Source organism: Cryptomeria japonica, chromosome 6, assembly GCF_030272615.1.
Source record: "Cryptomeria japonica chromosome 6, Sugi_1.0, whole genome shotgun sequence".
Lineage (NCBI taxonomy): Eukaryota > Viridiplantae > Streptophyta > Pinopsida > Cupressales > Cupressaceae > Cryptomeria > Cryptomeria japonica.
The window spans coordinates 426,675,677-426,747,765 of NC_081410.1; positions in this window are offsets into that span (position 1 = coordinate 426,675,677).

Below are 72,089 nucleotides of genomic sequence, written 5' to 3' on the forward strand. Positions count from 1 at the left end.
GTTTTCAAGGCTGGGAGACCTCTTAATTGAGTTTATACCCCGACACGCCGAACGGATCCCTTACTAGTTCCAAGTAAATTAGAAGCTACCTGGTTTACCTCCGAACATTATTAAATTCTTAGTGCATGGAGGGGGAAGAATCTCTCCTTAAGATACTCACCATATGTCTCTATTGAGCATATGTGCGAACTCCCCTTTTGAGACCTTATTGCTAGGCTCATAACGGGACTCCAATAGCTTTCTCAAAGGCAAAAACACGAGTGCCCTTTAGGAGGTGACAAGGTTGTGTGAGCTGACAGGGTACCAAGTTGTGGGCTAAGAACTAATAATGAAGCCAATCTCCTTAGGATAGACTGATTGATGTGTTTTCAAATTGTTCAAAACCCATGAAAACTTGGGATTTCTTTAAAGCTTCTTGAACATACACTTTATGTGTCCTTTGGGACAAAAATACAATTTGAATTCTGTGTTTGTAAGTCAAGTCAAGATATCATCCATTGAAATACAACATACATTGAAAACTCAAACTTCAAACTGTTAAATTCACAAGTTTCATAGCAGGTTAGCTCTTTCAGTCAAAACAGTCGCACCTATAGTTCAAACAGTCACATCTACAGTCCAACAGTCGCATTTCCAATCCAAACGTCAGCTCTCTTGGTGTGAATGTCAAATTTCTCATAGTTTAACATTAACTCTCCAATGTTGAACACATTAGAGTTTCTGGTCTGAACATCAAAGTTTCTGGTCTAAACATTTGAGTTTCTGGTCAGTTTAGCAGCGTTTCTGGTAATTTTTCCAGTGTTTCTAGTAAGTTTGTCAGCATTTCTAGTAATTTTGTCAGTGTTTCTAGTAAGTTTGCCAACGTTTCTGGTATTTTTGCTAGCACTTCAAGTTCGTTTAGTAGCATTTCTGCTTAATATAGCAGAGTTCTTGGTCTAAACAGTAACTCTCTTGGTCTAAAGGTCAGATCCCTTGGTCTAATCAACAACTCTTGTGAGTTGCATATCAAATTGCTCATGTTGCAGCATCAAATATCCTAGTTTATGCTTGCTAGGTCTACATATCCATTTTCTGAGTCTGAAAATCACAAATTTGGGTCAAAATTGAAACTTCCCAAGTTCAAAAACTTAATTTACTAAGTCTACACATTATCATTTGAACTTTAGAGTCACTATATTGCAGAACAATGTTCTTGGTTTGTCTATCAACATTCCTGGTCTGTCTGTTAGCATTTCTGGTCTGTTTGTCAGCGTTCCTGGTCTGTCTGTCAACGTTCCTAGTCTATCTGTCAGTGTTTATGGTGTACAGAATAGCATTCCTGATCTAAACATCAAAGTTCCTAGTCATTTTAGCAGCATTTCTGGTAAACTGCATCAAAATCAGAAAACAAAAACAACCCATTTCTCAAACAGTCAAACATACAGAGTAGGTCATCTTGTTGGGTCATTCAATTAGGTTATCTTCTGTCAAAACAGACTCAACAGCAAGACACATAAAGGTCTCAAGTTTTCACCCCAAACAAGTTAAAGATCAAACACCTTAAAGTGCAACATCAAATTATCTTTGATAAACTGATCATTCAAACATAGTTTCTCATCAAGATATATCATCCTTTAATACGAAACTACAATGCTTGATCAAAATAACCTCGTTCTCTATGTTCTCCATGGGCTTGATTTGTGTGTGCCTTGCTCATGTTGTTGGGATCTAGTACAGGTTAGCTCTTTCAGTCCAAACAGTCGCACATACGATCCAAATAGTCACACATACGGTTCAAACAGTCGCACATACGGTCCAAATGGTTGCACATACGGTTCAAACAATCGCACCTATAGTCCAAATAGTCACACCTATAGATTAGCTCTTTCGGTCCAAACAGTTGCACATATGGTTCAAACAGTCGCACATACAGTCCAAACGGTTGCACATACAGTTGAAACAGTCACACCTATGGTCCAAATAGTCGCACCTACAAATTAGCTCTTTTGGTCCAAACAGTCACACATACGGTCCAAACGGTCACACATACGATTCAAACAGATGCATATACGGTCCAAACGGTTGCACCTGTGGTTCAAACAGTTGCACCTACGGTCCAAACAGTCGCTCTTCTAGTTTAAATGTCATCTCTCTTGGTATGAATGTTATATTTTTCATATTTCAACATTAACTCTCCAAGGTTGAGCTTGCTAGGTATAAACATCAAATTTTTCATTCTACACATTAACTCTTGGGGTCAAAATAATCATTATATAAGTTCTAACATCACTAGTTTAAGCTTCAGAGTTCTTGGTCTAAACATCGGCACTCTTGGTCTAAATGTCAGCTCTCTTGGTCTAAACCTCAGCTCTTATGGTCTCAATGCCATCTCTCTTGGTCTAAATGTCAGCTCTTTTGGGTTGAATGTCAAATTACTCATGTTTCAACACTAAATCTCCTAGTATGCACTTTCTAGGCCTAAATTTTAGTTATTTGAGTCTGAAAATAAAAAAGATAGGTCAAAACAACAATCTCCTAAGTTCAAACACCTAATTTGCTGAGTCTAAACATCATTGTTTTGAACTTTAGAGTCATTGCACTACATAATAGCATTTTTGGTATGTTCCTCAGTGTTCTTGGTTGGTTTGTCAGTGTTTTTGGTTAGTTTGTCAGCATTTTTGGTCAGTTTGTCAGCATTTATGGTCCATATAACAGCGTTTTTGGTTAGTATAGCAGCGTTTCTGGTCTGGCTGTTAGCATTTCTGGTCTATCTGTCAGCGTTTCTGGTTAGTTTGTCAGTGCTTCTGGTCCATATAGTAGTGTTTCTAGTCAATTTAGCAGCGTTTCTGATTTGTATAGCAGTGTTTCTGGTTATTTTGTCAGCGTTTCTGGTAATCTGCATCAAAATCAAAAAACAAAAATAACCCATTTCTCAAAGAGTCAAACATAGAGACTAGGTCATCTTCTTGGGTCATTCAATCACGTTATCTTCTGTCAAAACATATTCAAGAGCTAGACACGCTAAAGGTCTCAAGTATTCATTTCCAACAAGTTTAAAGATCTAACACCTTAAAGTGCAACATCACATTTTCTTAGATAAACTCATCACTCAAACATAGTTTCTCATCAGGATCTATCATCCTTTAATCATGAAACTACAATGATTGATCAAAATAACCTCATTCTCTATCATAGGATATATCATTCCTATTGGACTTGGTTCTTATCAAATCATCACCATTGCACTTGAAAACTAAAGATCGAAAAACTTGCAAACTATTAAAACACTTAAAGCATCTTGTCATGTCATATCGCACTGTCACATTTACATTGACAGTTGATCCCTTATCAAAAACAACTTTTAGAAAATCAAACCTTTGAAACAAAAACAAAAACATTTGCAATAGCTGAAAATCATATCAACATGACATACCAAAGCAAACCACAAGAAGAAAACATAACAAACCAACATTTCAGAACAATCAAACAAGTCCAAAATCAAAATCCAACCATGTTAAAACCTCAAAAGGATTCAAATACATCTCAAAAGAAAGGTGGTTCTTTTATGCAACTCTTAAAGATGTCCCTAAAGGATTTGGCTGAGAAAATAAAAATCGTGCACCTATGTCTAGCAATGGCTCATCCCTCCATAAGCAAATTAACTCTCCAAAGGCATCTATTCCTACACCTCCTGGAAGCTTGCAAGAACCTTCCATAACATCCTTACCAAACAATACACCCATCAAGCCTATTTCAGAGGATCCTATTCAAATCTCATCTCCTTCACATCCAAGCATTGATTCCTTGCAAATTGAAGTCCTCATTCATATAACACTTGTTAAACGTGTCTGGATAGATGGAGGAGTTGGCTTAAACATTTACTCTTTGAGTCTTGTCTGTGCTTTGGGTAATTCAGAAGATGCAGTTGATCCCCTGAAAAAGATAAAAATTGAAGCATATGGTAAAGAAGAACATTACTCTAAAGGAATTTTGATGTTACCCATCAGCATGGGACCTTTGCAAAAAGAGACAACATGCCAAGTTCTAGACTTGGACATGCCATACAACATACTCTTGGGGAGACCATGGATACAAAACATGCAAGATATTCCATCAACATGCCATCAGTGCTTAAAATTTCCCTACAATGGGCAGGAAATCACAATATCAGCAGACTCAAATCCATTGAAGTGTTGTAATAATCTGAAATCAGCTCAAGAGGTCATGGTTTCACATAACAAAGAGGCAACATATTCTAGCACACAATACAAAGAACAATCATTTGCATCAATTTTGTCAAACATGGAAAAACAAATACAACTAAGAGATCGAGGAAACAGAGAATATTCATTATCATGGAACAACAAACAAGAGCAACTTGAAGTTGAAAGGGAAGAAGAAGATGTAGAAGTTGATATAGTTCACAGGTATGCAGAACAAACGTTAGGAACTAGCCTATTTGAATCAGAATCACATGTGGCTAGCATGGACTTAACCAAGGACAATCAAGAGCTACTTGTGCAAGGTCATTCTGACGAGAGTATTGTTCTAGACATGGAAATACATACTGAAATCCTTCACATCTCTATCATGACCCCTAATATCTTTGACATAATCCAACAAGAGGATCCTTTATCCTTAATTCATCCTGAACCTATGGACTAGGAAAATGAAGGACATACCACCATGGATACCTTTCCTAATGACTATGCCATATCTTTTTATCTTAATGAAATCGAACCTACAACAACTCTCATCAGAAATTTCAGAAACGTATCTTCAAGTCAAATGGGTGACAAATCTCCTAGTCGCAAAAGTGAAAATAAAGAAAACAATATCAAGTCTAATGTTGAAAACCATTTCTTGGCAACATTAGACCGAAAAAGAGTAAAAATAAAGGACGCATCTAATGGTGAAAACCTCCTCGAGGCACCGGAAGATGGGAGATTTGACACCTTACCTAAATGTTATCAAGAGAAGTTATCTATCCTAATAGAACCAGCAAAGGCAGTTATCATTGGCACAAATGATCTACATCCAACAACTTCTCTATCAGAACTAGAAAGGCAAAAATACTTGGAACTCTTCAAAAGGAGGCAAATCAAAAGATGGTCATATGCAAACATTCCAGGGTTGGATCCAAATCTTATAATACATCACCCGAATATCAGTCCAAGAGCAAGCATAAATAATGAAACACATCATGGATCAAGAGAAAGCATACTATTCATCACACCACAAGGTCATACAATTCTGAAAGCATACAAATTAAGCTTCCCATGCTCCAACAATATAGCAAAATATGAAGCTTTGGTTACAAGTATCAAAAATGGCTGTGGAATGGAACATTTCACAACTTCAGATCTTTGGAGACTCTCAGCTTCTCATCAATCAAATCAATGATGACTATCAAACAAAAGATGACAAACTCATGCCTTACAAAAAGATGGTGGATGACTTCAAGAAATATTTTGTCGAAATCACTTATGAACAAATTCCAAGAAATGATAACAAAGCAGCAGATGTCATGGCAACACTTGCTTCTCTATTACAAACACAAGAAAATCAAGAGCTTTATGAATTCCCGATTGACGAGTTGTTTCATCTTGCCTTTAATTGTCCTGATTCTCAAACCATCTGTCAAATTATTGGACATGATTCCTCCCGCTATGGCCAAACTTACACATACCTGAAAGATGACATCTTACCTCCTGAGTTATCAAAAAATCAAAAGAGAAACTTTATTCGCTAATCCTCCCATTATACTCTTGTCGCGGATACCCTATTTAAACGAGGTCTAGACGGTACTCTTTTAAGATGTCTCAAACAAGAAGAATCTGAGAAGGCCTTAAAGGAAGTCCATAATGGAATTTGTGGCACTCATTCAAGTGGTCTTACCCTTTCAAAAAAATTCATACGCTTGGGCTATTATTGGCCGACTATGGAACGAGATTCTTTTCAGATAGCTAGAATGTGCAAACAACGTTAGATCCATGGAAACTTGATCCATGCACCAGCACAAGAACTTCATGCTTTGGCAACATCTTGGCCTTTCTACCAATGGGGTCTTGATCTAGTAGGAAAGATAAATCCTTCTTCATCTAATGGCCACAAATTCATCCTTGTAGCTACAGAATATTTTACAAAATGGATTGAGGCAGTACCTCTCACAAATATCACAAGAAAACAAATTGCTACTTTCATCTTGAATTACATCATCTGTCGTTATGGAATACCAATGACCATTATCACTAATAATGGGTGACCATTCAAGAATCAAGATGTACAAGAGCTATGTGAGAAGTTCAAAATCCAATACAGATTCTCTACACCATATTATCCACGGGGAAATGGGCAGGCAGAAGCATCTAACAAAACTATTCTAAAAATCCTCAAAAAGGCAGTGAACGATGTTGGGAAAGATTGGCATATTCAACTAAACCCTGCTCTCTGGGCCTACCACACCAATATTCGTACACCAATAGGTGCCACACCTTTCTCTCTTTTATATGGATCAGAAGCCATATTGCCAATCGAAGTAGAGATACCCTCTCTACGTGTATCACTAAAAGGACTTATCCCAGATGAAGAACAATGAGTATCTAGATTGCAAGAGTTAGAACTGATCCATGAAAGAAGACAGAATGCCTTTGATCATCTAAAGGTATATCAACAAAGAATGTGCCAAAGTTATAATCACAAGGTCAAACTACGAATCTTTCAAGTGGGAGAAAGGAAAATCCACGAAATCAGTCAAATCGAGAAAAGAAGGGAAAATTTGAACCAAACTGGTTAGGTCCATTTGTGGTCACAACAGTATTTGGGTCAGGGGTATATCAGTTGTCAACACAAGATGGAGATCAGCTTGAGGAACCCATCAATAGCATGCATCTGAAGAAGTTTTATGTCCAAAAAATCCAAAAACAGTGAAAAAGAAAAAAAATCCAAAAACAGCGGAAAAAGCAAAAAATCCAAAAATAGTAAAAAAGCAGAAAATAAAAAAAAATCAAATATGAGAAAAATTGCAATAAAAACAGATGGTGAAAACCTTGCAAACAGGCATTATCTGTCGGCTAGCTCTGCCATCTATTGGTTCGTGCATTCTTCCACTTGCATTCTTTTCCATCAGCGTTGTTCATATTCATCATAAAGCCTCTGTACATGCACAGGCATCCCAAGTGATTTCTCGTCATGGTTTGGGTCATTGACTATATCATAATAAGGCTTGTTTCTAGGCTGGGGGCAAAATCCTAAACCTAGTTGGGAGCAAAAAGTTGCAATCATTTTGAGCTTAATCAAAACAGGTAGAACAACAGTCAGACAACGCTTGTCAAGCAAAAAACTGAGATACATCCAACATTGAACATAAGATCACATTGTCAACCATTAACTATCACATATCAATCTAAACATGAGAAAACACATATCAATGGATGATATATCGTAACTCGTGATTTTAACACTTTGGCAATAATGGTTCAACTATTTTATTTTGATTTTCGCTATCATGATTTCTGAGTAACTCCAGGATGTCTTTGACTAGAGGAATGAGGAAGGAACATGATATTTTTCTTGTCTACTATCTATAAATTAATCATTAATATGTGCAAAGTTGTCTAAGGAAATGATCATCACAGTATCATCGAAGACATTTCGGACTTGCATATAGAAATGGTTAATACTGCCTGTTTTACACAAGCAACACTCTGGTCATCTTGGTTCAATTATACCTCTATGCTTGTGCTAACTTGCAATATCAAAACCCAAGAAAGTAGTGCTCAGGTCATCATGGTTCAATTATACCATTGATTTTTGCACCCACTTCCCACATTTTAAAGGCTCAATGATGAAACAAAGCAATGACTTCATGACTGGTCCAATCACTGCATTGCATTTCATTTTTGCATTTGCATTTAGCTTGCATTTCATTCTTGCATGGGATCATAAAATATCATCTTATCCAAGGCCAAATCTATTGCAGAAATCATCAATGTATCATCATAGGTGGATACACAATCAAAACGATGACTCATCTCTCCAAATATTGTCGACCCAATGCAAATCTTACGCTACCCCCCCCCCCCAAATATGAACCCACATCAACATCTAAATCTTCCTACAATGGGATATCAACAAAATGTCAGTTCTTTATCTCATCAGATCCATTCTATCATGTCTTATATAGGATGAATCCTTCCTGGAACCAGACGTTTTGATCAAGTCTTATACAGGATATATCATTCCTGAAACCAGACGCTTTGATCATCTTTGTCTTATACAAGAGGTGTCATTCCTGAAACCAGACTAAATCTTGATCTTATCAATCTTATCAATTCAATCAAGCTTTATCAATCATCACATCCAGAATCACAACATAGTGATCAAAGAACTCACACTTTCATCAATCAATGTTCCAGAAGTCAAATCATTTCTAATCGGGAAATCAATTTCGCAAAGATCCGAAAAATCCAAAGGTCAATTATCTCAATTGATCTCCCGAGGGGGCATCATTGTATCACAATTTAGCAATCAATGGTTGGGGCATCCCATAAAACCAATATCACATCAACATCATCACATTGAGATTATTCTTTGAATCAACACGTCGTCACACATCGCTTCAAAGAGGGGCAAAACGTATACACCTAAAAATGGTCTGAAGATAGTTAATTAAATACGCAGTTATTTGATTAATCCCCCTTCCCAATTAATTGAATTCACAAGCAATTTGATTAATTTCTCTATTCATCTACTAATAAATAAATCTACATGATTTATTTATATAGTTCATTTCATATCCCCTTTTGATTAATTAATTTCCCCCCATATAAATCAATTCTTCTAATCCCTAATTAAGATTAACAAACTCAAGTTTGTTGAGATTAATTATCATTTTCCAATTATTTTAATTTCTAAATTCAAATGAGCACATGGCTCCTAACTTTAACCACCTAACCTAACCATCCCCTAACTTAACCCATTCAATCTAATCTTGGGTCTAACTAATCCTATCCTATCTTGCACATTCTAACCTCCTTATCCTAACCTCCCATGGTGTGGATATTCTCTCCTTGAGACACATGGCACTTTTGCCACATGTCTCCTCCCTTGGACACTTGCCCTCTCATGAGAAAGGCTCCTTGACACTTGTCACCATAGAGATGACAAGTGTCCCTTCCAACAACCTCTTCTCCAACTTCCTCAATCTTGGCCATTGATATCTTCAGATCAGATCTAGACCGTTGATTCCTGCCACCTCAGCTTTGGCCTTGGAAATCCTATAAATATCCCCCATTTTGGAGAAATATGGATCCCATCTCATATCAATTTAGGCATCATTACTATAGGCAATTTGCATTTCAATTATCTAGTAATTAGCTTTTGGATTTATCATAGCATGTTAATTTAGTTTCTTAAATCATGCATTTCATATCATCTCCATAGTCAATCATGATCAAATAGCTACTCAACTCTGGAGTTGCCACTTTGGAGGTCATTGCTCCACTGAGAGCCCATCAATTCAACACCTTCAAGGTCCTCAAGAATAGAGGAAAATGAGACATTTCAAGGAAGGCTTATGGTTTGCATCTTTGATTTAGTTTTGAAATTAAGCTTTTCAATTATACTTTATATTGTCTCATTATATGTGTATGTCTCTTATACTAACAACAATTTTAGCATCACATTCTCAATAATTTCATCATGTTCCAAAATAAACTTGCCTTCTTCATCTAACTCTTGCAATTCTAACTATATTGAAATAGTATTACCTATTACTTTCTTTAAACAAGAGACATGGAAAATAGAATGAAATTTACAAGAAGGTAAAAGTTATAACTTAAGTTACACTAATGTTTGATAGAGAATCTTATAAGCACCATAAAATATGGGTATTAGCTTGATGTTCCTAGGTTGCTTAACAAAATTTTATTTAGAAGGTGGTAATAGAAGAAACACTTAATATCCCTCTTCAAAATTTCTCTCATTATGATATTGATTTTCTTTTTGTTTCTATTAATGAGTGGAAAATGAAGGTTCATTAGTCTAATATGAACTAGGAACAAGACCCACTTTCCACCATATAACATTAAGGTGAAATAAGAGTTAATATGTTTAGCCTCAAATCTATTGAAAAGGGCCAACCACATATTGGACTTATTTATCCTCCTTGTTTGAGTTGAAATTGATTGATAATGTAAATTAGGGCTAATGAAGTAAAACTAGAAGTATTCAACATGCACAGATAGTTTTAGAATATACATGCAAACATGAAGCACGAATCTACAAATGAGAAGTAGAGAGAAACATGTGGCTAAAATTTTGGCTTTCAAATCTACGATAGAAATTTTAGGTGTACTTGTCCCAAAATTGTTGGATGTATAGAAAAAAATAGTTTCATAATCAAGATGTCACTTTGAGTACCTCCCTAAAATTTGGTAAAAAAAGTGTTGGACACTAATGCTATGTAGCATTGTCCCAGTATTTTTGTCTCTTCAGAATCTAGTCCTGTGTGTCTTAGTTTGCTCTTTTCAGATTTATGTGTGGTGTCTCAATAACTTGTCACATGCACAAACAATAGGTAAAAGGTGTTGGGTTGATAGGGGTTTGCCTAGGTCAAACCCCAAGTTTGGAATTAACCCTTAATGAAATAATTGAAAGGAAAGCTCTAAAAGAAAATGTTAAATTTGCAATATTATACACTAAGCTTGCTAGTGTTGATAATGATGATTATACAAAGATGTTTGAATATGAGCACAAGTGTTGATGCAATAACATGACATGACAAGACATAAAACTGATCAATTATGAAAACATACTTTCCTGAAGGTTGCTACAACTTGTTGCTTCATAATACTCGGATCTAAACTATATGGTGAGATGAAATGATGTCTCCTTGATATGCTATAATATTCTTGTTAATTGATGTGTGTGATATGAAAATGAAGTAGAAATATGCTCTTATATAGGGTTCCCAATGTATTTTATAAATTAGGTCAACCTCCAATGATCATATTGAAATATCAAGATTGGGGATCAACTAGCAAGAACCAAGGTATCAATATATTTAAAGATGGGTCCAATGTGGGGGGACAACAGCACCTAGTGCCTTGTCCACCCAAAAATGGGTGAAATAACGGTGTCTCAAGTGCACTCAATCTCAAGATAGATACCCAGATTGATCATGTGAAAACAATTTTATAATGCAAAGGCCATAAATAAGCTTGGAAAAGAGCCAAGATAAAACACACTAAGGCGAGGGCACAAAAAGGAGTGTAAAATTGTAAGGGATTAAAATTTATGACACTAAATTTAGCCCCCACTTTAATGGGAGTATGAACTTACACTCATACCTGCAGTAAAGGAGAAGAAAGAGGGATACATGAGAAACTAAGAGAAAGATCACAAAGAAATAATACATCATCAAATTCAAGGGAACAGGCCCCCAAGCTTAGGATCTTAACTCACACAATCACATACAAGGACACAGAAAACCAAGCAAAAGTCAAATAAAAGTGTAAAAGGTAAAACAATGACAAATTAATAGATACATTAAAGGGGTTAATATTAAAAAATAAAAGGTCCAAGTTTAACTAGTTGAACAGATAGATTTGGTAATCAAAATGTCTCAACCGCTAATATCATTCTCTGAATTCTATTGAAAGTGAAAAAGTGGTCATATGGAAAGAGAAAAACCATACATTAATTAATGAGACAAGAAATTGTGATCCAACAATTAGCAAGGTGTGTTATGATATGTATTCACGGGGGAAGGAGAAAGGAAACATGAATTCCACAAGGTAGCAAATGATATTTTTTATTAAGTTAGCAGGGAGAAGGCCCTGAATCCTACAAAACAAAAAAATCAGAGAGAAATGTCACAAAATGGAAACACACAACCATCACAAGAATAACATCCAGCCACTCTCAAAGCTAGAAAATTATGTTATGCTAGGTGATCCATGGAAAAGAGAGAGGTAAGGAACATGGATTCCATGGCCTGGAAACTTGTGTTTTGCTAGGTAATCCATGAAAGCACAAATTCTACTGGACAAAATTTTTTGTTATATTGTGTGATCCATGTGGAAAGGAAAGGAGAGTCAAAATGTCTAGCAAGGTGTGTTATGCTAGTAGACTCGTACTAAAAAATATATATTACCCAACAAAATATGTTGTTTGCAAGGCAATCTACTATAAAATGGGTGTTTCGGTGACATCAAGATAAGAGTCCAGCAAATTGAACAAGGTTAACTAAACAAAACTAATTGTTTTTAAGGAAATCCCAATACAAAATGGGTGTTGCAATGATACTAGGGCAATGGTCCGCAAAAATTAAAGAATGATAACCAAACAAAACTTTTTCTTTGTAACAAAATCCTACTGCTAAATAAGCAACAAGGAGGCCACATATACACACCCCCTTAAGATGTCAACATAGCCCTATGTTGATGTCTTAAGGTAGAAAAGAACAAGGATAAACACCTTTGGTACCAAGGAGGTATCCTTTAAATAGCTATGTGCATACACTCCAAGCTAAAGAAGCCTAAAACTTTTTTAAGCCAGGAAGAGATAGTTGTAAAAGAGATACCTTGCAACAAGTGTAAAGGGATCCTTTTGATTAATGCATGGAAAAAAAAGGAGGAAGAGATCTTTGCTCAAATAAATCTACCTCAAAGAGGAGATATTTAACAAAAATAACATCTTTAACCAAAGGGGAGGGAAGGAGATGGAGAATGCACAACTTGCCTATTTCTAGGAAAGAGGATTCTTCATGAAGGATTACTTTCAGTACCAAGGAGTAAATATTTGTAAAAACAAACACTTTCAAGAAATGAAGAGAACCTAACAAGGAAACACACCTCCAAGAAAGGCTAAAATCGAATGAAGGATGAACAATTATATGCAAGAAAGGATATCTTTATAAAAGATGCAACTCAAAAAAGGAAAAGTAAATCCTTAGAAAGGAGAAGATAGAGATTTAAATCTATTCATGCCCCCCTACCATGGAGACAAGAATAAGAAGGCTATTATGTTTCTATTCAAGTATTATTGCATATGAAATTGTACCACCATGAATGACAAAGATCCCCCAAAAGGTAAGCCACTAATGTCACATGTAGTGAGGAGCAACATAATAGGTGAAGGGAGTGCTAATAATTTTTTTTTTTGAATGGTACCATCAACAATAAGTTGTTGAGTTTTATAGTATAAATTATGACATTTGTTGGTGGAGTGGTCATGGATTTGATGATATGTAAAAAAATAAGCATTATTTTAATTTTATTTACAATTATTTCTTCCTAAAGATGGGGAGATTAATTAAAGTTAAAGAAGGTCAAAGTCAATGTCCTCTTGTTGCAATGCAAAGTTGTCAGAAGGACAAATAAATGCTTTAGGTGATGGGGGGGACATCATTTTCCTTCTCTAGTGCATTGTGAAGGATGTTCTATAAGCACTTTGATTCCTTATTCCATCTTTCCAAGACCTTGTCCACTATAGCCTTGTTTAGAAATCATGTCATAGTCAACCTTATAATTTGTTTTTAATTGTGAAGGGGAAGGAATTTCATTAAAGACTTCACTGGAATTTGTTGTGTAAGTACATCTTCAAGGGCCAAAGGGATGAATAGATGAGGAAGGAAGGTTCTTGTTAGGAATATTCTTATTTTTATCATCATTGTTCACTTCCACTTTGTTAGGTTGGGAAGAAGTGTTTCCATCATGTAAAGTTGTTGGTGTAAATAATTATTCATCTTCGATATTATTACACTTACTTAAGTTTACTTAGGAAATGCATTTCATAGTAGTTTGGGTATGAGACACTTGGGTGTTTGTGTCACATTGGGATAGTGTGTGTAGGATAAATTCCACCTTTTATGGTGTTGATCGTGTTGTTACACTCCACATTCAGTGGGTGATCCACCTCATGTGGACTATTATATTATTTCTCCTAACTACCCACACCTATTTCCTACCTACCATTGTTTCTTATTGAGCCACATGTCATGTTTGTGTGCTCACATATCCTATGCCTTGCCTATATAAGTAGGCTCATCTACATTGTATGTGATTGAACAATTCATCATTTATCTATTGATGAGAATACAGTTTATTCTTATCCTATATTTTGTCTCTCTATTGTACTTTTCATTGAGCTCTTGATCTTGGCAAAATCTCACATGGTATCAAAGCCATTGAGGCTTCATTGATTGGTTTTTGGAGACATCGTGGAAGGCTTCTATTTTCGGATCTCAGGGACTGCAATTTTTGGAGGCATCTTAGAGCATTTTCGACCTCACCATTACATCTAGGAGGCCATTTCCATAAGAATCAAGTATAAATTCGACCTATTTTGGCAAAAATCAATTTTTGGGTGTGGAGGAAATTTTCTGCCCAATTTGGGCAGTACGATACGGAATTTTCAGATTTTTTTTCAAAAAAAAAATTTATTTTTTTTCAGTTTAAAAAAAAAAATTGAAAAAAAAAAATTGGAAATTATTTTTGGGTTCCGTACCTTCTGCCACGTCACCAATGCCACGTTAGCAGTCCAGTTGACTGCCAAATCATCCTGCCACGTCAGCAACCCAGTTGGCTGCCACATCACCTGCCAAATCACTTGCATAGTTAGCGCCCAGTCAGCCATGAAGTTTGGGTGACGGTCATATGACCATCAAATTTAACCCTGCAGTCTGTTGATGTCATCATTTTTCAAAAAAATTGCAGGCCCCTCTCATTGAGCTTTTTGATTTTGCAGTTCAACTTCAAATGGCCATATCTTGCTCATTTTTGCTCCTTTTTTGGTGCAATTTTTTTTTAAATGGGCTATAATTTCGTGTACTTTCATGTGGTGGTATTATTTTCTGATTTTGATGGACATTTTTTTCAGAATTCTTAGTTTTTGGTGACTGTACATGTCCAATCCCCATTTCTGCAACTTCCAGGTCTCCGTTCGAGCTCATACAAACTCCTTTTCAATGCCATTTTTTTTGAAAGTGCATTATTTTTTGTCTACTCTCAGAATATGCTATCATTTTGTAGCAATTGTGGGTAGAAATTGTACTTTCATCATATGGTCTTATTTGGCCAATTTGGCATTTGTATTGCATAGATCTATCTTTATGAACTTTTGCTTTGAAGTTCTCAGCCTATTGGGGCAGTTGTAAAACAAAATCAAAATTTCACCTTGCCATTGTTTGCAAGTGGCCTATTGTACACGCACTACATATAAAGTGAATTTGGGGGGGTACTTTGATTGAGTACCCCAAAATCATCATTTTTTGGGGGGGTACTTTGATTGAGTGAATTTGGGGGGGTGTCTCTTGTGCATTTGTGCTCTTGTGTTCCTTCCTTTTTGCTGCTATGGGTTCTTCTAAGTTTCCTCTCTTAACTCCTCATACTTATGCTATTTGGAAAATTGATGCATGGAGTAAACTTATGGAAAAAGGACTAACTCATTACATTGATGGAACTATTGTTGCTCCTACTGATCCTAAGTTTGATCCAGTTGGTCACTTGGATTGGCTCACTAAAAATATCATGGCAATTGGTACCTTAAGAAAGTATGTATCAAAGGATCTCATTTTTCATATTGAGAAATGTACTCTAATCAAGGATGCTTGGCAAAAGTTTCAAGACTTATATGGTCAAGTTGATGAGATTAGGGGATATCAAATTGATAGTGATCTCACCATGTTGGATCCCAAGAACTTTGATACTATACAAGATTATGTCACTAAGGCAAATGAGTTGAGGGCACAACTCAAAGATTGTGGCATTGATAAGAAGGATACTCGATATTGAACTTGATAGGCAAGCTTCCACAAGAATATGCATCATTTGTTTCTAGTTTCCAAACCCATAGGATGACAATGGGTTCAAGCTACACAATGCCTACATTTGATGTTTTCAATGAAATATTGATGATGGAACAAACTAAGTTGATAAGCATGGGCATTCTTAAGGCTTCTAAGTCTCAAGCATTAGTGGCAAATCAAGGGAACAAAGGAAATCAAGGAAAGGACAACTCAAACAAGAAGAAATGGCAATCAAAGCCTAAGGACAAAGCACCATCTTCTCCACAATAAGGAGATTCATCCTCTTCCAAGAGGGATAACTCACCAAAGAGGGAGAGACCTACTTGTGCCTATTGTAAAAAGTTTGGTCATGAGGAGCATCGTTGCCATTCTAAGAAGATTGATGAGCTCACACATATCATCAAAAAGAATAACATTGATTTACCTAATGTCTACAAGAAGGATGATTCATCAACTTCCACTTCCTTACATTCAAAAGGAAAAGGGCAAGCATTCATGGCTTCTACAAGTGGGAAGACTCGCTCTTTTGGGACAAGAAAAGGAAAAGCTCTATGTGCTACTATCAATCATGATTCAAAGAGATGGCTTCTAGATTCAGGGGCTTCTCATCATATGGCATCTTCACAGTCTATGTTCTCTACATTTGAGCCTTGCACCATGCCGTAGATTTTGATGGGCAATCATACATACATGGATTTTATTGGGAAAGGATCTATTGACATTGGGGATAACTCCTTCAATGATGTGTTGTATGTACCCCACTTGACAAACAATCTCCTTTCCATCTATCAAATCACACATGGCGCAACTAAGAGATCTGTGGAGTTCACACCTGAGTCAGTTTTCAGTAGAGACTTGGAGACTAGATCTATCATTGCGACTGGGGTGGTTGATCATGCATCTTGATTATACTCCTTTTCAGATTTTATTGATGATGATGATTTCACATTTGATGATTCTACACATGATGATCACACTTCTTGTGATGGTTCAGTTTTTTATCAGAACTTTGGACACTTGAACATGGGGATTCTTACATATGACCCCATTCTTGAGCCTTGTATTTCATCTCCTCATATTGATATCACATCACCTATTGCACCTAATGATGCAGATAGTGCGACAGTTTTGCCTTCATGTGATTCAATGCAGCAGGATATTCATTGTCTTCCAGCTTCATATTCATGGGATGATTACTTGACAGACATTGTAGGTTTGTTTGTGGAATCCTACATTGCAGATTTGGGAGACATCATTTATGACATTCATCTTCTCTTTGATGAAGGTGATCCTTCTTCGATTGTTGCAAGGGAACACTCTGACCCTCTTGTTCATTCTCTACATGATCATTCTTTCGAGGTTGACATGATTGTGGATACTTATGTACAGTAGTTGGAGGAGGTCTCTTTATTTTTTGAGGAGACATGTGAGTCTTTGGGACATGTTCTACATCCATCTCCACTAGATCTTGGAGTGCCTTTTTCAATAGTGTGGCACGGTTTACCACCTTTGGAGGGGGTATCTTTCAACATCGACATGGGGACACTTGAGCAGTTTTAAGAGATTCCTTTCATCATGAGTTTTTTTCATACATATTCCCTTCATGATTGGGGAGACTTCATGGATACACCTTTGGTTTTGTTTCTTCCTACGGGGAGGAATGTTATTCGACGTTTGTGGAGCAGTTTCTTCATACATCAAGCTTCTATGATTGGTGCAGATTCAACATTGAGGGGGGGCTTCCTAGCTTCTCTTCTTCTTTCATATGGGGGGGACTTTTTCCTCACATGGGGTTTTGTCCTTCACATACTTCTATGAGAGTTCTTTGTATCTAGTTTTTCATCTCTCTTTTGGGGGAGGGTTTTTTCCCATTGGGTTTTTCTCTCTTTCCCCACTTTGTGAGAGATTTCATTGCATTGGTTTTCATGCATTTGCATTTGTACATGGGTACCTAACATGGCCTAGTAGTCAGGACCCATCTTGCATTGCTTAGTTGCATTGTAGGCTCAAGTGCATTCCCCTAAGTTGCACTTAAGGGGGGGTGTTGGTGTAAATAATTATTCATCTTGGATATTATTACACTTACTTAAGTTTACTTAGGAAATGCATTTCATAGTAGTTTGGGCATGAGACACTTGGGTGTTTGTGCCACATTGGGATAGTGTGTGTAGGAGAAATTCCACCTTTTATGGTGTTGATCTTGTTGTTACACTCCACATTCAGTGGGTGATCCACCTCATGTGGACTATTATATTATTTCTCCTACCTACCCACACCTATTTCCTACCTAACCTTGTTTCTTATTGGGCCACATGTCATGTTTGTGTGCTCACATATCCATATGCCTTGCCTATATAAGCAGGCTCATCTACATTGTATGTGATTGAAAAATTGATCTATTGATGAGAATACAGTTTATTCTTATCCTGTATTTTGTCTCTCTATTGTACTTTTCATTGAGCTCTTGATCTTGGCAAAATCTCACAAAAGTTTCATTCTTACCCAATGTTATGTTAGGAGACATATCATGAATGAAATGCATAACATCATCTTACCTCAAAATATGCATTGATAATTAAGATAATTCTTTGGAGAATAAGGAGGATATAAAGTGATAAATGTACCAAGATTAATATGTTTACCTTGTCCCTCTTTCACCAAAGTACCTTTGTGGGAAGAGGATTCATCATTACTCTTTAATGTTGTATTTCCATTAGAGAGATCATTGATAAGATCATAAACTCTTTCCTCACAAATAAAAGATACTCTAGTAGAGGTACAAGTATGATTCATTTCAATATCATCTCTAGGAGGATTATCAATCTTGCAACATTTACTAAAGCTTTAATGAAATCCAAATAGTTCATGGATTTATTTAAAATATCATCATATAAACAACAAGAAACATGTATGAAAGATTTGAGAAATAATTTAAAAAGTAGGAAAAAAATTTGAAACCCTCATAATGCAATACATTAAAGTGGCATGCATGAATGCAAGTAACATGAAGTGAAAGAAGCCATTATCCAACATATAATTTTAATAGATATAGCTAATAAATAATGTATGTCGTGAGTGTGAAGTAGGGTACCTGCAACTACAACACAAACACTCAATAGATCATTACAAGCATGGTTAGAAAATTGAAATCAAATGGAAGATAAACCATGGCAAAGTGACCTATCGCCTCCTAAGAGATGCGAGTGTGGATTTTCTCTCAGATCTAGATGAGAAATCTCAGTGACTTGACTACACCAAGACAGAGAATTTAAAATGATATGATGTGCAAGCTAGATAAATGCATGATTAAGCTAGATTGATCCAAGAAGATAATTATGCTAATGATACGCATTGATTATACTAAATGATGATGCAATTAAGCTAGATGAGAGATTGATTATGCTATATGATTAAGCAATTATGCTAGAAGATGATCAAATTAAGCTAGATCTAAGATGCAATAAATGATAACAATGCTAAACTAGAATGCTAGAAATGATATGCCTGTAATAACAATGCTTGAGATCCGATATGCCTATAATAACAATGCTTTAGATGGGATATGCCTATAATAAAAATGCTTGAGATGGGATATGCCTATAATAAAAATGCTTGAAATGGGATCCTTTGTGCTTTAAAATAGGGGATATTTATAAGATTTCCAAGGCCAGAGGTGAGGTGGAAGGAATCAATGGTCAAGATTGAATCTGAAGATATCAAGGGTCAAATTGGAGGAGGTTGGAGAAGAGGTTGGAGGGAGGGACACTTGTCATCTCTATGGTGACAAGGGTCAAGGAATCTTGCTCACAAGAGGGCAAGTGTCCAAGGGATGAGACATGTGGCATAAGTGTCATGTGTCTCAAGGGGAGAATATCCAAGCCATAGGAGGTTAGGCTAAGGAGGTTAAGATGTGCAAGAGGATAGGGTTAGTTAAACCCAGGATTAGGTGGAATGGGTTAGGTTAGGGGGTTAGAAGTTAGGAGGCATGCGAGGAATTTAAATTTAAAAATTCAAATAATAGGAAAAGGATAATTAACTTTCAACAACTCATAAATTGTGATACGATGATGCCCCCTCGAGAGATCAATTGAGATCAATTAACCTTTGGAGTGTTTGAATCTTTGTGAAATTTATTTCCTGATTAGAAATAATTTGATTTTTGCAATGTTGATTGATGAAAGTGTGAGTTATTCGATCACTATGATGTGGTTCTCAATGTGATGATTGATAAAGTTTGATTGAATTGATAAGATTGATTAGATTGATGAGATTGAGATCAAGTCTGGTTTCAGGAATGACACCTCCTGTATAAGACAAAGATGATCAAAGCATCTAGTTTCAGGAAGGATACATCTTGTATAAGACATGATAGAATTGATCTGATGAGATGGATTGATAGAATTGATAAGATTGATTGGATAAAAAACTGACATTTTGTTGGTATCCTATTGCAGGAAGATGTAGATGTGTTGATGTTGGCATATTCAAGGGAGTAGCATAAGATTCTCTTTGGGTCGACAACATCTGGAGAGAGATGAGTCATTATTTTGATTGTGTATATACCTATGATGATACATTGATGATTCCTGTGAGAGATTTGGCCTTGGTTAAGATGAGCTTTTGTGATCCTATGCAAGAATGAAATGCAAGCTAAATGCAAATGAAATGCAAAGTTGTGATCGGGCCAATCACTGGGTTATTGTGTTTTGCCATCATTGAGATTTTAAGATGTGGGAAGTGAGTGAAAACATCGATGGTATAATTGAACCATGATGACCTAAGCACTACTTTCCTATATTTTGATATTGCAAGTTAGCACAAGCATCGATGTATAATTGAACCAAGATGACCTGAGTGTTGCTTGCGTAAAACAGGCAGTATTAACCATTTCTATATGCAAATCGAAAATGTCTTCGATGATACTCCAATGATCATGTCGTGAGACAAATTCACATATGAATGATTAATTTATAGATAGCAGACAAGAAAAATATCATGGTCCTTGTTTGTTCCTCTAGTCAAAGACATCCTAGAGTCACTCAGAAATCATGATAGCGAAAATAAAGATAGATAAGTTGAACCAAAGTATTAAAATCATTAGTCAGAAGATATCATCCACTGAAAAGTGTGTGTCGTGCTTAGACTAACATGCGATAGTGTGATGGTTGGCAAAGTGATCTTGTGTGCAATGGTTGATATGTCTTAGTTTTTGCTTGGAAAGTGTTGTCTAACTCTTGTTCTACCCGTTTGATGAAATTCAAAACGATCGAAAAATTTTGCGCCCAAGTAGGTGCAGGATTTTGCCCCAAGCCTAGAAACAAACTTATTATGATATACCCAATGATCCAAACCATGGTGATAAATCACCTACAATGCATGTGTACATACAAAGGCTTATTTGTGGACATGAATAGCATTGTTGGAAATGAATGTAAGCAGAAGGATGCATGAACTAATAGATGGAAGAGCTAGCTAATAGATAGCACCTTTTGTCAAGTTTTCACCATCTGTTATTATTGCAATTTTTCTCATATTTGATTTTTTTCTCTTTTTTTGTTGTTTTTGTATTTTCTACTTTTTCACTTTTTTTTTGGATTTTTCTGCTTTTTCACGTTTTTTGGATATTTCTATTTTTTCATTGTTTCTGGATATTTCTGTTTTTCACCATTTTTGGATTTTTTTGCTTTTTCAGACATAAAACTTCTTCAGATGCGTGTTATTGATGGGTTCCTTGAGTTGATCCATGTCCTATGTTGATAGCTGGTAGGATCCTGACCCAAATGTTGTTGTGACCACAAACGGACCCAACTAGTTTGGTTCAAACTTCCCTTTCTTTTCTCAAGCTGCCTGGTTGTGTGGATTTTCCTTTAGTACTAGTTCTCCAACTTCAAAGGCTCTTGGTTTGACCTTGTGATTATAACTTTGGCACATTGTTTATTGATACACCTTCAAATGATCATAAGTATTTTGTTGTCATTCATGGATCAATTCTAGTTCTTGTAGTCTGGATACTCTTTGTTATTCATTTGGGATAAGACCTTTTAATGATACTCGTAGAGAAGGTATCTCTACTTCTATTGGTAGTATTTCTTCTGATCCATAGACAAGAGAGAAAGGTGTGGTGCATGTTGGTGTGCGGATACTAGTACAATAGGCCCATCGGTAGGGCTCAATTGAATATGCCAATCGCTGCCAGCATCATTCATTGTCTTTTTGAGGATTTTCAGAATAGTTTTGTTTGATGCTTCTACTTTCCCATTCCCTTATGGATAGTAGGGTGTGGAGAATCTGTGTTGGGTCTTGAATTTCTCACATAGCTCTTGTACATCCTAATTCTTGAATGGTCGCCCATTATCAATGATAATGGTCATGGGTATGCCATAGTGATATATGATTTAGTTCAAGATAAATGCAGCAATTTGTTTTCCTGTGATATTTTTGATTTGTACTGCCTCAATCCATTTTGTGAAATATTTTGTAGCTACAAGGATGAATTTGTGACCATTGGATGAAGAAGATCTTTCCTACGAGATTAAGACCTTATTGGCAGAAATGACAAGATGTTGCCAAATCATGAAGTTCTTGTGTTGGTGCATGAATCAAGTTTCCATGGATTTGACATTGTTTGCATGTTTTAGCTATTTAAAAAGAATCTCGTTCCATAGTTGGCCAATAATAGCCCAAGTGTATGAGTTTTTTTTAAAGGGAAAGACCACTTTAATGAGTGCCACAAATATCGTTATGGAATTCATTTAAGGCCTTCTCATATTCTTCTTGCTCGAGATATCTTGAAAGAGTACCATCTAGACCTTGTTTAAAAAGGGTATCCGCGACAAGAGTATAATGGGAAGATTAGTGAATAAAGTTTCTCTTTTGGTTCTTTGACAAGTCAAGAGGGAGTATATTATCTTTCAGGTATCTATAAGATTGGCTATAGTGGGAGGAATCATGCCCAACAAGGTGACAGATAGTTTAGGAATCGGGACAATTATGAGCAGGGTAAAACAACTCTTCCACCAGGAATTTGTAATGCTCTTGATTTTCCTGTGTCTAAAGTAGAGAAGCAAGTGTCACCATGGCATCTGCTGCTTTGTTGTCACTCCTTAGAATCTGCTCAAAATTTATTTCGACAAAGTACTTCTTGACATCATCAATCTTCTTCTTATAAGGCATTACCTTTTCATCCTTTGTTTGATAATCATCATTGATTTGATTGATGACGAGCTGAGAGTCTCCAAAGACCTATAACTATGTAATGTTCCATTCTATGGCTATTTTGATTCCTGTGACCAAAGCTTCATATTTTGTTGTGTTATTAGTACATGGAAAGCTTAATTTGTACGCTTCTGGAATTGTATGACATTATGGCGTGATGAATAGAATGTCTGCTCCTGATCCATGCTATGTATATGAACCATCAAAGTAAAATTGCCATGTCTTTGTGGTGACCATTAGGATATCAGCATCTAGAAATTCAATGTGTAAAGGATGATCATCTTAAAGCGGTTCCTCTGCTAGTTGGTCTGCAATGACTTGTCCCTTGATAGCTTTTCGATCCACATACTCAATATCAAACTCACTTAGGATCATGATCCATTTTGCTAATCTTCCTATTTTGATTAAGCAAAAGAAGGTAATTGAAAGGTATCCAAACCTTGTACAAGTCAGGAGATCAGAAGAACAAGAAAGAAACGTGCCTGATCACTTCAAAAAAAATAGAAAGATCCCACCTGAGAAAAGGGATTAGCTTACATAACATAAAAAACCAGAAACAGACAACAAAAGGACAGGACAACAATAGCAAAAGGAAAGAACCTAGACTCCCTGCAGAAACAAAGACAAAGACCTAAATACTTTTCATGATTTCCTCGGCATGAACAACCATTTGTTTCATGTTGCTCACTAAGGTCTTTAATTCCTCCAGCTCACGACCTTTGATGTCGCCCTTGATCCTTGTATTAGCTTTGGTCCTCTTTATGTGACCCTTCTTGTCTGGCTGCTCTTTATCACCATCCTTCTCTGCATTGTTCTCAAATCTGTTGATCAGGATGTTCATTTTATCCACCGAAGCTTTGAGGATCTGAAAATTTTGATCTGCAATCTTCTTAACATTGAGTTCCAGTCTGTCGATTCTGCTACCCAAGTTGTTCATTTTATTTTCCATTCCTTTAATCTCCTTGTTATCTTCCTATTAATGTCGCCTTGCTGAGTAAATACTTTAATGGATCTATTTTAGCAATCAACTTGATGGAGTGAGATAGTAGATAGTGTCTCAATTTTTGAGAAGCAAACACTGCCGCCAAGTATGCTTTTTCTATTGGTGAATAGTTGAGCTCGTATCCCACTAATGTTTTGTTGATGTAGTACATAGCTCGTTCTTTTGCTTCATTATCATGTTGTGCAAGCAGAACTCCTAATGATACTTTTGTGGTTGATACATATAATAACAATGACTTTCCTTGAATTCGTGACATTAGGACTGGTGGATGCATGAGATATTCCTTGATTTTATTGAATGCTTTTGTACATTGATTATCCCATTTGAAATGGGCATTCCTGTGCAATAGATGTGTAAATGGTTGATATTTATCTGCTAACTAAGAAACAAATTTTCCAATTGACTACAGTCTTCCTTGGAGTGGTCTGAGTTGACTGATATTCCTGGGAGATGCCATTTTCATGATTGCTTTGACCTTAGCTGGATCTACTTCAATATCCCTAGCTGAAACAATGTATCCCAATAGCTTACCTGAAGTAACACCAAAGGCACATTTCTTGGGATTGATTCATAGCTTGTATTGTTCTAACTGGTCAAAGATCTTTTCCAGTATTCCTATATGTTCTTCTTTGTTCTATGATTTTGCCAATATGTCATCCACATAGTCTTCCATGATTGTATGCATCATGTCATGGAATATCATTGTCATGGCTCTCTAATATGTAGCACCTGCATTCTTTAGTCTAGGTGGCATGACGTTCCAACAGAAAGGACCCCATGGACATGTGAAAGTTGTATTTTCTTGATCTTCTAGAGCTATTTTAATCTGATTATATCCTAAGAAGTCATCCATTAGAGAAAACATGGAATGTCCAGCGGTCAGATCAACAATGATGTCAATATTCGACAAAGGAAAGTCATCCATTAGACATGCATTATTGATACCTCTAAAGTATGTGCATACTCTAATAATTTTGTCCAGTTTAGAAACCGAAACTATGTTTGATACCCATTGAGGATATGCTAAGGTCTGATGAATCCCACGTCCAGTAATTTCTTCAATTCTGCTTTGACAAGGAGAGATATATGAGGATGCATCTTTCTCAATTTTTATTTAACTGGTTTGGCTCCTAGAGTGACATTTAAGTGATTCATAATAAGATCTAGATCCAAACTTGGCATGTCTGCATATGACCAAGCGAAATTGATTTTTCATCTTTTGAAGAATTCCAAATATTTTTGCTTTTCTTGTTCTGATAGGGAGGTTGTTGGATGTAGAATCTTTGGTCGCTTTGTTGTCCCAATGTTAACTGCCTCTGTTGGTTTGATCAATATGGATGAACTTTCTGTTGGCAAATGCACACTCCAATGAGATATTGTATGTGATTGAAGGTTTTGTCATTGATGGAAGCCTTACAATCCTATGACACCGGCAAGACAATTTACCGGCACCAGAAAGGTCAGACTCTACACCGGCACATAGACCACCGACAGTGAAAGGAAGTATACCAGCACAGAAGCCGACATGAATTTTGTTTATAATATATTTTGTAAAGTATTGTAAAATCATTGTAAATCGACTTGGCAAGTTGTAAAATGACTCATATATATAAGAGATCATTGTAGAACATTTTAGTGATGGAAAAAGAAGGAAGTTAATAGGCGAAATAAGGTAGACCTATTATGCGAATTATAGGTTAAGGGTTTATGTATGAAGCAGAGCTATAAACTGGTACTGGATCTGGCATAGTAGATGCTATTTTGAAGCATTACAAGACATTGGATTTATATAATCTATTTTTGTAAGTCAGTGAGACTTCCCATTTTGTAATTGAGCAGTGAGCTCTAGGCACTTGGACTTCCTGCATGTGCAGGCCCCTCTTGTAGCAGTAATATTCTCTTATTGGCTAGTAAGTGAATATTGTGGGTCACAAATCCCACCGAGGTTTTTCCCACACTGGGTTTCCTCATTAAACTACTATGTTATGGTGTGTTTTTCATGTGGTTGTTGTTATCTCTATTTATTGCATTACTTCTTGTTTACCGGTATATAGTATTGATATGCTTTACATGTTTTAAGTTAAGAAAATCTTACAACTGGTTAGATACCGATTCACTCCCCCCTATCAGTATCTTTGGGAATCCTAACAATTGGTATCAAAGCTTGGTCCTCTATTTTCAGAAGCCTAACAGCTTGAGGAGGATCTTGAAACCGGTAGAAATGGAAAACTTAATGAAGCAATTAGAAGCAACTCTCTCAGACTATGATGCAGAAAAGTTAAAAAATATCAAACTTGAAGATGATCTAAAGGTTGCACGGGATATTATTCAAGCACTTCAAGAAAATCTTACCATTGCAAGAAACAAGAGAAGAGAACTTTGTGAAAAGATGCAAAATGAGAATGATGAGAAGGAAACTCTTGGTGATCTGATAAACAAGCTGAAACAAGAAAACATGACAATAAAGAATGAGATGTAGGATATGACTAAGAGGGTTTGTAAGGAAATTGAAGATAGGAAGAAGAATGAAGAAGATCTGACTAGAAGACTAAGTGATGATGCAAATGAGAACACAAGACTTAGCTATGAAAATGATATGTTGAAGACAGATCTAATGCATACACAGAATGACTCAAATAAACTTATGAGACGGAAAGAAATCTTGGAAAGAGAACTAGATACTGCAAATCAGCATAAAGAAAAATTCAAGAAAAGCTCAGAAGAACTTGGTGACTTGTTAAAGAATCAAAAACCTAATGGTGACACTTGTGGCCTTGGATTTGAAGCTGGTGAATGCTCTGGTACTACAAATACACAGGATCAAGGCAAACCGGTAAGACAACCTACTGCTTATAAATTTAATGGCAAATGTTTTAACTGTAACAAGTATGGTCATAGAGCAAATCAATGTAGATCTAGAAATTATCAGAATACCAATACACCCATGAGTCAATGTTTAAAATGCAACAAAGTTGGTCATAATTAGGAAAATTGCAGAATGAATGTAAGATGTTATGTTTGTGGGAGATTTGGACACTTATCTAATCAATGCAGAACACAAACCGGCATAGGATATGGAAAAGCTATTCAGAAAAACAATGTGACTTGTTATGCCTATAACAAGATTGGACATATTGCTAATTTTTGTAGAAGCAAGTCCTCACCGGTAAATAACAAAGGTCCTAGTTTGAAAGGTAAAGAAAAAGTTGAAGAGGTAAAGCAGGAATTCTCAAAGCAATGGATCAGGAAATCAGAACTAAATGATGATAGGAATACTCCTCCACTGGCAGAATAGAGTAACACTCCACCAGTAGGAGACTCTTCATCCAATTGAAAAAAATTTCTTTCAGGGTTTGGCAATCAAATGTGAAACATACTATTATTCCCTTAGTTGATGGTGAGAAGTTGAAATTACTTCTATACCGGCAGATAAGTTAAGTCATTACTTAACCAGCAAGCATTAAATGTGGTGGTTGGAAAAATTAACATTATAAAATAGTGTTTTGGCTCCATTTTCATTTCACCGAGCATTCAAACCTTCGAGAGCGCGAAAATTCCAGAGCAAAGGCATTCCAAGCAAAGAAGTGAAGCAATTCATCAAGCAATCATTCCTTAAGGCAGATAAAGGTATTTATAATCATGGCTTCTTCATCTGTCCATGAATTCATAGCAAACCCTACTGTAGTTGAAGTGATTAAACGCCCTAGACCCGTATTTCAGTTAGTTCCCAAAATGGCCAAGAAAGACAATAATGTTGGTGCTTTTTCTCAAATCCCTAAAGGAGTAGTTTTTGTTGAAGACCCTAGAATGTACATTCATTGTAACATAGAGGAATCAGGTGATGAGGAAATCAAGAGTATGTATAAAACTGTAATTTGTGATGAATCCGGTAATGTTAAACCTGAACACAAGATAGTAGAAACCCTAGGTTTCACTGAAATTCTCGGTATTCCGGATTTTCCTAAGGATGTTATAAGGATAGTACTAAGAAGGGTACATGGTGCATTCTTCTGGTTGGACCACAAAATCACTAAAAAAGCAGTAAAAGTTGTGACAGGGTTACCTTCCACTGGTAACAGACCTGATAAAATAAAGAAGGTCTCAAATGACCTAGTGATTAACCTAACCGACGCAACATCTGATAAAAGATCCTTAAGGGTAAATGATGTAACAGATATCAATGTCAGATTCATCAGTATGATCTTAGGCTACAAAACCACACATACAAATAGGTTAAACTTAGTCTATAGCCTATGCATAAAGAGTGCCTATGACATGATTAATGATAATGCAAAAATAGATGTGTGTGAATGGCTTAAAGATGAGCTAATAGACAATTTGGAAAAGATTAAGAAAGACAAAAAGGGGACATTCAGATTTGGAAACCTACTTGTCTGTCTAATGCTACACATAACCAAACAGGTACCCGGTATTGGTAACAGAAATCTTGGTTTTGACATACCGGTAGGCAAACAGTTGTCATATTTACTAAACAACATGGGAGAAAACAAAGAAAAGAACATAGATGAGTATTTTCAGGCATTGAAGGCCCGGATGAAGACCAGAGTCAGATTGTCACAAGAAATTGTAAACAAGTATAAGGATGAAATTTATTTTGTTATAAAGAAGGATGAAATTTGGATGGAGGCAATTATCCCAAGAACCATTTGGGTTACTAAAATGGGATATGAAATTGATGACCACATAATAGAAACATATGCAAAAGCCCTCTTGGAAGCACCTCAGGAACCTAAAGAAAAGGTATTTGGCAGTGCTAAGACTATTGAAAACCAAATTCAATCAAAGAAAAGGGTTAAGAAGGTTGAAGCAATAGTTAGAAGAGAATCTAGGCAAGCAAAAGCTATTAAGGATGATGTACTCAAATAAATTGGTATTACTGAAGATGAGTTAGAAGCACTTCAACTGAAAACTCACCTTTCACCAGTTGGAAATTCTTTGGAAAGTGATATACCAGCTGCATTCAAAGGAGTTGTGAGAAAAAGGAAACCTTCACCGGTATCTACACCTTCTCCTAGAAGAACCAGATAGAAACAATAGGCAATAAGGCCCACATCTAGGAAATTAACTCCAAAGAAGAAGTTAACCCCTAAGAAGAAGACTCAACAAACCATTGCTCCAATTGACAAACTTCTCAATGAAATAACAAAGGATGGAAAGCTGAAAAACATTAACAAATTATATGACTCATTATCAACTGATGACAAGGAAAAAGTTGAAAATAGTGTAATCCTACACTTGGATATTTACAAGAAATTTTTGATGCAAGTTGTGGATGAATTACCGACAGAACTATTCAAAAGACTTGAAGCTAGAAGGCAAGTTGTTGTAGAGCTTGATAAGAAAATAAAAATTGAAAAACTACTTGTTGTATATCCTGTCAACTCACGAAAAGAGATAGATGATCTGATCTCTTAGGCTAACCGGTCAGTATTTTCAACTGCACATCGGCATGTAGTACTTATGGTTGGTAGAGTGAATGAGGTTGCAGAGGAAACAGCTAGTGCATGGGACATATTCCTTGTAGAGAAGGAAAAGCAGGAAGAATATCAAAACCCTAAACCCATCAAAGTACACCAAAAAGATAAGGATAAGGGAAAAGGTAAGGTTGGTGGTCTACCCAGCATAAAAATAACAGATAACTTATCCCCACTGCCTCTAGATACTCCACCAATAGTTACCACTGACAATCAACCGGCTAGTGAGAGTATGGATGTATCACATGAGGACACAAATCCAGATTCTGAGGTGTTATATACAATAAATATTGACACTCAGAAAGTCAATATTGTGGTAGATAAGGATTCAATAGGGAAAACAGATAGCACAGAAAGTAAACTGGCAGGTGACAACACTGAGAAACAGGCAGAGCAGCAGGCTCCCTCATAGCAACAGGTTCATGCAGAGACAGTGCCACTGGCAACATCTGAGCAATCCAAACCTTTTCTTAAAGAGATACAAACACAAACTGACCTACCAAAGGTCACCATAAGCAAAGAAATTGCTCCCACTGGCGGAATACAGATTGTTGACTCTTCAAATGCAGAATTCAAACCGACAAATGTGACAGAAGTTCTTTTGGATTCTATCAAGAAGATAACAGAGTGTAGTTCACAAGCATACAAAGCAATTGATGACACAATTCCAATTTTTAAAATGATAGCACCTAAATGCAATGTAGATAATAAAGATTTTTTGAATCAACTTGACACATTGTCTAAGTATATTACTGACAACACTATGACAGTTGAACAAAAAAAAGAGGAAGCATTTAAGGAGAGACTAGAGAAGGAAAAACACAAATTCTTTGAAGAAGAAATAAAGAAGTGTACAAGACAATTTGACAATCTTTTACCGGAACTATGTAGTACATTGAAGGAATTTAAAATCTTGTACAGAGATACATGTAAAACTAACTTTTTGACAGTACATATAGACCAGAAAATCAGCAAGATACAGGAAGAAATAAATCAACTAGCTGATAATTTCATTAATTCATCTGAACCATTATCAGTTTTTTAGTAGAAAATAACAGGTTTTGAGGAGGAACTTTTAAAGTTGGAAAGAGAAAAGGAGAGAATAAAAGGAAAGGCTAAAGATCTAAAATGGAGACTAAATCCAAAATTGGACTACCTCGCCTCCTTAAGAAAAGAAATATATGATGTTTTAATTCAAGGACAGAAAACACCAGCAGAGCAAATGCAACACCTCACCGATACAATTCAGAGGATAGAGGCTGCATTAAAAGATAGAAAATGGTTCATTAAGAGCCTAAATCTGGTACTGGCATATCTTTTTTAGATTGTAACCAACTAGTTACAAGGATGAAATAGGAAACCACACTCAATTAAAACTTTGACAACCTTTGTCACTAATGCCAAAGGGGGAGTGGTGGAATGAGAAAAATAACCAGCAAATGACTCATCAATTCAGGGGGAGCACATATTCTTTTCTTACAAAATTTTTGGCAAGACAATTCTGGCATATTCTTTTTGGATGACAATTTTTGGATTTTTCTCATGAGTGTTGTCATCAATGCCAAAGGGGGAGATTGTTGGCAAATGCACACTCCAATGAGATATTGTATGTGATTGAAGGTTTTGTCATTGATGGAAACCTTACAATCCTATGACATCGGCAAGACAATTTACTGGCACCAGAAAGGTCAGACTCTACACCAGCACATAGACCACCAGTAGTGAAAGGAAGTATACCGGCACAGAAGCCGACAGGAATTTTGTGTATAATATATTTTGTAAAGTATTGTAAAATCATTGTAAGCCGACTTGAAAAGTTGTGAAATGACTCATATATATAAGAGATCATTGTAGAACATTTTAGTGATGGAAAAAGAAGGAAGTTAATAGGCGAAACAAGGCAGACCTATTATGCGAATTATAGGTTAAGGGTTTATGTATGAAGCAGAGCTATAAACCGATACTCGATCTAGCATAGTAGATGCTATTTTGAAGTAGTACAAGACATTGGATTTATATAATCCATTTTTGTAAGTCAGTGATGTTGAAATGTGGCGACTAATCAACAAAGTACTATACACTCAGCATGTATCCTCACCAGGGTCCGGGGCCGAGCCGGGCCCTAGGCAGGGGTTCAGGGGCGGCAGCCCCCAAGAAAAGCGGGGGTTTGGGGGCAGGAGCCCCCAAGAAAAAAAAATTTTGGGTTTTTTTTTTTATGAAAACTGACATTGTAATAAAACCCTAAAAAAGGTTGACTTTGTTTTTGCCCTAAAAGCGCATGTTATAAGTGGCAGGGATGCTTAAGGCATTGTAAGGTTGATGTACTATTTTTGTTGGATAATAAGAAAGATTGGACAACTGTGTATGGTGGATGTAACCCATTCTAGGTGAACCATGTTAAATATTTGTGTTATATGTGTCCTGTTTTATTTCTTTATCTTTAGTATTTAAATCTGTATATAATTGTTAGTTCATATTTGCTTTGAATCTGCTTGAAACCCTAACAATTGGTATCAGAGCGAAGTATTCTGTAAATTGGCAGGACTCTCAGATTTGAGTGGGAGCAATGGAGGATTCCAAATTCAAGGTCAAAAATTTTAACGGCCAGAATTATCAGTTATGGAAAATGCAGATGGAGGATTACCTATATCAAAAGGATTTGTGGCGGCCATTGGAAGGAAACGCAAAGAAAGTGACCACAATGTCAGATGAAGAGTGGGACATTTTAGATAGAAAGGCACTGGGATCCATTCGATTTTGCCTTGCGCCATCTGTAGCATTCAATATAACAGAAGCAAAAACAGTTGTAGATTTGATGGCAAAATTGGCTAAGTTGTATGAGAAACCCTCGGCTTCAAATAAGGTATTTCTTATGAAGCGTTTGTTTAATTTGAAAATGAGTGAGGGAGGATCTGTAGCGAAGCACTTAAATGAATTTAATACAATTACCAGTCAATTATCTTCAGTAAAAATTACCTTTGCAGAAGAGGTTAGGGCTCTCTTGATTTTATGTTCTTTGCCAGAAAGCTGGAATAGCTTTGTTATGGCTGTAAGTAACTCTATCTCTAGTAAAAATACTTTGGTATTTAATGATATTGTTGGTGTTATCCTAAGCGAGGAAATGCGAAGGAAAAACACAGGTGAGACTCCAACATCATCAAGTAGTGTTTTGAATGTGGAGAACAGAGGAAGATCGAAGGAAAGAGGAAAAGGCCCTTGGAATGAGAAGTCACGAGGGAAGTCAAAGAAAGGACGCTCTCAATCTAGAGGAAAGAAAGATTGTTGGTACTGTGGAAAGCCTAGTCATCTAAAGAAAGACTGTTGGTCTCAGAAAAACAAAGAAGGAGACAAAAATGAAAATGACAGTAAGGAAGCTAATATTGCAAGTAATACTTTACAAGATGCTTTAATCTTATGTTTGGATAATGTTAATGATTCCTGGGTAATAGATTCTGGGGCTTCATTTCATGCTACACCCCATAGAAAATATTTTCTAGATTATGTTCAATGTGATTTTGGACAGGTATATTTGGGTGATGATGAGCCTTGTCAAATTGTTGGAAAAGGAAAGATAAAGATCAAGTTATAGAATGGAAATGACTGGTTTTTGCAAGAGGTAAGACATATTCCTAACTTAAGAAGAAATTTAATTTCTGCAAGGCAACTAGGTAGTGAAGATTGCATAGTTACCTTCTCAGATAGTATTTGGAAGGTCAGTAAAGGATCATTAGTAGTAGCTAAAGGTGCAAAGGTAGGCACATTATATCTGTGTACTGATAACACTTACTCTACCTTAGCTGCTACAAATAAAGTTATTGCAGGGACAGCAACAATAGATGTTGCAAGAACAGATTCGATAATGTGGCACCATAGGCTTGGTCACATGAGTGAGAAAGGGATGAAAATCCTTCACTCCAAAAATCTATTGCCAGGATTAAAGAAGATTGATTTAGAGTTCTATGAAAACTGTGTTTATGGCAAACAGAAAAGAGTCAGATTTCTCAAGGTTGGGAAAGAGAAGAAGAGTGAGAAGTTAGAGCTTGTGCATTCAGATGTATGGGGACCGGCTCAAGTATCATCTCTTGGTGGCTCTTGTTATTATGTTATTTTTATTGACGACTCAACCAAAAAAACATGGGTATATTTCCTAAAATAAAAATCAAATGTTTTTGAAACTTTTAAGAAATGGAAAGCTTTGGTTGAGAATGAGACAGGAAAAAAGTTGAAGTGTCTCAGATCGGATAATGGAGGTGAGTATTGCATAAAAGCATTTGAAGATTACTGCTCCTTAAATGGGATTAGAAAGCAAAAGATAGTTCCAGGAACTCCACAGGAAAATGGTGTGTCAGAGAGAATGAATAGGACTATCATGGAATGCATGAGGAGCATGAGATTGCATGTTGGATTGCTCTTACATTTTTGGGCAGATGCTATACATACTGTTGTCTATTTGATAAATAGAGGACCTTCAACCCCTTTAGATGGTGGTATTCCAGAGGAGGCATGGACTGGTAAAAAGGTAAATTATTCTTTTCTGAAAACCTTTGGTTGTGAAGCTTTTGTCCATGTTGATAAAGAAAATAGAACCAAGCTTGATGCTAAATCTCAAAAATGTACCTTCATTGGATATGGGATAGATGAATATGGCTATCGGTTATGGCATTTTGAAAATAAGAAAATAACTAGAAGTAGAGATGTTATATTCAATGAGAAGGTTATGTATAAAGAACTGATGCAGGAAAAGAAGCATGAACAAGACAAGCAAGAATATGTGGTGTTGGATGAGATTCCTGAAAATGAAATGCCACAGGTGCCTAATGCTCAGCAACAACAGAATGTCCCACAAACTCCTGCAAGTGTTAGATATTCTACGAGGTCAAGTAGACCTCCTGAAAGATTTTCTCCTTCTTTGTATTCTATATTATTAACTGATTCTGGTGAATCAGAAGAATATGAAGAAGCAATGCAGGTGGATGTCAAACAACAATGGGAGCTAGGCATGAAAGAGGAGATGGACTCCTTGATAAAAAATAAGACTTGGGACTTAGTCCCTTTACCTACAGAAAAAAGAGTCTTTCCTAACAAATGGGTTTATCAGCTGAAGGAGGAGGAAGGAGGTCAGAAAAGATATAAGGCCAGACTTGTGGTAAAAGGTTTTGCACAGAAAAAGGGTATAGATTATGATGAAATATTTTCTCCAGTTGTAAAAATGACTTCAATTAGAACTATACTTAGTCTTGTGGATGCAGATGATTTACATCTTGAACAATTAGATATCAAAACAGCTTTTCTCCTGGAGATTTGGAGGAGGAAATTTACATGTTGCAACCACAGGGATATGAGGTCAAAGGTAAGGAGAACTTGGTGTGCGGGTTGAAGAAAAGTTTGTATGGCCTAAAGCAAGCACCCCGACAATGGTATTTAAAATTTGATAGTTTCATGGTTAAACATGATTATCATAGATGTCATTCTGATCATTGTGTATATTTTAAAAGATTTGATAATGGCAGTTATATTATCCTGATGCTTTATGTTGATGACATGCTTGTTGCTAGGTCTAACATGCAACATATAAATGATCTTAAATGGAAATTAACTAGGTCATTTGCTATGAAGGATTTGGGTGTGGCTAAGAAAATTCTCGGTATGAGGATTACACGGGACAAGAAAAATAGAACCTTGAATTTATCCCAAAGTGAGTATATAAAGAAGGTGTTGAAAAGATTTAACATATAGGATGCAAAAGTAGTTAGTACACCTTTGGCTAGTCATTTCAAATTGACTAAGGAGATGTGCCTAAAGGCACAGGAAGAGGTTAATAAACTGTCTAACATCTCGTATTCATCAGTTGTTGGCAGTCTGATGTATGCAATGGTATGCACAAGGCCAGATATTGCACATGCAGTAGGAGTTGTGAGCAAGTTTATGAGTAATCCGGGTATGGAACATTGGAATGTTGTGAAATGGATTCTTCGATATTTGAAAGGAACTACTATGAAGGCATTATGTTCCAAAGGATCTAATGCTGCTCTGAGTGGATTTGTTGACTCTGATCTGGCGGGTGATATTGATTCACGGAGGAGTACTACAGGGTATGTTTTTACTATAGGGGGAAGTGCAGTCAGTTGAATTTCTAGGCTGCAAAAGGTTGTTGCACTTTCAACCACTGAAGCTGAGTATGTTGTTGCTACAGAAGCCAGCAAGGAGATGATTTGGTTGCAATGTTTTCTGGAGGAATTGGGTCAGACACAAGAGGATAGCCCATTGTATACTGATAGCTAGAGTGTCATTCATCTTGCGAAGAACTCTGCTTTTCATTCAAGGACAAAGCACATTCAGCTCAGGTACCACTTCATCTGGACTGTTTTGGAGGAGGGTCAATTACGGCTTGAGAAGATTCACACAAGTGAGAATCTTGTTGATATGTTCACGAAGGCAGTTCCATAGGAGAAGCTGATTTCTTCATCAGTTTCTGTTGGTCTTCTTGATTGATAATTGTGGAATTTATACCAGTTGAGTCCTAGTATTTTATCCAACGGATGCTGTATGTATAGTGGTGTCGTGTAGTATCAGTCTCCAAGTGGGAGATTGTTCGGTGTGGAGCCTGGTCAGTCTCCAAGTGGGAGATTGTTGAAATGTGGCAACTGATCAGCAAAGTATTGTACACTCGGCATGTATCCTCGCTGGGGTCTGGGGCCAGGCCAGGCCCCAGGCAGGGGTTCGGGGGCAGCAACCCTAGAGAAAAGTGGGGGTTTGGGGCAGGAGCCCCCGAGAAAAAAAAATTTGGTATTTTTTTGATGAAAATCGACATTGTAATAAAACCCTAAAAAGGTCGACTTTGTTTTTGCCCTAAAAAAAACATGTTATAAGTGGTTGGGATGCTTAAGGCATTGTAAGGTTGATGTACAATTTTTGTTGGATAATAAGAAAGATTGGATGGCTGTGTATGGTGGACGTAACCCATTCTGTGTGAACCACATTAAATCTCTGTGTTATCTGTGTCTTGTTTTATTTCTTTATCTTTTGTATTTAAATCTGCATATAATTATTAGTTCATATTTGCTTCGGATCTGCTTGAAACCCTAACAAGTGAGACTTCCCATTTTGTAATTGAGCAGTGAGCTCTAGGCACTTGGCCTTCCTACATGTGCAGGCCCCTCTTGTAGCAGTAATATTCTCTTATTGGCCAATAAGTGAATATTGTGGGTCACAAATCTCACCGAGGTTTTTCCCACACCGGGTTTCCTCGTTAAACTATTGTGTTATGGTGTGTTTTTCATGTGGTTACTGTTATCTCTGTTTATTACATTATTTCTTGTTTACCGGTATACAGTATTGATATGCTTTACATGCTTTAAGTTAAGAAAATCTTACAACCGGTTAGATACTGATTCACCCACACCACCCCCTCTCAGTATCTTTGGGAATCCTAAAACTTTCTTGATAGTACTCAGGTAATGTGTCAAATGTCCCATCTACCAACACCTCAAGGAGGTTTTCATCGTTAGATGCGTTCTTTCTTTTTACTTTTCTTGGTCTAATGTTGCCAATAAATGGTTTTCAGCATTAGACCTGACATTGTTTTCTTTATTTTTACTTTTGTGACTAAGAGATTTGGCACCCACTTGACTGGAAGATGCATTGTTCAAATCCCTAGTGAAATTTGTTGCGGGTTTGATTGCATTAAGATATAAGGATATGGCATAGTCATTAGGAAAGGTATCAATGGCAGTATGTCTTTCATTTTCCCAATCAATAAGTTTAGGATGAATTAGAGGTAAGGGGTCATTGGGTTGAGATGCTTCTAAGGTATTAAGGGTCATGATAGAGATGTCAAAGTTTTCAATATGTATTTCAATGTCTAGAATAATACTCTCGTCAGAATGACCTCTCACAAGTAGCTCCTAGTCATCCTCGATTAAGTCCAAGTCAACCGAATGTGATTCTAATTCAAGTGGGCTAGTTCCTAATGTTTGTCCTGTACACACATGAACTACATCGACACCTACATCTTCTACAAAGCAAGTTTCTTTGCCTGATTGTTTAGATTGATAGGAATATCCCATTCATTAGAATTTGTATCGCTTGCAGCTTGCAATCTGCAGATTTGTTCATATAGTGTTTGATTTGTTTCTTATGTTTTTCTTTCTATATCTTTTCTTCTCTCGCATTCCGCTTCCTCTGGGAGGTATTGAGTTTTTTCAACCTTTCTATCAACTCTCCTTGATTTGCACCAAATTCTTGTCTGTTTTGATTAGGAGTTAACTCTACTTGGGAAGTGCCTTTAGTTTATTTTTCTTGTTGATTAGAAGTTGTCTTCTTTTGCCATTTCATGTTTGTTTGTTCTTGTTGTTTGGCAGATGTTTCTTCCCTTTCAATTGCAATTTTCTCTTGTCTGTTATCATGTTCATCTTTTTGTTGCCGAGAAGAGGTGTCCTCTTCTAGAGTAACTTGTCCATGCCCTAAAACTGATTTGTTTGTAGCCTGTTGAGTATGAGGTTGTATAGGTTCTAAGATACCTTCTTTTCTTTTTCCTATAGGACCCATTCCAGTGTATCCCATTTTTTGAAGGATGTTAAATCCTTTTCCATATTTTTCTGTAGGTATTTTGACATTATTGATCTTATGTTGGACTTCTTCATCCTTGTATAGCCATTGTAGCACATATTTGTCTTTTTTCCTCTTATAAGGTCCGAGCACTAACAAATGCTCCATCAAATATCGGAAGATGTTTTACAGTTGGTTGTTGTTTAGAGTTTGATGGTTTTCCATAGGATTTAGGAGAAAGTGGTAACTGTGATAGTGAATATTCTTTGTTCCCTCGATCTCTTAGTTGCATTTGTTTTTCCATACTTGACAAAATTGAGGCAAATGATTTTTCCTTGGATTATGTGTTTGAAGATGATGCCTCCCTATTATGAGGAACAATGACCTCTTGAGCCAATTTTAGATTGCTACAGTACTGGAATGGATTTGAATCTGCTGAGATCGTGATTTCCTACCCATTGTATGAAAATTTTAGGCATTGATGATATGTTGATGGAATAGCTTGTATGTCATGTATCCATGTTCTTCCCAAGAGTATGTTGTATGATAAATCCAAGTCTAGAACTTGGCATGTTGTGTCTTTCTACAAAGGTCCCACTTTGATGGGTAATACCACAATTCCTTTGGAGGAACGCTCTTCTTCATCATGTGCTTTGATTGTGATCTTTTTCTGGGGAACAACTGCATCTTCAGAATAACCAAGAGCACGAACAAGACTTAATGAGCAAATGTTTAAGCCAACTCCCCCATCTATTAGGACACATTTAACGTGCATCGTATGAATGAGGACTTCAATATGCAAGGGAGTGTTATGGGGATGTTGCAAGGACATGTTATCTTCTTCGATGAATGATAAGCAGTGAGGGGTTGTGAGATGTCCCACCATGGTTTGGAATTGATCTACATCAAGATCTTTGGACATTGTCGTATCTACTAATGCTCTTTCAAGAATTTCTTTTTGTGTAGGTGAAAGCCTTAAAAAATTTAAGATGGATATTTGCACAAGAGTTTTCTATAGTTCATCCACTAGACTGTATTGTTTTGAAGTTTATGACATGTTAGTTGTAGGATCTGGAAAAATAACTTTGGATTTGCTTCTTGTGATCTAGCATGAGTAGGTTCTTGATGTTGGTTCTCTTTAACCACAATCACATTTACCACATTGTCATATGCATGAGCATTGTTCACCTTTTCTTTACCCTTACCATTATGTGTTTTTGATGATTCACCCTTCTCATAGTTAGGAAGCGGAGTTTTGAAAGATGTATGAGATTTGTTTGTCGTATGTCCATCAACAGTTATCACTCCATTATCAATCAAATATTGGATGACGTGTTTCAAACAATGACAATTATATGTTTGGTGTCCCTTGTTTTGATGAAAATGGCAATAATGGTTGTCGTTCCACCAAGAGGGTTTCACTTGAGGTTCGAAGTTTCTTCCTTCTAGCAAAGTAATCAACTTGTTTGTGAGAAGCATCTTTAATACTAACCCAAGTGGCTCACCAATGTTTATAAATTTCTTTCGAAATAAATTGTTGAAAGATGATTTTTGGTGATTGTTATTTTGTTGAGCCATTGTTGAGTGATTGGATAAATTGAAAACTAGTTGCTTTGGTTTTACATTGTTGTTATCCACTATCCCATCGTTGACCATATTTCGATTTCTATTACAAAATTTGGGCTTATGATTTTTGTTGTTACTAGTATTGTTGCTAGGAGGATTAACTCCTTCTTTGCATAGCTTCAAATCACCCTTCTTTACCATAGCTTCCTCCATTCTGATTCCATTATCAATCATCTTTTCAAAAAAATTATGGCATTGCATTTTTAGATTATAGCTCATTTGTTCGTTTAGATTATCGATGAATATGTTCATTTTCTTGTATTCTGGCACCGTACGAGGATATCGTGAAGCTAATCGTCTCCATCTCTGTAGAAAAGTCATGAAAGGTTCTCCACTCTTTTGTTTAGTATTACATAGGTCTAGCATTGTGACCTCATGTTGTATGTTGTAAGAGTATTGTGAAATAAACTTATCCACCAATTCTGCAAATGATCTAATTCTGGGTGGAAGTTTGGAGAACCATTCCATAGCTAGTCCACTTAAGCTCTTTGGAAATAATCTCATCAGGTATGTATCATGTGGAAACTCCATACTCTTCGTGCAAAATTATCGTTTATGATCCTGGGGATCAGTGCTTCCATTATATTTATCATATCTAGGAGTTTCACAACCTGTAGGAAATCGTATCATGTTTAAATTTATGTCGAATGGGTAAGGACAAATCTCTTGAAGTGGGTATCTTCTAACTGTTCCTCTCTACATATCTTGAATCTGTGTTTGCGGCATTTGTATTTGTTGTGTAAGAGTTGTGAGAGGATTATCAACATGATTTATTAATTGATTGATAAAATGTCATGAGTGTGAAGTAGGGTACCAGCAATTGCAACATAAACACTTAATAGACCATTACAAGCATGGTTAGCAAATTGAAATCAAATAAAAGATAAACATGGAAAAGTGACACATCGCCTTCTAAGAGATGTGAGTGTGGATTTTCTCTCAGATCTAGATGAGATATCCCAATGACTTGACTACACCGAGACGGAGGATTTAAAATCATATGATGTGCAAGCTAGATAAATTCATGATTAAGATAGATTGATCCAAGAAGCTAATTATGCTAATGATATGCATTGATTATACTAAATTATGAAGCAATTAAGCTAGATGAGAGATTGATTATGCTATATGATTAAGAAATTATGCTATAAGATGATCAAATTAAGCTAGATCTAAAATGCAATAAATGATAACAATGCTAAACTAGAATGCTAAAAATGATATGCCTATAATAACAATGCTTGAGATGGGATATGCCTATAATAATAATGCTTGAGATGGGATCTGCCTATAATAACAATGCTTGAGATGGGATCCTTTGTGCTCCAAAATGGGGGATATTTATAGGATTTACAAGGCCACGGGTGAGGTGGTAGGAATCAATGGTCAAGATTGAATATGAAGATATAAAGGGTCAAATTGGAGGAGGTTGGAGAAGAGGTTGGAGGGAGGGACACTTGTCATCTCTGTGGTAACAAGTGTCAAGGTATCTTGCTCACAAGATGGCAAGTGTCCAAGGGAGGAGACATGCAGCATAAGTGCCATGTGTCTCAAGGGGAGAATATCCAACCCATAGGAGGTTAGCATAAGGAGGTTAGGATGTGCAAGGGGATATGGTTAGTTAAACCCAAGATTAGGTGGAATGGGTTAGGTTAGGGGGTTAGAAGTTAGGAGGCATGTGGGGAATTTGAATTTAAAAATTCAAATAATAGGAAAAGGATAATTAACTTTCAACAACTCATAAATTGATTTGTTTTAATTAATTAGGGGATTAGAAGACATGAATTAAATGGGGGGAGGATTAATTAATTCAGATTAATTAATCAAAGGGGACTATTGAAATGAACTTATTAAATAAATCCTTAGATTTATTAATAAGCAGGTGAATGGGGGAATTTAATCAAATTGCTAGTGAATTCAATTAAATTGGGAAGGGGGATTTGTGAAATAGTAAACGAACTAGATTTTTTAAATTCCATTGTGAAATCAAATATGAAAACACCCTAAAGACAATGAAATGTACCAACTATCTAAATGCATAAACACCAAAACAAATATGAAATGCACAAGCTATACCTTAATCCCTTCTTAATTGAGCCAAAATGGATGCAGCCTACTCCATTTGATTTTCTCTTTGATTTGGATATGATGATTTCTCTCAACAAAATAACAATATAGGATTTACAATGATAATTTTGGCATAATTATGGTATGATTGCAAGTGATGGATTTGTGAAGGAAGAAGGATCCAATTTATAGATTTTTATGGGAAAATGGATGGTTAAGATTCAAAGTGGCATGGAGGGTAGAGATTGAAGGAGAGGAGATGAGTTGGATTGATTTCATAGCCTTGTGAAATGTGTCACAAGGTGTAGTCATTGGGAAGAACACTTGTCATGGGGAAGAGGGAAAGGTATTCTTAGACATGTGTGAGCACATCTTGGAAGAACATGAGGATGAAAAGCAGAAACAAAAGTGGCAAAGTGGAAGATGTGTAAGAAGAGGGAGATGACAAATGGAGAAAAGATGAAAGTGTGTTGGGAAGAACATTCTCTCACTTGTGAGAGCACCAAATAAAATATTTGGTCAAAAGGTGAGGTGGAGGTTGAAAAATGACTTGTGTGCATAGAAGCTATTTACATAAGGGGGGGTCACATGTGGACTTGGGTAGTTAGGATGAATTTAAAATTAGAAGAAATGTTAATGATGGCTCCAGTACTAAATGATTAGTTCATTAATTAGAAATTAATTAATTAACTAGGATTAAGATAATTTGAGAATATTGGCTAAGGTTGGGTTTGATTTATTGAAATTACTCAAACCTTAAAAATAATCAAATACATGTACTTAAAATAAAATTAATTATGTTTAGGGATAATAATTACTTAAATATAATTCAATTAATTATTTTGAAAGAATAAAAGGAAATATACTTAGTTATGTGCAATGATAATAATTAATTAAATATAATTTAATTAATTATTTTTTAAGAATAAAGGCTATAGTGAACACAAATTAATTAAAACAGTTATTTAATAAATTTGACTAGGCTGCCTACACGCCCAATTAGAAATATGAAAAAATATGTAACTTGTCAAGTTCACCAAAATGTTTATGGGTAGAAAATGAGGGTTCACCTAGAGTCTAATATGAACAAGAAAAAAGATCCACTTTACACCATATAACATTAAGGGGAAATAAGAGTCAATAGGTTCAACCTCAAATCTATTGAAACTTGGGCTAAGTATAGATTGGACTCCTTCATTCTCCTTTTTTGAGTTGAAATTGAATTTGATAATGGGAATTAGGTCTAATGAAGGAAAATTGGAAGTAGTCAACATGTGCAAACAATTTCAGAATAGATATGAGTATGTGCACCAAGATGGTGAACAAAAAAGTGGCCACTCACCTAAAAACACCCAAAAACGTAGGTAACGTGTTTGGGTTATTTGAAAACTCAAATAACCTAAATGTGTTATGGCTTGAAAATTTTGAGACTTAATGTGTACGCCCAAGTTTTATAATTAAAACCCTATACATAGAAAACTTATTATAAAACTACAATCGAGGTTTTAAAGTAAAAATAACCTGATCGTGTTTTTGTGATTATAATTTTTTTTTTAAATGTAGACTTGGTCAATTTTAACATGTGACCGACAAGAGACAAAAAACCTAGCAAAAAAATAAAACAAAACTCGATTGTTTTTTGTCTGTCATTAGCCAAATCATCATACGAAGACGTCATAGAGGTAAGTGTTGATTTGTTTGTGCATTTTATATCATTTTATTTAAAATTTGACCGTATTTTTATTATTTTGATTAATTTTAATTTATTTTATAAAATTTATATTATATGCTCAACAAAAATTCTCTTGATAACCTTAAAGAAAACCCTAAGGATAAATCTCAGGTGGGCAACCCTCCAACTCCTCCAATAAACCTTTCACAAAACACACACTATGATTTATTAGGTCTCTAACACAAATCGAGCCACTATTTCTTAGTTTATGTTTAGATCAAAGACATCAAAAAACCAACATCATGCATCCCTTTCCATAGCCTTGGAAACAATGGTGACAAGTATTGACAAAACTATCAAACAACTGACTGACTAGATATCATATAGGGATTCATGTTGTGACTATTATGCAAATGGTTTGTCATATGATGAAGTTAAAAACAAAGAAATAATAAAATCACAAATATGTGCTCTTTTCACTAAGCCTAGAACCAATGAGACTCTAACTCTAAAATTAAAGAGTTTTCCAATACATTGGTATAATCGTGTGGCCATAAAAAATTGTTTTTTGGGATAGTTGGTGGATGGTATTCAATCAACCTCCTTGTAATAACTATGAGGTGACTTTATAATTTTTGATAAAACTATATTGTGAGTTTATCTTTAATCAAATTCCCAATTATTTCAATATGAGTTAGTTCTAGGGTAGAGGTGGAGGCTTTGCCCAGGATAGACCAAGGGCTCGACGGTTACAAAACTGCTCAAATCGGATACCACTAGCTATGAAACTTATTGTTCATGTCACAATCCCAATAGCCCTAAAATATTGTATGGGGACGCAGATTATTTAGGTAGCTACCACACTGGCTAACACCATCATCTAGCATAGCACATAGTTATCACAACCTCTTGGTCCAAACGATGGTGCAGTATATAGACCATCTACCTCTAGTGTTCCTAGCTCTCACTAGTGCTCTAGTTATTACCATATATATGCTTTGGGAAAAATATTGATGCACATGCAAATGGTTTAATCTCTCATGTGTGTTCACATTGTGAGACTAGATGTTAGGTTGGTGCAATGAATGATGTGGTGCTCATAGATGACTTGATGGAGCAAGTGTTTGCCACTCAAATGCAACAATGTTGAATTGAATTTGTAACGTTTTATTTATTGAATACTTAAAATTTTTAAATGTAAATAGATTTTTAATTATAGATTAAATTAAACTAATACAAAAATTATGCATTTAAGGATGTAGTAGTAGATCTTGGTACATCATCAATTGTTCCTGCTACAACTTATGCACATGTATCTTCATCAAAGGTAAAAAAATTATAACATGTCAAAATAGAATAAGGCCTTAAATTTAAAATAATATTCTATAAGATATATTAACTTACTAATATATATTTATGTGGGGTTTGACAAGTGTTGACATTGGACCATATTTCACAGGTCAATAATGCCACCTTTATGCCCATTTCATTTGACCTAGAAAGTTATACGGTATTATTTTTTGCACACCTCTTGTTTATAATTTTTGTTGAGTATGTATATCATTTAAATTGTGATTAGTTAAGTTACATGTTGATATCTATTATATTAGGGTATGTCACGTGTAGATGAGATTCCTCCTTTGCCAAGATCATTCTCAACAACACCTAATCAAGAAAAGGTAATTGAACACAATTTTAATTGATATAATAGTTTCAAAAGCTTATATGCTCGTTATTCTAACATGATTTAGATTTTTATTTTTCAAATGTGCTATAATTATAAACATACATCTAGATTGATCTAGTCTTACATTTTTTGTCTTCTATATGTAGACACTCAAAATTGTCTTGTTACTAACATTGATAATTATTCCTCTATATTGATTATATAATTTTAATTATTTAATTAATGTAATTTTATTCATCCAGATCAATAATCATCTTTTTATCATAAACTAATTATTCAACTTCCCTCTTAATCATGTAATCATTTAACCATTTCTCTCTAAAACTAATTAAATAGTTTTATTATTTAATTTATTACGATTGTTTACCTTAATTAAATGATTTATTTAATTAAGTTCAATTTCTATTTTTCCCATAATTAAATAATTTCTTCAAATTGTTTAATTATCTAATTTTGTCCTACAAAGTAAATAAATTTTATAAATTTATTGATTTAATATTCCTCCATTTCGTCCAAGGGGTTGAGCTTAACTGGTTAAAGCATTGGGTTCTCATTGTAGAGACCCAAGTTCAATTCCCAATAGGGACATCTAAAGTGGAATTCTAAGTTGTGACTCTTGGCCTTCCATAGGAAGGGGAAGGTATTGGGGTCAATCTAATCAAACATAATAATAATAATACAAAGATATGTAATGGGATGGGGCCCCCTACTATGTCCCCACTTGTTCATAGCTCCAGATAAAATCTATTCAGGCTTCGGCCAATTACCGATCAAAAAAAAAATATTCTTCCATTTCAAATAAATCAAATTTCCCCAAATTCAAATTTCTTCTTGTATATGGTAAAAAATGATGATGATAAACTATTGAAAAACCAAAAAGATCCAACCACAAGAAAAACCCATAGTTCTACAACAAAACCATTCACCATACACCAATGAAGAAACCTAAGAACATGCAGATCAGTAAATTGAGACAATAATATCATTCACATGCCAAGTAGGGTTTGATCTCCATTGATCTTGTTTGGTATATTTGCTCTCAAATTTTTGTATTGTGCACAAGAGCTCAACAAAGAACGAATTGTGGTTGTAAAGTCATTTGATTGCATAAAGATTGATGGATTAGATTAGGATTGTGAAAGGGTAAAAGAATCCTCTTATATAGAAGATACTTTAGAAAATGGAGGGATAAGATTAAGAGGTGAAAGAAATAAGTGGTCGGCTAGGATTAAAGGGTAGGTAGAAGAAATAATAAAATAATGAAGTGGGTAGGTAGAGGAAAATTAAGAGATAAATGACGTGTCATGAAGAGATAAAACTAATTAATTAATTAAATAAATAAAAATTTATTTAATTAATAGAGGAAGTGGGGCCAATTATATAAATAAAATATTTATTTAATTTAGGGAAAGTTAATTTAAATAAATAAAAATATTTATTTAAATAAATAAAGGCTAGAAGAGGATTAATGAATGAATTAAATAAATAAAATTCTATTTAATTAATAGAAGACTTAGGATAAAATAATTAAATAAATAAAATATTTATTTAATTAAACTAGGAAAATTTTAAGTGTCTACATTTTGCCCCTCTTTGAGATAATGCAGCTTGTCCCATTGGCTCAAAGAAGATAAATTGATACCAAGTTGTCCCAAGACAAGAATGGTGTGCCTCCTCGAGAGATTGGATGAAAAATTTTGAAAAAACAAAATGCAGAAAATCTCTCAATAAGAGAGAGAAAGGCTAGAAAAGTGAAGGATACAAGGTAAAATTGTGTATATGCAGTGATGGCTCGTATAGGCTTGGCCTTAGTACATTTGTGTCTAGGTAAGATAAAATCAACAGTTTTGTGATAGACATACGCTATTAGTTGGATAAATTGTTGAGAGGACTCATTCAAACAAGTGCCCTAGGGAAGACAAATTGTAAACAAGGCTAAAATTGGCAACCAAGTGATAGACATGCATCGCCAATTGGATAAGCTGCTAAGAGGATTGATGAGCCTTAGTTTTATGCATTTATTTACAAATTTTTACTATACTTAGGAATTTTATATATTTGCTGATGGGACTTTATATTATGCTTTAACTGACTTTATGGACCTATTTGATGATCATGTTCTGATTGATTGAAAAATAGGTTTTAAGGACCCGAAACCATTACAACATAGTTAGAAAGAAAGATGAGAAAATAGAGTCCATATACATAGCGACTGGTCAAAAGACCATCGAACAGAAAAAACAGCTAAACAACAAAAAACAGCAAAGAACCCAAGGAGACACTACATAGTAATTTTCTTTAGCAGATCCTCTGCCTTTGTCACCAGCTCATCATAGGTCACCCCAACTGCTTTTAGCTCCTCCAGGTCCTTATTCACTTTCTTTTCCTTCCTCTTCCCACGGGTACGGGTTCTGGGACCTTGGGCTTCCCCTGCTTCTTCTGCATCCAGGTCAATTTCCTAGGTTTCCTTTTCGTCATCAAGCTTGCTGATGAGGGTATGGGTGTTGTTGGCTGAGATTTTCAAAATGATGAGGCTCTGCTCCGCAATGTTCTTGAGGCACTCCTCTATCTTGTCCACCTTGGCGACTGTGTCCGAGAGCGTTTTTTCACTAGTTTCCTCCAGGGTTTTTCTGTCCTGTATCTCCTTTTCAATTTTCTCAAACCGGGGATTAAAGGCATCTCTGATGTCTTCCACTTTAGCAATTATGTTCTTTAGATCCTCGATATAATCAACCATAGTGTTCCCCTCTCCAATGTTAATGGTCTCCAGGATCAGGACTCTGTTGCAAATTTTTTTGTACTCATCCACAGTTTTCTTATTCCCATCAATAAGCCATTCTATGGTTTTCATAAAATCCTTCAAGGCCTCGGGAGGAGGGCCAGGAGAGGGAGTCACTTTTCCAGGGGTTATCTGTTCATCTTTAGAGATATGGAGGGAAGAAATTATGTCGGTGGCCCTGAGAGTCTCCTCCATAGTCTCCATATCTAGGCTGTGTTCAGCTTCCAGGGTCCTTGTTTGCTTGTCATCTTCTGGTTCCTTGCCGGTCTCCTCCGGATCTTTGCCAATCTCCTCTATTTTCTTTTGCTTCTTCCTGGTCTGGGCTTGGTTCTTACTTTTTTCCTTCAGCACCCCCTTAGGGTTCTTCTTCTCCTCAAGGAAATCAGAGTACTCTTCTTCTGAAGAAATACTAATCAAGGGTTTGCTTTGATGTTTTTTGCTCTTAGAAGAAGAGGGTCTTGATTTCCTCTTCTTACTACTCTCATACTCTGAGTCGTCAGAGCTTTCCTCATTATCAGTCGAGGAATCATTGTCTGATTCCTCCTCCTCTGAGAAATCAGAATGAGATGTTTCTTCTTCCGAATCCATAGAGAGCTACATCCGGTTGATTTTACTGGCCTTTAAATGGTCATAAATGAGGACCATAAGTCCCTGGTGCATTGCAGTATCACCCTGAGGATTTTCTTTGTAGGCTTGTAGGGAGGCGTTCATAGAACAGAGCAAGAAGTAAGGGAAATTCACCTTATCATTATGCCTAAAATGATTTAACAGGACAAAATGATACCCATATACTTTTGTAAACCTACCATCTAGAGTTATATACCTCATTAAAACAAAGAGAATTTCCCGCTAGGGTTTTGCAAAAGCCCTAGGTGGGTAATAGGTTTTACTCAACTTTACCAGTCTTTTCTTCTCTTTCTCTATGACCGGGTACCTTTCAATGGCTTCCCTACTGACCTTCCTGTCTCTGTAGAAGTTGCAGCCCTCCCTTTTGAGACCCGTAGCTTTAGCTATTAAATCTTCGTCAATTTCCACTAGTTGGTCACCCATTTTAAGCATGCCCTTCTTCCAATTTTTGCAAAAGAAGCTAGTTATCTTTCCATCATGGCCATGGAGTCTCTCAATGAAGCTCGAAAGACCACCCTTCTGTAAAATTTCCCACACCTCTTCTTTCTGTTTCCACTCCTTGCAACTGCTTGGCTCATATCTTCTCCTATTTCCGCCCATGGTGTCATTTCTCATAGCCAAGTTTAGATTACAGAACTGGTGAAACAAAGAGCTTTTCAGAGTTAAACAAAAACCCAGAAAGTGTGTGTAGCTTTAATGATCTAATGGGTTATAAAACACGTTCTGCTGGCTTTGATGTTATAATGAGTAATTACCTCATTATAGAAGTAACTCGAAGTGCTTACTTCAGTACTTATCATAATTGCCCTGTCAATCAAGAGTCTTTGGGGTACTTCGATATCTTTCATTAATTATGATTTGTCTGACATCTTCGAGGAGACCGCTCTCACCTATCCACGTGGTAATTTGATGATCATGTTACCTATAGTTTTGAACATTTATTTTGACAAAACCATGAACCTTATGAATGCAAATATAAGTATTTATTGTCTTTATATGATTGATGAATATGTTGCAATAACTGAACATGAAATATGGATAGGAATGCTTGTTCTAATCTTGGTGTTGCAGTTGTGTGGAAGACTCTTTGTGATGAAATATGGCTTCATTTGTAGCAGCATGGCAATGTGAATAGGACTGGACAGCAAGGTGTGGAAAAGGTCAAGGGTTGATACAACTTGGGCACTAGTTGTTCGAGCTCATTAAGAAATATTCAAAAGCAAACATGATTCATTAATGGTTTTGTTAATAGTCATGTTGGATGCTATAGCATATCTAGGAAATATTTATAGATGTTCAAGGATGGAACAGAGTCCCAAATGTCTTAGTTCTCCTAGATTTCATATTCTAAATAAAAGCCTCCACCTAGATATTAGGAAGTGGAGCAGCTCTTGTGGAAACTGTTGCAAGGATGAATGTTATAAATCCTTTTGGTGTTTTCTAGTTAGTTGTTGTTTTGAAAAAACAATTTTATGTTGTTAAACTGATTTTGAATAAAGAAGTTGATTTAATTGCTAGAATAGTTAAGTCTCTGATAATTTAATATGGTTATGTGAGCTCAATAGTTAGTTTTTGTCGTAACTTTACTCTAGAAGACTCACCCAAGGGGGACCGCTTGGTGAGGATTTTGTCTAGTTATCTTTTATGCACTTTTTCTTTCAAGTTATCTAATTTTGTTCTATTAATTTTCTCAATGTCTACTCCTACAGCCATAGACTGTTACTCTGTGTTTGTTCCTGCAGCCATGGCAGAACAAAATAGTCATTTTTGTATAAGTTAGAGGGATTTACATTTCATTGGTAGAAGTTAGCATAGTCTTTCTAAGTTATAGTATTGGAGCAAGTTCCTTTCCTATGAAGATTTATTTAGCATTTCCATTTGCTTAGAATATGATAGATTTGTTCCTAGACACTCTTGATGCATATATTTTATTGTCCCACTTCAAGTTGTACGTCCTCGAATTGATAAGATAAATGAATCAGGGTAGTGGGGTTTGGATAATTGCTCAGTTAGGAACTTGTATCCCTAAGTTGATTATTATGTTGTGTTAACATCCATTGTTTTGAACCAACATTTTTGGTGTCATTGTCGGGGATGGTGACAAATCGAGAGTTTATGGGAACATAGGATTTCATTTGTCAAAGTCATTATTATAACAATACTTTACTTCCTAGAATAGATTAAGTTATTCATGTCATTCATGCAAGTCTAATGTTATCTTTTCAATATCTATATGCATAGAAGAAGATATCCCCTTGGGATTTTCCTTCCTAACCTGAATCACTCTAAAGAATATCTACTTAAAGATCTAGATGATGAGCCAGAGATTGATCATTTTGCACAACTCTTTGCAGACCTAGATAATAACAACCTAGATAATTTCATTCCTCCACCTGAGCCACCACTTGTAGAGAATCGATTTGTTTCATTAGTAATTTGCCAAGGCAATATGGTAGGCATGGGCAATGATGGTGGGGGAGGTGGTAACAATCCACCCCCACCTCCTAATTCAACCTTTAAGTTTCCTATTCCACCACAGGGAGCCAATGCCAATCTGAAAAACATTCCTCCTACTGCTCTCCCTCACTTTTATGCCCTTATTACAGAAGACCCAGATACCTTCCTTTTTGAGTTTAATGTGCTATGTAGAAGTTATGACTATACCATAGATGGACACAGACTTAAGTTGTTTCCATCCACCTTGAAGGATTCTGCTCTCCATAGATTTATGTCCTTAGAAGAAGACTCTATAACTGATTGGGACAACATGAAGGAAAATTTCCTCAACAAATATAAGGACTACTGCAGAGGAAGTGATATGAGAGGAGATGATATATTCTAGATGCAGCAGAATGATGATGAATCTCTGAAAGACTATGTAGGAAGGTTTCTCTTCATTTTGAAGAAATCCAAGCATAATCAGTTGAGTAAGGATTCTCAAAAATTGGTCTTCTTACGACAAATCAATGAGGAATGTATTGATGCTCTGAACCTCATGGGTAGTGGTGATATTACTCAAGCTACTTGGAGTGACATACAACAACTCTGCCAAAATTATTAAAGAGTTGCATTGAGAAAACCTAGAGGATACAAGTATACATCATTAGGAAATAAAACCAACTCTGGGGTCTCAAGAATGGAGTTGACTAATTTGCTCAAGTATTTTCAGCAAGATATTATCAATAATATGGCCACAAAAATTGACACTCTTTAGGCAAAACAGAAGCAAGATGTTGTAGAGATAATTATTTGAATTTTGTCCTCACTGCAGACAGAGGAAGGAGTGTAGATGTAAGAAGTTGGCCAGCATCGAAAACAAAGCTCGTCAACCAAATTTTCATCTAGTAGAAGATGATGAAGGCCAAATTTTCTTTGTAGCTCAAAGGAAACCATGGGTTCCAAGACAAGGTATGCCACCTGATCCCTTATCTTTTAATGGTCCATATTCTTATGTACCTAATAATTAGTGGTAAAATTAATATCCTCCAAAATTTGGCAATTGTGGGAACCCACAATGGAATTATCAGCCAAACTCTTGGTCTAGACCTCAAGCTTAATGGCAACCACCCCAAGGAAATTGGTAGCCACAAAAAACCAATTGGCCTCAATCCTAGTCTTGGAGAGGATAGCAATGGCCTAATCATCCAATTGGATATCTCCAACCCAACCAATTTGCTAGTCAACCAACTATTATGCCACTTGCACCTAACAATGTCCCACCAAGACCTGCTCAATTACCAACCCATCTTGCTCCTAATCCCAATAATAAAACATAGCAACATCAGCAACTAGTACATTTAGCAGAATTCAATCAATACCTTGCATATTCAATCAACATTAGTGATGTACATCTTCGGTCAGGAAAATCTTTACCACCACCTGTTACTCCTGTTATTACAGAGCTAACTAGTGAAGACGAATAACAAGTAGAACCTAATCTTGTTTTATCAATTGAAGAACCTAAGAACCCAGATCCTCCATTCCCTCAAATATTAGCTCAATCAAATATTGTCTTTGGACCAACCTTTGATTTCTTGGACCAGCTTAAGCAAGTTTCCATTAAGATACCTCTCTTTCAGGTAATTAAAGATGTTCATATATATAGTAAGGCTATTATAGATGCATGCTTCAAGAAACATGGAAGGAAGAAGAAGGATCCTACAAAAGTACATGTAATGGGTATGTTCGTTGATATCATGCTAGGGAAAGTGATCATGCCTAAGTATTCAGACCCCAGTAGTTGCAATAATGATAAATGGATTTATGATTCAAAATTCTCTCATAGATTTAGGAGTTGCTATCAATTTCATGACAAAGGAGATCATGCCGAATCTAAATTTACCAAATATAAGGCCTACTCATATATTTTTTCAACTAGACGGTAGTTCCACTATCAAGCCAGATGGTATGATAGAAGACATTATGGTAACTCTTGACTCTTTGAAATATCTAGCTAATTTTATGATTTTATCTCCCAAAGCTACCTTGGGAGGGTATCTAGTAATTATGGGAAGACCCTTGTTGGCTACTACAGATGCTTATATTCGATGCAAGTCAGGAGATATGACTATTTCAAATGGAGATAACACAAAGAAATTGATACATTATCCACCCGCTCAACCACATGAAGAATTAGAACAATTCATCTGGCCTGACTTAGGTGATGATCCTGAGGAAGATAACAAGTTTGTGGTAAAACTGATGATGCTTGACAAAAGTACTCTCCTACAATTATATGATGAAGATCAAGTCTTGACATGGGTTTTAAATTATACATGTGCAGAAGATGCTACAGGAGAAGGTACTTCAAAAAATTCTGGATGTCCATCACAAAGACTATTGTCTAGTTCAAAATTGATTACTCCTACACTACTTCATACTCTTCTACCCCATGAAATAAAGCTACCTAATGTGAATGAAGCTTCCATGAAGGAGATCACTAAATAGATTGAAGTATCCCCTAGGAAGCAACTCATTGTAAACTATAATCTTTTTGCACAATAAGAGCATTCACTGAAACAGTTATTATAGGAGAAGAGGATTGCATTTGCTTGGGACTGCACTGAAATGGTAGGTTTGGATCCTAAACTATGTACTCATAGAATATATATTCAAGAGTACACTAAACCAATCAGGCAACCACAAAGAAGAGTTAACCCAACTCTTAGGGAAATTGTCAAGACTGAATTACAGAAGCTACTGGATGCGGGTTTTATTTACCCCATCTCAAACAGTGAATGGGTTTCACCTTTGGTGATTGCTCTAAAGAATAATGGAAAAAGGAGGGTATGTGTGGATTATAAAGAATTGAACAAAGCTAAAAAAAGGACCATTTTCCACTTCCCTTCATTGACCAAGTTTTGGATTATTTAGTAGGGAAGAAGTACTTTTCATTCCTTGACGGGTTTAGTGGCTATAATAAAATTTAGATAGCACCAAAGCATCAGGACAAGACAACCTTCACTTGTCCCTGAGGAACCTATGCCTACTCTGTTATGCCATTCGGATTGTGTAATGCTCCACCAACCTTTCAGAGGGCAGCCTTAAGCATCTTTAATGATATCTCCCACAATTACATGGAGATCTGCATGGATGATTTTACCACCTATGGAGATGAGTTTCAAGAAGCACTTGATAACTTATCCAAAGTGCTACAAAGATGTCAGGATCATGATCTTTCACTAAATAGTGAGAAATGTTTTCTCATGATGCAAGAAGGAGTGGTCTGAGGTCACTACATCTCAACTAAGGGAATTCAAGTAGATCCTGCCAAGATTGAGGTAATTCAAACTCTTCCAATTCCCACCAAGCAAATGTATGTACATAGTTTTTTGGGGCATGTTGGTTACTATAGGAGATTTGTCAAAAAATTTAGCACCATAGCAAGTCCCTTGTATGGTATATTGTTGAAAGATGTAGATTTTCAGTGGACACTAGCATGTGATAAAGCCTTTCGAGAGCTCAAAGTTGTACTCACTCAAGCCCCAGTCCATTAAGGACCCAAATGGAATCTGCCCTTCTATATTTACACTAATCTGACTATGCAGTTGGAGCAGTTTTGGCTTAGAAAGATGGAGCCATTGAAAATGCAGTCTACTACATCAGCAAAAATTTGCAAGGAGTTGAATTGAACTACACTGTAATAGAAAAAGAAATGTTAGCAGTGATATATGCCCTCAACAAATTCAGACATTTTTTTTTTAAACAAAAGTGGCAAGCCACTGATATATATATAGATAAGAAAACTGATTCAAGAGCTTAATAGGGAAAGAATCAAGAAGAAAAACCTATATCCTTGCTCAAATACAATGTGAAAAGGAGAAGGAGCTATGAGAAGAAGCCCCCTGAATCCAAAGAGATAGATAAGGTTTTCCAGTAGAAAGAGCCACTTAGGGGCCAAAATTGGAATAACAGGTCGGGACAGGATCGGAGGAAACCATACAAACCAACCCCCACAACCGGTTCTCGTGCAAACTGAGAAGTAGGAATCTGGTTATCAAAACACTGGAGAGCTGCCACGACCGGTTTCTAGTTATGTTGTACTGGTACTTTGATATCAGTCTGTTGACTTCATGACCGGTTCATAAAAAAGAAAAGTCTCCAATACCGATGCTAGCCGGTAAGCTAAGAGGATGACTCCTCTATCGGTCCTAGTATATCAGTGGAAATAAATGCAAGAGCCAACACCGAAAAACAAGGGGTAGTCAAAAAATTTTGGGTCATACCGATTGTCATAAGATTTTCCACCCATCCAAAAAGAGCATATTCTGATTAGCAAAAAACAAAGTCTGAATAATTACTCGACCATGATGGTGTCTTCCTGGATCTAAATTACAAGGGCTTCAAAGGCGGGCAGAGATGGGGTACTCCATCCCATGGCTTCATCCTACACTAGTACATTGAGGTCTAGAACCCTATCTGTAGCCCGACCCCTTTCCACAGATTGCAAAATTGGCACACAGGGGTCAACATTGTCTATTTCCAGGATCTCCATTAAAGCCCCAACTTTAATATTGACTCTGAGCACAATGTGGTCATCCAATTGTGTGCCAAATTGATGCAGGCCATTCTTCACAGGGCGGAAGTTTTGTCGTTCGACGACATGTTTTATTCAATCATAGAGTACCATGTAAGCATGGCTAGATTGAATAAAGTGGTGTGGAAAGAGGCCCCCAAGGAGAGTCGACCCCTGCCATAGATTATATTTTGCAAGGGCTTCATGGAACGAGGCCGGAGCAAGCACATCCTATCTTACCAACTTGAAGAACACTAATTCAAGCAGAGGGATAGATTGCAAGAGATCCAAAGCATTTGACAGAAAGGAACTGAGAAGTTGGTAGGGATACAAAATCCTTTTGGATTGAGGGGATAACATCTCCTCACCGATGAAGTCTTTTATGGCTCTTCTCAATTGTGGATTGTGTAGAAGAAAAAGTTGATCGAGGTCCCTGTCATTGATGTGTCCATGAAAACCCGCCAAAGGTTCTGAAATTTGCACTGAAACCCAGTCGTTCCATGGCATCTACTCCCAGTGTATTTGCCTGCATCCTCTGCAAGAGTCGTTCTCCATATTGCATAACACTGGGATACTTCAAAAATTTAAAATTTTTGAAAATTTCCACTAAGAGCTTTGTGTATATGAGCAGGCTGGTTCCATTTATGAGCAAAAATTACCATCTCAAAATGCAATAAATGATCGGACTTTAGGATCATGTTTGCGATTCTTGCATTAATTTTGTGACCGTAACGTAGTCGAGGGGGTGTGTGAGAGGCCTAAGTTTGTTTTGCCCCATGTGAAATGATGTTATGGAAATCCCCAAGTACCTCGCATAAAAGTTCTATACATGCCATCTACAAAATGCATTTAAAAGCATAAATGCAAGTGTCCTGTCAGTCTTCTTGTTCACAGGCACTGGTTGAATGTTTACATGTGAGTATTTAATAGGAAGTATCTTATGATAAGAGTGTTGTACTTGCCTTCTGTACTAAATCGAGCAATTTAGGAAAAGAAGACAGTTTAGTAAGATTTATGACCAACTCCACTAAAATTCCATCGCAGCCCATATTTGCTAACATGTCAGCAACGGAATTGCCCTCTCTTAGTGTGTGACTGGCAATGTAGTCTGGGAAAGTGTTGAGAAGATCCATCGTGTGCTTTAGAACATAAGATAACTGCCAGGTCTTGGATCTTGTCGAGGTAATGGAGTTGATAATAACTAATGAATCACCTTCTATGTGTATATTAGAGAAGCCACACTTCCTTGCTAACACCAGACCGACTAGTAAGGCATTTGCCTCCACCAAGTTATTCGTACCCGGAGGGATGGGTGAAGCTTGGAAGGCACACATTTTGCCAAATTGATCTCGAATGCAAACTTCGATTCCCGACTTCCCTGGGTTTTCACTGGAAGAGCCATCGAAGTTGATCTTAAAGAAATTAGGTGATGGGGGTACCCATTTTATGGACGACCTGTCTCTCACATGAATTGAGGACCAGTTCGGGGGAATCCCTATTGGCAAAATAATACCATGCCAAAATTTTGCAATTGCCTTATCCCACTGGGTAAATGACTGGATGTCCTTGGAATTAGTGAGAGAATAATTAATGATTTCTGTAATTGAATTTTCCAATTTGATCAAAACTTGATCCAGAGATGAGGGTGTTTTTCTGAAGATTTTTTTATTCCTCTCCCACCAAATGGCCCAAATAATGTGAGCAGGAGCACATTTCCAAATGCCTAAGAAGGTTGATGTAGAAAATAAGAGGCCAAGAGTTAAACATATCCCACAGTGATTTCGGAAAGGGAAACATAACTTGGAGTTTATTCATGATGAAGAACCAACATTGGGAAGCAAAGGAGCAGTGTAGAAATAAATGGTCAACTGATTCTTCCTCTGAGTCACAAAATACACAATTGAAAGCTTGTGTAATGCCTAGTCTTAGTAATCTCTCTGCAGTTAGGATTATTTTGTTCAGAGTTAGCCACACAAAACACCCTACTTTTGGTAAAACATTGTCATTCCAACAGAAAGAGTATGCCCGGCTACTTACCTTGCTGCTGCAACCCTGTTGTAGGAAATTGTAACCTTCTTTAATCGAATATTGCCTTGATTTTGAAGCTGCCCAAAATAACACATCATCTATGTTAGACATGATAATTGTCCTATTCAATAAAATATTAGCCAATGAGGAAAATTGTTGGATGGATATTGGGAGAAGAGTGGGATCTTTCCAGATTATTTTCCCTGAAAAAATTTCTACAACAGACACATAGTCACTCAATTTTGTACCCCAATGAGTTATAGTTGTGTTCATAATGTCTTTCATGTTATCCAAGTGAGCAATAGAAGGATGCCCACACCATGAGTTGTTAGGCCCAATATGGAAAGCTAATGTACTGAGAGGGGAGGGGTGAATCAGTACTTCAAATCCTTTTCTCAACAATATCTTTACTGTTATGCATAAACAAAATAGTGTAGTAACATAAAATAAAGTTAAAACCAACAGATAAGAATCATACATGATTCACTCCATAACACATATATTTTGGTCACGCAGAAACTCTTGGTTAGAGAGAAAAATTGCGGTGGGGATGGCACCCACAACTTCACTACTGCAATAATAAAGATTGCTCAGTTAGAGCTACATTTAGCTATTTCTGATAGCTTACCCTGTTAGGAGTAACAAGATCTGTTAGATCTACCTTGCTAAAGGATTTTACAACACTATATATATGTTGCACCTGGATAGAGGATTTACAATTTATAGACTTGATTAGAGTCTTTTACCCTGTTAAAGGTTTCTCTTACAACTTCAAAATATTACAATAAGACTTGACAAATATCTACAACTTTACATCTGAAATCTTGTAGTAGATTCTATGTGCTCAAAATAATATTACCTCGCCTATAGCATACCTCGGTAACTCATAAAGTAACTCGATAAACCCTTCTATTTACTCTGTTCTTCGACTGTTCTCTGATAACCTTCTCAGTGACCTCTGTGTCTCTGTAACAATCATAATACTCTGTGATTTCTCATGTATCACATAAGTCTTGCTTCATACACATATACACACACATTTCTCTCATTCACATATATCTAACCCTAAAATCATGTTGTATAAATAGACTTCTTATGTTGGTGATCTGATTCTTTGCTTTGATCTTACAAACATGATTTCTCGAACAAATAACTATGCAACATATTTCATTGGTTAGATGACCTCAAAATTATACAAAATCTATATGTGCAATTTCCAATGCAATAACGGTTCTATGTGCCTCGATCTTGTAACATGTTTTCATATGTGTGTCCAAGTTCAATGAATCTGGTAACACATTTCACTCGGTGTATATCAACTCAGTGTATTATCTTTACTACTCGGTAGACAGCTCGGTGTATACTGGGCTCTATGACTATTTTCCTTCTGTAACCGACTAGACTATTCATACCGACTAAATATTTTGATAGTGGTAACCGACTAGAGTATATAGAATGACTTTGTATATAAAACTAATGGCAATTTGATAAGTAGTAACATGAGTTTGTCCAGAAGTTAGCATTGAGACCATTATTGATTTCCCATGAAACATACTTGGATATTAGATTCCTTGAATCCATCATGAAGTTCCAAATAACAGACCCCTTTGTAGGATCTAAGATTGTCAACACTCTTGATGGTTGAGTGTTGTCCAAATATTTAGCTTGCATAATCTGGCACCATTTGGAGATAGGGTTAGTGTACATTTTCCAGATCAGTTTCCCTTAAAAGGCCTTGTTGCGATGCTCCAGATTGTGAAGTCCCACTTCCCCTTGGGATTTTTGGCATGACATATTTTCCAGAGAGGTTAAGTGGATTTTCCTTTCATTTGTCATATTACTATTCCATAGGAAATCTCTAACGAGTTTCTGCAATTATTGGATGACGGATAGGGGAGCTTTGAGGACAGACATGTAATAGTTTGGTATTGTTGTTAGCACTAATTTGATAAGAAGGATTCTTCCTGATAGATAAAGCCACCTTACTTTCTAAGCTGAGATTCGCGTATGGATTCTACCAATGACAACAGACCAATAAGACAGTTTGTTTGATCCCATAAAAAAGGGGATGCCAAGGTAAGAGGATGGCAATTGGTTCATTGAGAAGCTCAAAGTCTTGCATATTCTTATTGACAAGATTGAAGGTGTATTGAAAATAAAAATCTTAGACTTGGCAGCATTTATTTTCTAACTCAAAGCAGAAGAATAGATATCCAGTGTTTGCTTGATGAGCTTGGCTTCTTTTAGAGAAGACTTACCAAATAACAATGTATCATCAGCAAAAAGAGAGTGATTTACTATTAGTGAAGTACCTGGAAGAGTGACACCAAGCCAAAGCCCTTTTGAAGATTGAAAATTAATGTAGCTACTCAAGGCATCTGCCATGAGAATGAAGAGAAAAGGTGATAAAGGTTTGCCTTGTCTTATTCCATGTGTGCCCTGAAAAAACCCTGAGGGATAGCCATTTATTAGGATAGAAAAATGTGCGCCTTAGATGCAAGTTTTGATCCATTTGCACCATTTGTCTGAGAAGACGAATTTTGATAATACTTTAAAAAGAAAACCCCACTTAACCCGGTCTTATGCCTTCATCATATCAAGTTTGATAACAAAATTTTCTTGTTGGCTTTCATAGATAGAGTGTAAAACCTCATGCGCTACTAGGGCTCCATCCATAGTCTCCCTACCAAGGACAAAACCCCCTTGTTCTTGTGAGATGATCTTAAGTATAAGGTAGTGCATTCTAAGGTAAATAACCTTAGTTATAATATTATATATTGTGTTACAAAGAGAAATAGGTCTGAACTCTGTGAATGATGAGGGGAAGGGGTTTTTGGGATGAGAATAATATTTGTTGCATTAAAGATTTTTAGCATTGCTCCTCTTTTCCTGGATTCTTCCATTACCTCTAAGAGGTCAAAACTGATCACATCCCAACACTTTTAAAAAAAGAGGGCAGTGAACCCATCCGGACCTGGGGCTTTATCTGAGGAAAGGGAAAATACCACTTTGTGGACTTCCTCCATAGTGAAGGGGGCCAGTAGGGCTCTGTTATCCTGGTCGGAGATCAGAGGTGGGATAGATTGCAGTAGAAGCTCAGCATTATCCTTCCAAAAAGGATCTAAATTAGAGGGTGGGGGGGCTAGAAGGTTCTTAAAAAACTTAACTCCATGTTCTTGAATATCTCCTAAATTTTTAATCAATACCCCTGAGTCCTCATGCTTGATTGAGAATATAACATTAGAAGCTTTTCTTTGTTTTGTGGAAGAATGAAAGAACTTTGTATTCTTATCTCCCTGCTTCAGCCAGAGCTCTCTTGATTTCTGTCTCCAATATTCTTTTTCTCTCTTACAGACTTCTTCCCACTCATTTTGAAGACCCTTCTATGTAGAGTGCAGGAACTGGTCCAAGCCCTTGGAAATTATATTTTGGTTAAATTTTTCTAGTTTTTGGGCAATGATTTTTTTTTGAGCAAAAAAATTCTTAAAGATCTTTCTATTCCATTCCTTGGCTTGGACCTTAATAAATAGAAGTTTCTTAAAAAAATTGAACATCTTTGTTCCACTACATGCAAGGGCGGATACCCACCATTGTCTTAATAAAGCCTGAAAATGTGGATGACTAAACCACATACTCTCAAACTTGAAGGAGGAACCAAAAACCAGCATGGGGTTATGTTTTTGCCATTCAAGGACAATTTGGACTGGGAAGTGATATGATTTAGCAATAGGGAGAATGTCTAAGTAATAACTGACCTGATTAAGGTGCCATTCCATGAGAATGAAAAACCTGTCAAGTCTCTCTGCAATCTGAAGGAAGCATGATCTCCTGTTAGTCCAAGTGAAGAGACCATTATTAGGGATCACATCCAAAACAAATTTGGACATTATATAATAGGGTACTAGGTATGTGTTTACACTAACCATACAACAATTAGATACCCCATGAACAAACTGGTTTTTTCTGGAAGACTTTCAAAATGGCTACTTCTAATGCAGGAGTTCGATATCACTATCATATATAAGCCAAGTAAAGAAAATGTAGTGGCTAACTTCTTGTCCAGACTTACACATCAGCCTCGAGAACCTATCATTAATGATTCTTTTCCTGATGAACATCTATTTGCTATCACTATTCACATACCTTGGTATGCTGATATAGCCAGTTATTTGGTTACTAGAAAAGTACCCTCATATTTCTCTCCAAAGAATAGAAGGATCCTTATTAGGGAGATTTTTCCATATACCTAGGTTAATGGATGTTTATTTTATACAGGCCTAGATAATGTCATGAGGTGATGCATTAGGAAAGATGAAACATATGACATTCTACATGCCTGTCATGGAAAGCCTTGTGGGGGTCATTTTGCAACCAAAAGGACAACAATGAAGATACTCAACGTAGGTTATTACTGGCCTACTCTCCACTGGGATGCAGTCAACTATACAAGGAAATGTGATAGATGTCAAAAGATGGGCCACCCAATTAGATCATATGAGATGTCTTTACATCCACATGTTGTTGTCACACCTTTTGATAAATGGGGAATGGATTTCATAGGTCCAATTGACCCCCCATCCAATGGAAAATCATATAACTTAGTGTGCACAAACTACCTTACCAAGTGGTAGAGGTTAGAGAAATGAAACATGCAAGAGACAACAAGGTTGCATAGTTTCTATATGAAGCGATCTTTACAAGGTATGGAGTTCCCAAAGAACTTGTTATAGATCAAGGTGCTTAGTTCACATCTAATTTGATTGTTGTTGTGATAGAGGAATATAACATCAAACACAAAAAATTTGCACCTTATTGCCCACATGCCAATGGCCAAGCTAAGGTGACCAACAGAGAAATTGAAGCAATATTGACAAAAAAATGTAGCCATACACAAAAAGGATTGGGCAAATCACCTTCCAGAAGTAGTATGGGCATACAAAACATCCTGGAAGACCACTACAAGGTTTACACCCTTTGAACTATGTATGGATAAAATGTAGTAATGCCAATATAGTTTGAACATAAAACTCTATGAACTACAATGGAACTGGGAATGGACCTATCAGAAGCACAAAAGTAAAGAATTCTACAACTCAATCAATTGGATGAATTAAGAAAGTCTACTCTACAAAACACAATTTTAGTTCAACAATACAGTATGAAATGGCATGATAAATATATCAAGACAAAAGAATTTCATGCAGGTGACTGGGATTTATTATATATTTCCATATATAAACACAACCTTGGAAAATTATAAACACGTTGGCTTCGTCCATATGAAATTGAAGAGGTATTTTTTGATGGCGCAGTCAAGCTGGCAACTATTGATAATGCCAGATTCAATTTATTAGTCAATGGCCACCGTCTTCATCTTTATCACAAGCCAACTAATAAGGAGGAATTTCCACAACAATTTGAGGGACTTTAAAATGCTCCTGCAGCCACTATTGGTGATCCTCTGGATTCACCATCAGTTTGACCACGGTTCACATTCATCATAATAATAACTCCATATCTACGTGGATTCCTTTTCTCCATTTTATTACACGTCACTTCCACTTCACTCATACTTCTTTTCTTCCATTTTTAGTTTCGTCACCATGCTCATTAATTGAACATTTGAAAATACAATCTTTTCACTTCACATGTACCAGGAGTCTTATGAGCGGCCCGAGATGATATCTTCATCACGTAAGTACTTTCCAGTTCCTTTCATGATTATATTCTTTTTGTTCCATATTTTTAGTCATATCATTGATCGTAATATTTATTATTGGATTCCTCTATCCTACCTATCCGCATGTGTGGACACCTGTGTCTATCTTCAATCGAGGGGGGGGAAAGATTATGTTTTAAAGATATTCTCATTATTAGGTTTGTACAAAGCCAAGTCGACATGTTAACTCAGGTTGGTTTTTTAAGTCACGTTTTACTTCACCCCAATATTAAAGTCCAGTCTACCTCAATTTTTAGCAGAATTTAAATTAAAATTAAAATTTTCTTTTAGTAAAATTGTGTGAAGCTCCTCTTACTACAAGTAATTTCCTAAAAAAAGCCTTGTCGTAGTGCATCCCGCCTTTTTCTTCCTGAGACTTGGGAAACAGAGAAATTTATATTTTGAATTTTAGCAAAACAGAAGGGTTTTCTTGAAGGCATTAATATTTGTTTCAGCAAGTGGGGGGTCCTCCAATAAGATGAGAACCTACAGATCATAGTCTGATTTTAAATGATCAAGATTTTGAACCTTTATTCAAAGGTTGTGGATGGCTAGACTATTTTCTAAAGTTTTGTGCCTTTGATGATGATATTGCTCTATAATTTGCACAGTCGTTAAAAGATGATATGGTAGTAATGAAGGGGTTAAGGTTTCTTGACACAAATGAACACATTTCACAAGTTTCGAGGTTGTCTTTGGATGGAGAGCCCTTCCCTAAAACAAAAGATGCTAGGTCAGCTCGAGCTCAATTCATAGGACATGGAGACCCTCTATTGCATGTCACTAATCAAGGAGCAAGTAGGTTGTCACTTCCACCTCTCTGGGCTTACCAAGTAACTTATGTTATTACTTATCTCACATGTGAAGGAAGGTAGTCATGATTGCACTCTATTCACTTCAAATTATTGAGTCATTTGAGGCATGGTCGGTACATGAATGTCCCAAATTTTCTTTACAACATGTTGAAATAGATGGTTGCCCAAGTCCAAAAAGATAATCCCCAGTCGGTTTCTAACCATTGCTTAATTCGGTTATTGATTGAACAAACCCTATTGGAAACAAATCCTAGAATACAGTGGATAGAAATTCTTGCTATAAGTAGGGCTCAGCCATTAAAGCAGGTGCCTAGCATTAGAGAAGCTGCAAGTGTTTCGTCCTCCAGACCTACTAAAATTCCAAGTGAAAGTTCTTCTAGTGAAGATGAGGATACCACTCCAAAGGTTGTAGAGAAAATCCCTATGGCACAAGGGCTTGCAACTAAAGGTAAAAAGAAGAAACAAGCACAAGTAACAATGGTTAAGAAAGGGGAAAAGGGTAAGCTCCCTAGTGTGACTTTAAGAGAACGGGTATCATAGATAGTCATTTCTGAGAAACAAAGAGTAAAGAAATTTAAACCCCTGCAACAACCCAGAAAATGAAGGAATCAGTTGCCAAAGCAAGCCAATCTGATCAGAAAAGGAAGAAAATGGATAAACCCTCTACAAGCAAATGATCTACTAGAACCAGTCATAGGTTGAAGAAGAAATTCAAGAACAAAATAGGCGAAGGAGAAAATAATGATATTCAAATCTCAGATACTAAAGAAGAAGAGGCTCCTCAAAGGGATTCTCCTGAAATTCCATCTCCATCTTCCTCTGCTAATGAGGAGGAAAACCAAGAGAAAGAAATGTCCCACTTTGAAGAGTTATCTGAGGAAGATTCAGAAGGAGAATCAAGAGAGGAAGAATTAGGAGATGTGGCATTCTATGAAGCAAGGAATATAGCTCATGATATCACTCAGTTCATGTCAGAAAAAGAGACACGGGATGATGCAACAGAAAAAGAAAAAGATGCATAAGAAGAGGTGTCGGTTCATTCTAGAGAAATTTAGATTGAACTAAACATTGGAGAGACTCCTAACCCTTAGCATACCCACCATGAAGAACCTATTGTTGAGAAGGGAACTACCGCATCTAGGTTAGTGAATTTGGCTGAAGCTACTAAAAAAGCGAATCTAGAGGAGCAAAGGAAGAAGATTATGGTAAGTAAACACAATCCAGCCTCATTTTCTTGGGCTTCAGTTGCTATTGAATTTTGGGAATTATTAGAAAAGAGGGAAGAAGAATGGAAAAAGAAGGAAATTTTAGAAGAAAAACTGAGGAGAAAGATGTAGAAATAAATAAATTGGAGGATAGAATAGACAATATTGCTACTCTACTTCCTCGGGAAATGGAGTGTAGACCACCTCCTAGAGTATAGTCCCTTTACCTGAAGGAATTGTATCTTTATTACAAAATAAGTAGGGAGTTGTTTGGATTAAACTCATCATTAATGACCCCTAGGGAATTTATTAATGCTTGTAACACCTCATCTCCCCAACTAAAAAATTTGTTGTGTGAATTCTATCTCCATAATTATGACATCATGTATACTCCATAGTGTAATTCAATGCTCTCAATTGGAGACATTCTCCTCAAAGCACTTATGTCCTACATCCAGAATGAGAATAACAGAGGTGAGCAAGCTAGGGAATACCTAGACATGGAGCAAATTGTTCCTTTGCCATTGAGAGCTGAAATAGGGGATCCTGATGAAATATATTATAGGTGGAACCAACTTACTACTGAACCAGATGTTAAGAAAAGGATGCTATCATTGAGAGAAGAAGTTTATGGTGAATATGAACAAATGAAAGAAACAGTAGCAAGAACAATATATGGACACCTAGCCTGTAGATGGAATTGGTTGCCTGAAGATTTGAAAAGAGTGGAGCCTCATTCCCTCAAGAATTATCATGCAACACTCAGGAGAGCAGCCACTTACATTCACTTGGGCCTAACTCAACAAGAAAAGTGGATACTTCTAATCTTACAACAACCTATGTTATCGTAGCATGTTCCACATTGGGAAGAACTTCAGTATTATGATGTGGAACAAGAGAGAGACAACTGGGAGAGTCTCAAAAAGGATCAAAGATTCTATTGGAGCCCTATTGCGAAGACAAGAGGAGAAATGTCTGTTGCTAATTTCAGACTGCTTATATGGAAAGAGAATCAAAAAAATTTTGTTGGTGGACCAACAAAACCTTCAATTGGGGGGTGTGATGAGCCTTAGTTTTATGCCTTTATTTGTAGACATTTTATTATACTTAGGACTTTTATATATATGTTGATGGGACTTTATATTATGCTTTAATTGAATTTATGGACCTCTTTGATGATCATGTTACCTATAGTTTGGAACCTTTACTTTGATAAAACCATGAACCTTATGAATACAAATATATCTATTTACAATCTTTATATGATTGATGAATGTGTTTCAATAAGTGATCATGAAATATGGATAGGAATGCTTGTTCTAATCTTGGTGTTGCAGTTGTGTGGAAGACTCTTTGTGATGAAATGGGGCTTCATTTGTAGCATCATGGCAACATGGATAGGTTTGGATAGCAAGGCATGGAAAAGGTCAATGATTGACACAACTCGGGCACTAGTTGTTAGAGCTCATTAAGAAATCTTCAGAAGCGGTCATGATTCATTAATATTTTTGTTAATAGTCATGTTGGATGTTAGAGCATATCTAGGGAATATTTACAAATGTTCAAAGACAGAACAGAGTCCTAATTGTCTTAGTTCTCCTAGATTTCATATTCTAAATAAAACCCTCCACTTAGATATTAGGAAGTGGAGCGGATCTTGTGGAAATTGTTGCAAGGATGAATGTTATAAATCCTTCTTCTGTTTCCTAGTTAGTTAGTTGTTGTTTTGAAAAAATAATGTTATGATGTTAAACTGATTTTGAATAAAGAAGTTGATTTACTTGCTAGAATAGTTAAGTCTTTGATGTTTTAATATGGCTATATGTGAGCTCAATGTTTAGTTTCTGTTGTAACTTCTACTTCAGAAGACTCACCCAAGGGGGCCCACTTGGTGAGAATTTTGTATGGTTATCTTTTATGCCCTTTATCTTTCAAGTTGTCTAATTTTGTTTTGTTAAGTTGCTCATTGTCTACTCTTGCAACCATGGACTATTACCTTGTGTCTGTTCCTACAACCATGGCAGAACACAATAGTCATTTGTGTATAAGTTAGAGGAATTTACATTTTGTTGGCAGAAGTTAGCATAGTCTTTCTGAGTTATAATTTTGGAGCAAGTTCCTTTCCTATGAAGATTTATTTAGCATTTCCATTTCCTTAGAATAGAATAGATTTGTTCCTTGGCACTCTTGGTGCATATATTTTGTTATCCCATTTCAAGTTGTACGTCCTCGGATTGATAAGATAATGAGTCAAGGTAGTGGGGTTTGGATAGTTGCTTAGTTAGAAACTTGTATCCCTAATTTGAGTATTATGGTGAGTTGAGTATTATGTTGTGTCAACATCCATTGTTTTGAACCAACAAGGATTCACTCAATAGGTGCACTGCGAGGATAGGATAAAATTGCTAAGTAGATAGGATATCAGTAGACAATACAACTTAACAATAAAACAGATAATCAACATAATGCAACCATACCACATAACACCATGATTTGTACATGGAAAATCCAGAAAGGGAAAAACCACAATGGGAAGCCTACCCACAGTCAGATGATACTTTTGCAGAAAGTATGTGATACAATGAGGGGCCTGCACATGCAGGAAGGTACACTGCCTAGAGCATACTTCTCATTACAAAAGAGTCTCACTGACTACAAAGAGGTTATAACCTTGAGATAATTGGACAACAATCCAAAAGAATGAACTGCTAGAGATAGCATCTACCATGCCTGATTACAGTCCCAATTAAGCTCAATACCGGAGGCCTTTGACCTCTTCTTTAAACCCAATTTGATCCTCAATGATCGACCAAAACTCCTTCGCATATGATATTACATTTCCATTCCCATACCATGATCTACAATGAGATCTTACATCAATTTATACCAACCCTAAGGCCTAAACCAATTAGGCCAGCCACCTAAAAGATATTACAATAAGATCATTACATACATCCATATTACAATGATATGCCATGTCAGCTTGAAACAAAAACAACAATAACCAATCCATGAATCGTCCCAATAACGTGTAGAGAACACGTTAACATGATACCGGTCCATAACCTAGATAGGTACCGGACCTAATCTGGGTCCACCACGCCAAAGCGATGTCTTCAATCAATTGAGGCATGATCAAGGAACATCTTTAGCATCCTGAAATCCATCTAGAAGTCACACCAACACCACTTATGCATCCTGTCCAATATTCTCAATAAAAGCTTTGCCGGTAAAACCTTATACCCATGTCGGTAAGGGTTTACAAGAGTGTATGATAGCATCGATAACCAAGTCAATACCAATTCACCAAAACATAATCCAGAAACATGTAACAGATAAAATCAAACATACTCCATTGATCCATACATGTCGGAAGTGTCCAACAGATAGTCCCTTCTACCGGTAACACTAGATCTTCTGCTGGTAACCAAAACCTGTCTGTCGGTAACCAAAATTTGTCTGTCGGTACCCAACCATAACAGTTAGTGTTGACATCAATGCAACACATAATCAATTCATCCATAATGCCAACATTAAGTTGATGGTATTTACATTGAAAAAAAAGATTAGGGGTGTGTTTCTCCTAGGGTTTGGATTTTGCTTTGTGGACAAGTTAGTTTGTTGTATAGGCATATTTATGGTTTGTATATTTGCAATTTCATTTGTGGGTTTTCATTGCTTACCCCGGTGTGGTTTTTTTGTCGCTTTTATGTATAGGTGGAGGTGGGATATGGATTTGTATTTGTATCTCGACTCCCAGCCTTGCAGGACTATGAAGAAACCAGCATAGGAAGTGCATACACCCAAAATATATGGCTTGTCCATAGAGAAAATGCAAACCCTGCAAATAATCTAACTTACAATTTAAATTCTCAATGTTATGGCCTATTGTGAAGCCTTTAAACTATTGAATGCAATTTCCACGCTGCATATTAGAAGTTTTTGTATTGTTGAGAATCTTTGAATACCCTTTTGTTCTCCAAAAACTAAACAAAAAAACACACATAACAGTCTCTTATTTTGGTTGTCAATGAGATGTCATAATAATGTTGCAGGCATTAAGAGCTTGTTGTATTGGTGAGAGGTTGTGGACATTGTGTCATTTTTTACAAAATTCAATAGATTATATTGACATACACATATATGCATGTTGTAAATAGATATGCATGTATGTACGTGTGGATATATATCAAGCGAGTCTCTCAATACCCTTTTGTTCATGAAAAACTGAACAGATCAGATATATATGTGTGTGTGTGTGTGTGTGTGTGTGTATGTATGTATACACATATGTATATATGTAAACACATATGTATGTATGTATACATATATATGTATGTATGTATACATATATATGTATACACACACATATGTATACACACACATACATGTATACATATGTATATATGTATATATACATGTATATATACATATATACATATGTATACATGTATATGTGTGTGTATACATATATATGTATATGTATACACACACATATACATATATATACATATATGTATATGTATACATACATGTACATACATATATATCAAACGAGTCTCTCAATACCCTTTTGTTCATGAAAAATTGAACAGATCGGATATGTATGTGTGTGTGTGTGTGTGCGCATATATATGTATACACACACATATATATACATACATATATACATATATATACATATATATGCATGCATACATATACATACATATATATGTGTATACATATATGTATCTATATATATACATACATGTATATGTGTATACATATATATGTATATGTATATATACATATATATATGTATACACACACACTACATGTATATGTGTATACATATATATGTGTACACACACAGACACACACACATATATATGTATATATGTATGTGTGTATGTATACATATATACATATATGTATGTATACATACATACGAGTCTCTCAATACCCTTTTGTTCATGAAAAACTGAACAGATCAGATATATGTGTGTGTGTGTGTGTACACACATATATACATATATACATATATACATATATATGCATGCATACATATACATACATATATATGCATGCATACATATACATACATATATATGTGTATACATATATGTATCTATATATGTGTGTGTGTGTGTGTGTGTGTGTGTGTGTGTACATTCACACTACATGTATATGTGTATACATATATATGTATACACACATAGACACACACACATATATATGTATATATGTATGTGTGTATGTATACATATATACATATACATATGTGTGTGTGTGTGTGTGGGTGGGTAACTCACAATACTGGTTCGCACTTTTTGACCAACTTTGACACTTATATGAATATTTTGAAAAAAACCTTCACTTTCTGACATCTATAACTTTTAAACCGTTAAGAATTTGAAGATGATATAAACTAGTGATTTTTAATATCTTGCTTGTAGATTCTAAATATATTTTTTTCAAATTTGTTTGAATAAAATTTTATTGATTTTTCTATCTCCCTCAAAAAGTATTTTTTTACAGCAAACAACATTTTTTAAGAGTGATGTGTATCCTGAAACACGTAATTTTTTTTCTATAAATGATAAAAACTTAATTATTTTGAATTTTGGTTTATAACATCAATACCCAGGGCATGCAGTTGGTTTAATAGTGACATGTTGAATATTTTTCAGTTTATTAAGTTTTGAAGTTTGACTAATTATAATTTAGATATTGGTGTACGATTGAACACATAACTTGTTCTATATATATCAAAATTCAATTTTCTTTTTTTCGTTAGAAAGAAAACATCAATACCTAGTGCATAGATATTTTTCAGAATTTTTTTGAATTAGTTTACTATTTTTCCCAATGCATTGAACAAAGAAGTTCATGTTAAGTGAAAAACCTACTTTCATAAGAAATAAATTAAAATATATTAATGAAATTAAATATATTAAAAGTTATACTATTTGGAAAGCTTATAATAAAGACTAAATACTTAAAAAAAAACTTTTAAATGAATTGATTTGACCCCCCAAAAGCTAATGTAAAATTGGTTTTTTATCAGCATTTGATAGATGCAAAGGAGACTCCATTGCAAGTATGATTTAGAAGTAGAGAGGTTCTATCCAAGAAATTTTGATCTAAGAGCCTTTGATTTAACTCTCTTCAATTAATTACTTAAAATGGGACCTCTTAAAGCTTAAATCATTATATTTTCTAAAAAATGTATGATTTCAACAAAAATCGGGACATACCAAAAAGTGGGAACCAACTTTGTGAGTTCACCCATGTATGTATGTATGTATACATATATATATATATGTATGTATATCTATGTATACATGTATATATGTATGTATATCTATGTATACATGTATACATACATGTATATATGTATGTATATCTATGTATACATGTATACATACATACATATATATATATACACACACACACACACACAGGGTTGCTAGCAACTGTTGTTTTGGTTGTGAATGAGATGTGACCATAATGTTGCAGACATTAACACACACACAAATATAAATGTGTGTGTAGCACACACACACATACATATATATACATATACATGTATATATACATGTATGTGTGTATATATATGTATATATGTGTGTACATAGATATATACATATATGTATGTATATATATACATGTACATATATGTACATATATATATATATACATACATATGTATATATGTATACATGTATATATACATATATGTACATATATATACATACATGTATATTATACATATATATACATACATGTATATTATACATATATGCACATATATGTA